A 72,089-nucleotide genomic window follows, 5' to 3' on the forward strand; every position below is an offset into this window, starting at 1 on the left:
ACTTTGGTGGGCAACTTATACTTATCCACACATCCCCTTTATATGTATGAATGCGATGCACCAGTATCAAAAAGAACGATTGCAGTAAATGACTTAACCAAAAACTTACCTATAACTGCATCTCACTGCTCTTCAACCTCCTCCATGTTAACATGGTTCACTTGTCCCCTGTTGAAAGGGTTGGGCTTCTTCCCAGAGCTTCCATTGCCATTTCCATTCTTTGCTTCAGAACACTCGGTTGCGTAGTGTCCATTCTTCCCGCACTTGAAACAAGTAATGTGACTTAGATCCTTCTTGGCGGGCGTTGCCGGGTTGGAACGGTTCTGGCTGCTGCTTCCTCCATTCCCATTCCCATTCTTGGGGCTACTATGGTTATGATACTTCATTGAGAGTGTGGCCTCCATGGTTATGGTGAGTGTGTCCTCCCGAGTTCGGGGTAAAACGAGGTCTCTGCTGAGCTCCTGAATTGTACTTCCCTTGTCCATACTTCCTCTTGCGGCTCTCTATCTGCCACTGCTTCCCTTTAATCATAAGAGCTCTATCTACCAACTCCTAGTAGTTATTGAATGTTGCCACCATCAACTGCATGCTCAGCTAATCATTCAGTCTTCCAAAAACTTCTCCTGCTTAGTGGCATCTGTAGCTACGTCATCAGGGGCATAGCGTGCTAACTTACTAAACTCATCCACATACTGGCCCACTGTGCGTCCTCCTTGGCGCAAGTTACGAAATTCGTGCTTCTTTGTGTTCATAGCTCCTACTGAAACATGGGCAGTGCGGAAAGCCTGCTGAAACTGATCCCATGTAACAGTGTCAATGGGGTAAGTGGCTGTGAAATTCTCCCACCATGATGTTGCGGGTCCATCAAGCTGATGTGCGGCAAAACGCACTCTCTCCGCATCTGTGCATCCTGCAGTGGTCAGCTCCCTTCCAATCTTGCGGAGCCAATCATCTGCAACAATCGGCTCGGTGCTACTAGAGAACACCGGCGGATTCAATCTTAGGAAACGGCTAAGTGATCAACAAGTGGTGGTGGTGGTGGGTTGTTGTTGTTGTTGCCTTGGTTCTGATTCTGAACTAATAGCTGCATCAAGGTATTCTGTTGCTGGATCAACTGAGTGAGCTCCAGTGGGAAGGCAAATCCAGTGTCACGTCTCGGAGGCATCTGACGGGTTTAGAAAGGCTGAGAAAACAGAATAGAATGAGGTCTAAGGGGAAACACTACCCATATGCACATGAGACAAACACATTCATATCACACCAATCAATTCAAACAAGGGCATACAATCGATCTAACTACCGTTACAGAAGTGCTCGGACTAATACTATATACATGGGGAAATACTACTAATAATATGGTGGTCGACTAGAAATTTTGATCGGTGGAAGACTCCATGATATTCGCTCCAGCTTCGTCTATGTAATCATCATCCCTACTGTCGGGGTCAAAATCAGTGTCGTCGATGATGATGTAGTCCTCAGATCGGATGTCCTTGGAATGGTCATCATCTCCTCCTAGCGCGAGGTCTCCCATGAATACTCCTAGCTTCCTCGTCAGGTCGTCATTCTTCTCCACTAGTATTGTGATTTCCTCCTCATATCCGTCGCTTGTAGACTTGAGTTCCTCTTCTATCTCCATGTTCCTGGTCATCGCCTTCTTCAGATCTATCATGCTTGCGCACATCTGGTTCTCCTGGCGATGAATGTGCTGGTTTAACTCCTGGATGAAAGCTGCAATGGACCTATCCCTCCTGGTGCCGATCATCTCCCATTGCTCATCTCGGTGCCCACATATCTAGTAGATTGTGTCCTTAAGATCCTTGTGATAAACTTCGCCGATGTGTCCCATGGCGATGTGGGCTGCTATGCTCTTTCCTAGACTGCAGGTTGGTGCATCAAAGGAAAACTCTATGGGCTTAGTAACTAGCGTGAATGTCCTTCCTGGAACTTGAACTCGAATCATCCAACGCTCCTCTTCTGGTAAAGTGGCGGTGTAGGTCCTGGTGAAGCTTGGTATCCCGATGTTCAGGTACCTAGTGACTTCCTTCAAGTGTCGTCCAAAAGGTGTGTCTTCATCCAGTTGTGCGAACTTGTTCCCTGGGTCCGCCATCCTATAGAGTGGAAAAGGGAGAGGAGTCAGAAATGAGTAGAGAAGAGTGACCTATGGTTTAACTTAGTGGTCGTGTCCTACAATCAGCGTGTGCTCTGATACCATCTTGTAGCGATCCGACCTCATATGGTCGAATCTCTGTGCTTACGTGTCATCCCTGGATCAGTAATGCTGACACACATAGTACTTGAAGGATTTATAATAGAGTGCAATCACACACTTATTACATCGAATGTCTCAAAGAGAAAACTTATTACAGTAATATGGCTTAAGGCCATCTAAATAAAATAGCAGCACAAGGCTTGGAAGATAAAGTGAGTCCATTAACTCCAACGACATAGCTGAGTGAATGACAACGACCTAGCGCACCTTACTCTTCGTCTGAAAAGTCTGCAACATGATATGTTGCAGCCTGAAACGGGTCAGCACATGGAATATGCTGGCAAAATAACAAAGTAGAGCAATGAACAAGATAGATGCTAACACTACATGCATATTTGGCTGGTGAAAAGCTCTATGGTTATTTTTGCGTAAGGCCAGTTTTATCCTACAACAAAGGAATATATTTTATTTAACTATCATGGTGGTTTGTTAAACATTGAGAAGGTTCCTCCAACTCAATCCCAATTAAACAGTACTAATAACCCAACAAAATTAATTTAGAGTGATGAGATCAACATGATAATCCAAGAACCAGATACTCAAGATGTCCATAACCGGGACATGGCTAACCATGATTAGTTTCTACACTTTGCATAGGTTTGCGCACTTTTCCCCACAAGACTCGATCTCCTCCGTTGGATTTCTCGCACTACATGGTGTTTGAGAAACGGATGACCGAGACACAGTCTTTCAGAAACATTAACTCTTTACTCTGGGTGGACAGTTACACCTACTTCCCCCTACATCTGCTAGCCCACCACTGAAAGAGGTCATGCAACATACTCAACTATGCTAGAGCCCATAATAGCTTGTGGCTGCACACGGAAGTTTCTAGAATGAATAATCTTATTATCCCTTTGAGCCTGGGTGGCGAACATAGGATGATCACATGGGTACTCCGAGATATCCTAGGACAACACTGGATTCTCCAGGTGCCCGTAACCAATCCACCCAGATGTGTATTTAAGTAGCCACCTTAAGTTAAACATTTATTAACAACTCTCACATCTGTCATGGATACACTCAACCAATCCACGTCTACGAGCATAGCATAGCATAGCAATCTGATCATAACGTAGAAGTAACACCCAAGGGATAATAAAAGGACAATAGGTTATACCTCATCATCTACTTCCCAAACCCACATGTTAATCAGATCCTAATCATGCAATGTTTGAGGATTGGAACTAATGCTTGAAAACTGGGTAATTAAAAGATATGATCAAAGTGTTACTTGCCTTGCTGATGATCTGCAAACCCTAGAGACTCATAGTAGCACGATTCGCACTCCGAAAATTCTATCGCAAACAAACAATAGCATGCATAAGAACTCAAGCATAGATGCACGGGTAAGACTCAAATAAGAAGATCCAATCTGAAAGTTCAACTGAAGAACTTCGATTTGCAAAAAGAATCAATTGTATCGGAGCTACGAAACTCAAACTACGGTTAAAGGAAGTTCGAAAACAAATCTGTTTCGAACCAAATTTTAATTTGTCAAAATCCTATTCTAGTTGATTAACTGGAAAGAGGGGCTCGAGGCGAAGATTTTGGCGTTGGTTTCACTGGATTTGGACGAACGGTTAAAAAGTTGCGAGGGTTTGAAGATCAGGGGCTGATTTGTGATAAAAATAATCGTGGATTGGTCCCTGGAAAAAAATAAAGAAAAGAAAAAAATCTATCAGACGAACGTCCGCTAAGAGAGTCAAACGAACGAATTCGTTCGTTATAAGAACTAAACGAACGAACATTTGCGGAATAGATCTAGACTGGAAAAAACGATAAACCGATCTAAACCGGAGAAACCGAGAAAAACCGATCCGGTCTTACTCGAAAAAAACTGGATCTAGGGTTTATCGGAAAACCGGAAAATAAACCAGCGGTGGCGCAACGTTTCCGGCGAACTCTGGCGGACGCGTGGTGGCGGCGCGCGGGATGGTGGCGGCGGCGCTAGGGTTCGGCGCGGGGCGATGACAGCTTGGGCTGAGGTGGCCTCAGACCTCGCCTTTTAAAGAGACCGGGCGGGACGTGTCCGGCTCGGGCACGGCCGAGAATTGGTTCGCATTATTTTTTAAACCGGACGGAGTAAATGAATAAAAAGAAATATCAAACCGAGTCCAAAAATTCCGAAATAAATTTTCACGGTCCTCTAATAAAATTTAGGACAAATTGAACATTTTACTCGACTAAAAATGCAATTTTGAAAAATGCATATTTTTCTAATTCAAATAAAATAGCAAATAAAATATTTATTTGATTTTAACATTTTTCCTCTAATATTCCTTTTATTTTGGAGAAGTCATTTTATCTCCTCTCTTTTATTTTAATTTTGGAAATATTCGGAGAGAAAAATATTAAGACCAAAATAATCCTCTTTTCAATATTTGAGAAGAATTCAAATATGAAAATAATTGGAATCTCCAACTCTCTTCGTGGGTCCTTGAGTTGCTTAGAATTTATAGGATCAAAACCAAAATGCAAATAAAATATGATATGCATATGATGACCTAGGTATAACATTCCAAATTGAAAATTTGGGATGTTACATGATGGCCATATCATGTCACATATTTTGATTGCATGTGATGTTTATCTTTTATATTCTTGCTTAGTTCGGTGGTAGCATTATAAGATGATACCTAACTAAAATTTCAAGGTATAAGTGTTCTCCCTTAGTATGCACCGTTGCGATAGTTCTTCATGCCGAGACATCATGTGATGATCAGGTGTGATAAGCTCTACGTTCACATACAACGGGTGCAAGCCAGTTTTGCACACGCAGAATACTCGGGTTAAACTTGACGAGCCTAGCATATGCAGATATGGCCTCGGAACACTGGAGACCGAAAGGTCGAGCGTGAATCATATAGTAGATATGATCAACATAGTGATGTTCACCATTGAAAACTCTTCCATCTCACGTGATGATCGGACATGGTTTAGTTGATTTGGATCATATGATCATTTAGATGACTAGAGGGATGTCTATCTAAGTGGGGGTTCTTAAGTAATATGATTAATTGAACTTTAATTTATCATGAACTTAGTCCTGATAGTATTTTGCAAATTATGTTGTAGATCAATAGCTCGCGTTATAACTTCCCTATGTTTTTTATATGTTCCTAGAGAAAACTAAATTGAAAGATGATAGTAGCAATGATGCAGATTGGGTCCGTGATCTGAGATATATCCTCATTGCTACACAGAAGAATTGTGTCCTTGATGCACCGCTAGGTGACAGACCTATTTCAGGAGCAGATGCAGACATTATGAACGTTTGGCTAGCTCAATATGATGACTACTTGACAGTTTAGTGCACCATGCTTTATGGCTTAGAATCGGGACTTCAAAAACGTTTTTGAAACGTCACAAAGCATATGAGATGTTCCAAGAGCTAAACTTGGTATTTCAGACTCATGCCCGTGTCAAGAGGTATGAAACCTCTGACAAGTACTTTGCCTAAAAGATGGAGGAGAATTGCTCAACTAATGAGCATGTGCTCAGAATATCTGGGTACTACAATCACTTAAATCAAGTTGGAGTTAATCTTCCAAATAAATAGTGATTGACAGAGTTCTCTAGTCACCATCACCAAGTTACTGGAACTTCATGATGAACTATAGTATGCAAGGGATAACAAAAATGATTCCCGAGCTCTTCGTGATGCTGAAATCAACGAAGGTAGAAATCAAGAAAGAGCATCAAGTGTTGATGATTAAACAAGACCACTAGTTTCAAGAAAAGGGCAAAGGGAAAGAAAGGAAACTTCAAGAAGAATGGCAAGCAAGTTGTCACTCCCGTGAAGAAGCCCAAAGCTGGACCTAAGCCTGAAACTGAGTGCTTCTACTGCAAAGGAAATGGTCACTGGAAGTGGAACTGCCCCAAATATTTGGCGGATAAGAAGGATGGCAAAGTGAACAAAGGTATATTTGATACACATATTATTGATGTGTAGCTGGACATTCTGGGTATTTGATACTTGTTCGGTTGCTAAGATTAGTAACTCGAAACAGGAGTTGCAGAATAAATAGAGACTAGTTGAGGATGAAGTGACGATGTGTGTTGGAACTTGGAAGTGGTTCCAAGATTGATATGATCATCATCGAGCACTCCCTATACTTTCAGGATTAGTGTTGAACCTAAATAAATGTTATTTGGTGTTTGCATTGAGCATGAATATGATTAGATCATGTTAATTGCAATATGGTTATTCATTTAAGGCAGAGAATAATTGTTATTCTGTTTACATGAATAAAACCTTCTATGGTCATACACCCAATGTTGATGGTTTATTGAATATCGATCATGGTAACACACATATACATTGTATTGGTGCCAAAAGATGCAAAGTTGATAATGATAGTGCAACTTATTTGTGGCACTGCCATTTAGGTCATATTGGTGTAAAGCGCATAAAGAAACTCCATGCTGATGGACTTATGGAATCACTTGATTATGAATCACTTGATGCTTGCGAACCATGCCTCATGGGCAAGATGACTAAGACTCCATTCTCTAGAACAATGGAGCGAGCAACTGACTTATTGGAAATAATACATACTGATGTATGCGGTACGATAAGTGTTGAGGCTCGCGGCAGGTATCATTATTTTCTGATCTACTTGATGAAACCTAAGTTTGAATTTTTTTTAAAAGTTCAAAGAATTTCAGAGCGAAGTGGAAAATCATCGTAACAAGAAAATAAAGTTTCTACGATCTGATCGCGGAGGTGAATATTTGAGTTACGAGTTTGGTCTTCATTTGAAACAATGTGGAATAGTTTCACAACTCACGTCACCTGGAATACCACAACATAATGGTGTCTCCGAATGTCGTAACCACACTTTATTAGATATGGTGCAATCTATGATGTCTCTTACCAATTTACCACTATAGTTTTAGGGTTATGCATTAAAGACAGTTGCATTCACGTTAAATAGGGAAAGATCGAAATCTGTTGAGACGACGCCTTATGAATTGTGGTTTGGCAAGAAACCAAAGTTGTCGTTTCTTAAAGTTTGGGGCTGCGATGCTTATGTGAAAAAGTTTCAACCTGATAAGCTCGAACCTAAATCGAAGAAGTGCATCTTCATAGGATACCCAAAGGAAACTGTTGGGTACAGTTTCTATCACAGATCTGAAGGCAAGATATTCGTTGCTAACAATGGATCCTTTCTAGAGAAGGAGTTTTCTCTCGAAAGAAGTGAGTGGGAGGAAAGTAGAATTCTCCCGAATTGGAAAGTGGTTCATCACAGAAATCAGTTCCAGTGATTCCTACACCAATTAGTGAGGAAGCTAATGATGATGGTCATGAAATTTCAGATCAAGTTACTACCGAACCTTGTAGGTCAACCAGAGTACGATCCGCACCAGAGTGGTACGGTAGTCCTATTCTGGAAGTCATGTTACTAGACCATGATGAACCTACAAAGTATGAGGAAGCGATGATGAGCCCAGATTCCACGAAATGGCTTGAGGCAATGAAATCTGAGATGGGATCCATGTATGAGGACAATGTGTGGACTTTGGTGGACTTGCCCGATGATCGGCAAGCCATTAAGAATAAATGGATCTTCAAGAGGAAGACAGATGCTGGTAGTAGTGTTACTATCTACAAAGCTCGACTTGTGGCAAAAGGTTTTCAACAAGTTCAAGGAGTTGACTACGATGAGACTTTCTCACCCGTAGCGATGCTTAAGTCTGTCCGAATCATGTTAGCAATTGCTCCATTTTATGATTATGAAATTTGGCAGATGGATGTCAAAACTGCATTCCTGAATGAATTTCCGGAAGAAGAGTTTTATATGATGCAACTAGAAGGTTTTGTCGATCCAAAGGGTGCTAACAAAGTGTGCAAGCTCCAGCGATCCATTTATGGACTGGTGCAAGCCTCTCGGAGTTGGAATAAATGCTTTGATAGTGTGATTAAAGCACATGGTTTTATACTGAGTTTTGGAGAAGCATGTACTTACAAGAAAGTGAATGGGAACTCTGTAGCATTTCTAATATTATATGTGGATGACATATTGTTGATTGGAAATGATATAGAATTTCTGGATAGCATAAAGGGATACTTGAATAAGAGTTTTTCAATGAAAGATCTTGGTGAAGCTGCTTACATATTGGGCATCAAGATCTATAGATATAGATCAAGACGCTTAATAAGATTTTTCAATGAGTAAACACCTTGACAAGTTTTCGAAAGAGTTCAAAATGGATCTGTCAAAGAAGGAGTCCTTGACTGTATTACAAGGTGTAAAGTTGAGTAAGACAAAAAGCCCGACCATGGCAGAAGATAGAAAGAGAATGAAGGTCATTCCCTATGCCACAGTCATAGGTTCTATAAAGTATGTTGTGCTGTGTACCTTGCCATGAGTTTGGCAAGGGGGTACAATAGTGATATAAGAGTAGATCACTGGACAGCGGTCAAAATTATCCTTAGCGAGGACTAAGGAAATATTTCTCGGTTATGGAGGTGATAAAGAGTTCATCATAAAGAGTTACGTCGATGCAAGTTTTTTCACTTATCCAGATGACTCTAAGTCTCAATCTGGATACCTATTTAAAGTGGGAGCGATTAGCTAGAGTAGCTCCAAACAGAGCATTGTAGACATAGATTATTTGCAAAATACATACGACTCTGAATGTGATAGACCCGTTGACTAAACTTCTCTCATAAGCAAAACACGATCACACCTTAGTAATCTTTGGGTGTTAATCACATTGCAATGCGAACTAGATTATTGACTCTAGTGAACCCTTTGGTTGTTGGTCACATGGCGATGTGAACTATGGGTGTTAATCACATATAGATGTGAACTATTGATGTTAAATCACATGGCGATGTGAACTAAATTATTGACTCTAGTGCAAGTGGGAGACCGAAAGAAATATGCCCTAGAAGCAATAATAAAGTTATTATTTATTTCCTTATTTCATGATAAATGTTTATTATTCATGCTAGAATTGTATTAACCGGAAACTTAGTACATGTGTGAATACATAGACAAAACATAGTGTCCCTAGTATGCCTCTACTTGACTAGCTCGTTGATCAAAGATGGTTATGTTTCCTAACCATAGACATGTGTTGTCATTTGATGAAGGGGATCACATCATTAGGAGAATGATGTAATGGACATGACCCATTCGTTAGCTTAGCATTATGATCATTATAGTTTCATTGCTACTACTCTCTTCATGACTTATACATGTTCCTCAGACTATGAGATTATGCAACTCCCGAATACCGGAGGAACAATTTGTGTGATACCAAACGTCACAACATAAATGGCTAATTATAAAGGTGCTCTACAGGTGTCTCCGAAGGTGTTTGTTGTGTTGGCATAGATCGAGATTAGGATTTGTCACTCCGTGTTTCGGAGAGGTATCTCTGGGCCCTCTCGGTAATACTCATCACTATAAGCCTTGAAAGCATTGTGACTAATGAGTTAGTTGCTGGATGAAGTATTACGGAACGAGTAAAGAGACTTTCTGGTAACGAGATTGAACTAGGTATGATGATACCGACGATCGAATCTCGGGCAAGTAACATACCGATGACAAAGGGAACAACGTATGTTGTTATGCGGTTTGACCGATAAAGATCTTCATAGAATATGTAGGAGCCAATATGAGCATCCAGGTTCCTCTATTGGTATTGACCGGAGATGTGTGTCGGTCATGTTCACATAGTTCTTGAACTCGTAGGGTCCGCATGCTTAACGTTCGATGACGATTTGTATTATGAGTTATGTGATTTGATGACCGAAGTTTTTTCGGAGTCCCGGATGATATCACAGATGTGACGAAGACTCTCAAAATGGTCGAGACATAAAAATTGATATATTGGAAGGCTATATTCGGACATCTGAAAGGTTCCGAATGATTCGGGTATTTTTCAGAGTACCGAAGAGTTACGGGAATTCGTTGTGGCTAGTAATGGGCCTTAATGGGCCATACAGGAAAGGAGAGAAGGGCCTCAAGGGGTGGTTGCGCGCCCCCCCATGGGCTTGTACGAATTGGACTAGGAGGGGGCGGCGCCCCCGTCCTTCCTTCTCCCCTCTTCCTCCTTCCCTCCTTCTCCTACTAGGAATAGGAAAGAGGAGGGGAATCCTACTTGGACTGGGGAGTCCTAGTAGGATTCCCAACACCTGGCGCGCCCCCCTTGGGACGGTCACCTCTTCCCTCCCCTCCTTTATATATGTGGACGAGGGCACCCCATAGACACACAAGTTGATCTTTAGCTGTGCGTGGTGCCCTCCTCCACAGTTTTCCACCTCGGTCATATCGTTGTAGTGCTTACGGGAAGCCCTGTGTGGTAACTTCATCATCACCATCACCATCCATCGTGCTGACGGAACTCTCCCTCGGCCTCTGCCGGATCTAGAGTTCAAGGGACGTCACCGAGCTGAATGTGTGCATATCGCAGAGGTGTAGTGCGTTTGGTACTTGATCGGTTGGATCACGAAGACGTTCGACTACATCAACCGTGTTACTTAACCCTTCTGCTTTCGGTCTATGAGGTTACGTGAACACACTCTCCCCTCTCATTGCTATGCATCACCTAGATAGATCTTGCGTGATCGCAGGATTTTTTTTGAAATTACCGCATTCCCCAACTCTACGATGCTACGAGCTAGGCGCAACGGGGACACAGTGAGCTACCCAGGTTCGGGGCACCGTGCAGTGTAAAACCCTACTCCTGCTTGGTTGTCTTGCATATGAACAGTGCTCCTGGAGCTACAAGATGAGCCGAAGCTCTTTGGGCGCTAGCAATGGCGCTAAGGTTTGGGCAGGAGTCGATCCTATGCTACGGTAGCACACTATCCCTTATATAGATGCCTTGGGCCTCTTCCCCAAAAATATGAGCGGGGAAGGGCTATCACAGGGCGGAAATTTGAAAGGGGACAGGCGTCGGTGCTTCTCCTGACGAAAGGTGTTCTTCGCCTACGGGGAAGGGTTATCCATGACGCGCAAGGGGCTCCACGATGACCTCCATCCTGCCGCGCCACCGTCTTGGTATTCTATCACCAAAGGGAAAACCTTTGGGACTTGCTTTTAGGGTAGGTAGGCACAACTGCTCCCTTAGCACCAAGGGGGAAACTATCATGACCGCACAGGCTGGCACGTACCTGGGCGACGTCACCCATGTAATGGGCGGCACCCGCCCTGCATGGCTCGTCAGGAGGCCTCGAGAGAGGGCGCCTCACGAGGGAGGCCTCGCGAGCCATCTCGCCGTGATGGTAGTTTCTGTGAAGTCCTTTGTAGAAGAAAACCCCTCGCAGGGCAGGGCCTTCACGAGGCTACTGGCTCGTGGCGCCCGCTGGTGGGCCGCCTCTTGAGTTGGGCCACGGGGCCCTTGCTGGGCTGTAGGCAGGTGGCCCGTGGTACCCTAGTTTCCACTAGGCCAACAGTAGCCCCCCGGACCCACGTCGTGTACATTATGCCCTTTGGGGGAGATGAAACAACACGAGGTCTAAGACTACCGGGCCCAGGTAGGGACGCATGGTAGCACGATGGGACTGAGATGCCCCCACTTCCCATGACGCATCGATGAAAGTTGCCTTGGTCATAAAGCCTGCCTGCGCAGGGCGTGGGCGCATCATTGCTTCTCATCTCCCTCTCAGCCTTCCTGCACACTGCTCCCCTGTTTCCTCTGCTTTCACCGCAACCGCCGCCATGGCGCCCAAGAAGGCCTCTGCCGCTGCGAAGGGCAAATTGACGGTAGAGGCGATGCCACCATCGGAGTTGGCGCTGGCGAAGGGTAAGGTCCATGCCCACACACTTGCCGCTGTGATGAGGGTTCCCCCTCGAGGCTGGACGCATTCTACGGCCGCCGCCACGGAGGCTGGCTCCAGTGCCCGCGGAAAGACTGTGACCCACGGCCGTAGGCGGCGTCGTGGAGTGTCCATCCCTCTTCCCTCGGCGCATGCCTACGTGGAGGTGGCGGTGCATGAGTTCATCGTGGGGCTGCATCGCTGGCCCCGCAACTGGCTCCAGCTCCTGGACTCCTTTGCGAGGGCTATGGAGGATAGCGAGCCCCTGGGTCTGTAGTTGCAGGCGGACCACTGCTCCAATGGCCCCTCCTGGGTGACAGTGGAGTTCTCCCACACCAGCTTCATGTACCCGACGTGGGGATGGAAGTTGTTTGCCTGCTTCCGCGGCCTGAAGCGCGGACTGGCTCTAAGGTATGACGAATACGCCACCCTCTTTGTGAAGTTCTTCAAGGTCTCCGGTGGCCGCCTGGAGTGCCGCGTGGAGAGTGAGAGCGAAAGCGACACCGACTCCTCCAGCGGGAGCGGAAGTGACGAGAGCTCCTGGAGCATCTGTAGGACCTTGAAGTATGTCTAGAGGGGGGGTGATTAGACTACTTGACCAATAAAAACTTAACCTTTTCCCAATTTTAGAGTTTGGCAGATTTTAGCTACTTTAGAACAAGTCAAGCAATCATCACACAATTCAAGCAAGCATGCAAAGAGTATATAGGCAGCGGAAATTAAAGCATGCAACTTGCAAGAAAGTAAAGGGAAGGGTTTGGAGGATTCAAACACAATTGGAGACACGGATGTTTTTGGCGTGGTTCCGATAGGTGGTGCTATCGTACATCCACGTTGATGGAGACTTCAACCCACGAAGGGTAACGGCTGCGTGAGTCCACGGAGGGATCCACCCACGAAGGGTCCACGAAGTAGCAACCTTGTCTATCCCACCATGGCCGTCGCCCACGAAGGACTTGCCTCACTAGCGGTAGATCTTCACGAAGTAGGCGATCTCCTTGCCCTTACAAACTCCTTGGTTCAACTCCACAATCTTGTCGGAGGCTCCCAAGTGACACCTAGCCAATCTAGGAGACACCACTCTCCAAGAAGTAACAAATGGTGCGTTGATGATGAACTCCTTGGAATAGTCACGTCAGATGTCCTCGTGAAAGGACTTAGTTGTGGAGCCATCGCAACTAGGAAGCTTGAAGGGGTTAAATCGGGACAAGGGACACGAGAGAGTTTATACTAGTTCGGCCCCTTACGATGAAGGTAAGGCCTACATCTAGTTGGGTTGGTATTGATGTTTCGATAACCAGGGAGCGAGACACGCTATGCCCGGTTCTCGATCGTTGTTTCTTGCCCTAAGCCGCCAGCAGGCCGTCCCCTTATATACACGGGTTGACGCCCACCGACTTATAGAGTCTCGGTCGGCTTATAAACAGAGTCCGGCTCGGTGACCAGTTAAATCTACCTTACGTTACAAGTCATGCCATCCTGGCGGTTTACTACAATGGGCTTAAGCCGCCCGTGGGCCTTAAGCACCGTATTGAAATGCCATCTTCATGCTTGGTCTTGGGCTTCCTCTGATGAGTACTCTTTGCGTAACCCGGCCCCTCCTAGGCGGCTTACACAAATAGTCATATCCCCAACATTAGGCCCCGGATTGATTTGAACCTGTTCATGTCAATCTAAAAAATATTTGTAAATAATTAAATCTTCAGTCTTCTGACTATACAGAGGGTTTTTGTTAACCCTCCAAGACGTCATCTTCTGGATCCGTCTTAACCCGGCGTGATGTCATCCTTCCTTTAACTCATTTTTTATTCCACCAAATCCTTCAACGGATCTCTTCTTAACTGACTGTTCTGAAAATCGAGGCGTCAGGGCCGCTGGATAATAATTGTTATCTCCTCGTTTCTCGCGCCGTCTCAGTCATCTTCTCCCTATAAATAGCCACGACCTAGGTCTTTTCCTTTTTACCCTTTCAGTCATCTTCTTCCTCTCCTCTCTGCAGCTCAAGCTCCACCGCCGTCACCCTCGACCCCCTCGTCTTCGTCGACTCAGGCCGCTGCATCAACCTGACCTTTGACCAGAGATCGACGGCGAGCCTCCGCGGTTCATCTTCATCCGTGAGTTCCTTTCTTCCCTTTTCTTAGATCTATCTTGACGCTCTGCCAAGTTCGTCGGGTTCATCACCGCCCAATGCAAACCCTTGTTAGTCTGCACTTCCACTGCCTGTTTAGATCGTAAAACCTGTGCAGAACTGCTGCGGTAGTTGTTTGCGTCGATCTTGTATATAAATAGATCTCATTTTTCTTGTTTGGAAACCTCCTTTGAATGCATGAACTTCTCTGCCCTATTTTTAGGTCAACAAATTTTCTCCTTTAGAACAATAGTTTGATCCATAATAACGGTTGTTGTCCGTGAAACTTGTTTCAATCACCCGGAAAGCTTCTTCTAGAGAACTTACTTTATCATCACTGTCTAGGTGTCCGGTTTAAAATCCTTGAATGATTGTGGATCCTCATCGCGGCTTAAACTTTTACCGCGCAGTCACCCTTATATCATTAGGCCCCTTGCTTAAGCCGCCATTTTGAATAAATTTGAATATTTCTCCCGGGTTAAATTTGAACCGAAACCTTTTACTTTGTCGTAGGCCACTGCCGTTATGGCTCCTAAGGCGGCTAAGGCCCCTGTGACTTGCAACTGGGTTCCATCCACAGTCACCAAAAGCAAACTTGCCGAGTTTGTAGCGTCTGGCCATCTGCCAAAAAAGGAGGTCATGTCCTACCGTGCCCCTCACCCGTCTGAGGAGATACCTCAACCCAAAGACGGAGAGGTAGTAGTTTTCACGGACCATATGAACCGGGGATTTGCCCCTCCCGGCTCAAAATTCTTCAGGGAAGTTCTAAATTTCTTTGACCTGAGGCCTCAAGACATTGGACCCAATTCCGTGTCCAATCTGTGCAATTTCCAAGTCTTTTGCGAGGTTTACTTAGGAGAGGAACCAAGCCTGTTGCTGTTCAGAGAGCTTTTTTACTTGAACCAGCAGAACGAACGCGCCAACGGGCCTAGTCTTGAGCTTGGCGGCATCTCAATCCAGCGGCGAAGAGACTGCCTTTTCCTTATGCTGAACTGCCGAGTCACCCCAAAGACAGGAACCAGACGTGGTTCTACTGCCAAGACACCTCTCTGGCTAACGAGAAGCCCCTGCCCGGCTTTCGCGCCCTGCGTCTTGAGTCCAATCATCCTCTGCCGGACAAGTTAACTGCTGTTGAGCGCCTGCCTCTTAACCCCACCATCAGAAAGATCAAGGCCCTCTTAGGCAACGGGTTAACTGGCATTGATTTGGTCCGGGTCTGGGTCACCTGGCGGATACTACCATTAAGCCTCCGCTCCGGCTTAATGTGTACTTACACAGGCGAAAAGGACGACTCAATGCGTCATAATCCTGAGGACTTACCAGACGACGTGGTAGATGCTACAGTCCAATCACTATTAAAGGAAGGCACTGTAACCAGTAATACTTTCAGTTTGCTTCCCTTCTGCAAGAAGAATCCGGCTCCTGCAGTAAGTTACTAGTCTTCAAAAATACTCTTTAATATGTTACCTTCTGGTACTTATGGTTCTTTATCTTTTCCCACAGGCCGATGACAACTTCTGGAAGGTCAAGTATGACCATGAGGCTGCAAAACTGGCCCGGGCGGCCAAGAAAACCGAAAGGAAAGCCGCCAGGACGGATACCTCTAAAAAGAAGAAACCCAGCGCCTCTGATATGCTTAAATTGGAAGACTCTTCTTCAGATGAGGAAGAGGTAATCTTTTTTGATTTTCTTTAACTCCTTTGCCGTTACCTTACTGACATTTGATCCTTTCAGGAGGATACTGGGAAGAGTCAAGCAGCGGGCGAAGAGGTAACTATAATTTCCTCTGACTCAGAGCCTTTGCCAACACAAAGAATCCGAAGGGTGACCCGGAAAGTAAGGTTTTCACACCCTCTCGCTTACCAAGATCCTCAATTTCTTTTGAAGCAACAGTAGCTTGAGAACCGACGGCAGACTCGGGCCAACCAGGACGCACGGCTTTCCTCCGGCTTACCCGACGTAACCAGGAAGCGTCGGACCGAGGTTATCTCTGACTTACATTTTGTTTTACCCTTGATGGGTTTGATTCATCAACCTCTCAATTCATCTGACTCCAACTATCAGGATACCTCTCCTTCTTCTGATGAGTCAATGCAATCGAACATGCCGACTTTCAAAACGGCTCCCAGGTAATATAACCTTTCTTACTTTGAGTTTATCCATACTTATACCTTGATACTTATCCTTCCACTTTGATTGACAGCTTGCAAGTGAAGCCCAACAAGAGGGCAAAGAAGAATAAGCCGTCCCAAGACCCGGTGGTTACTGAACCGGTGCTTGACTCATCCGTTCCAGACAACTCCACTCATCAGCCACCGCCTGAACCGGCTTTGACATTCCGGAGCCAACTTCTGACCCGCCTCCAGAAGACGTTATTCACAACTCGGATGACCCGGAAACTCCTAGCCCGGCCAAGACGGTTGACCCGGAGGTTGAAATTGTGAAGAGCCAATACGTTGAACCAGGCCGGCCTACTGCCCTTGCCCAATGCACCGCCAAGGAGGAGTTTGCCCAGCGCTGGAAGTCCAAACAAGACCTCACTAACTATTCTCACCTAAGTATTGGTGATATACTCTCAGGCTATCTGAACCAAGTACATAGTAGTCGTGACCTGGAAATTGACATGGTGAAGCAAATACAGCATAAATCTGAGGTAAAATTCTAGCTTTTACTCTGAATCTTACTTACTGTACCAGCCCCCAAGTCTATTGCTTATGAATGAATATGCTGTAGACTTAATAATCTGCTTGCCATTAGTTTGGCCGGCTTAAATTGAATATGTTTAACCTGGAGGTAGCATGAAACTTTGAACTTGGGTTACACATTAGCCCCCAAGTGTCAAGTACCTTTACTTGTAAAGTGCTTGAGACTTAATATGTGTGACTTGGCAAAATAGATTAAAAATTCTTTAAACATACATTAGCCCCCAAGTTCCAAGTATTTTTACTTGTAAAATTCTTGGGACTTAAATGTTATCTTACCAAGATTCTTACCATAACCAGATGTCAATGCAGGCCACCATAAGTCAATTTGAGGCGGAGATTGCTGATCTGAAGAGCCAGTTGAAAACCCAAGAACTCGAAGCTCAGAAAGCCAATTCCAAGTTTGAATTTAGTGTCTCTAAACAAGAGAAGCTGAAGAAAATTTTTGAATCAGAAAAGAAGGCTTGGGTTGATGAGAGGGCTTCACTGGTGACCCGGGCTGAAACAGCGGAGGCATCTCTTGCCGAGGCAACAAATGAACTGTCCGACTTAAAGCGGCACATATCCCAAATGGTCTCAGCTATCTTTGGTAAGCTGCCCGTAAATATTATAATCTTTCAAGAGTTATCATAATAATTGCCTCCGGCTTATTTGTTATACCGATGAATATGCAGGCCCCAGGAGTACCAATCTGAAGGAAAATATGTTGGTCAAGCTTAAAGCAGTGTATACCTTGGTGGAGCAGCTATACTCCGGGTCACAGCATGCGTTGACCGCTGTGGCCTTATCAAATACCTCTCCCCGGCTTTTGCAAGACGTGTTGAGACATCTGTCGGTGCTACCTCAACGCATTCAAGACTTAAGGCGGGCATCCACGAGAGCCGGAGCCATGGCTACGTTGAGTCGGGCAAAAGCATGGGTGCCAGAACTTGACCTTGCTGACCTCTCTCTTGGATATCCAAGTCTTAAGGAGGACGGCACTGCTTTTGGCGAACAGGACTTCATCGCTTGTGTTAAAGTCGTACGCCCCCTAGTGACTCTAATTGGAGAGGATACTGATCTCACCAAGTATTCTCTGGGTTATGACAGCGAGAACCGGAGAATCCCAAATGTCCCATATGACCAAGTCAGCCTGATCCCTCCAACGCGTAAGCATACCTTTGCCCCTGAAGTGGACCCGGTCAGTTTAATAGATGATGAAGCTGAATTTGAAGCTTTGAGCGGCATTGACTGGGCCTCGTCCACCTTCCAGGACAAAACAACCGAAGGAGAGGCGGGGAAGGATAATCCGGAGTCATCAAGCCAACCGGAGGAATGAGCCGCCAGCCGGATTATAATTCCGCAAAGAACAATGCTTCACTTATTCAGACTCGGGGAGTCTTGTAATAGGATAGAAAAACTTTGTAATGCCTGTCATGCCTTATGGTACTTATTGCTTTTGTTAAGCCGCCAGTACTATTTTCATCTTGCTTATGTTAATCAAGTGTTTCCTTGATATTTCACCTTGCTCCGTTTTATCCTGCATATAAAATAGGCAAGATTTCTTGGACGGCTCTCTGCGTCAGTGAGTTAACCCGAACATGATCAAAAAATCACATGTATTAGCCGGTTCATGATTAGGTAAAACATAATCATAACAGCATACCTGCAACCCCTTTTGATAACCTCTCCGGCTCATATAGATTTTTACCCGGCATTTTTTAGAACCTGAGGTAACCAATATAAAACCGGAAGGATCAAGAACCATCTCCTTAAGAAGGATTCAATGATAGTTAAAATAATTATACTTGCAATGTTCACAGGCTCCTGATTCGAATACGATCAGAGAACCGTTCCAAAGGGGTTAAGCTAAGATTCAGATATGATCATATAGCCCCCAGTGGCTTTGGCGATGCCGATCAAGTGGGTATCGACAACTATGTTCTCTTTGGTTCGAATACGACCTATGTTTGAACAGGAAGCTCCCAAGTGAACATTAGAGTTGTTTAATGACGCTGATTCGAATACGATCCACGTCAGAACCAAAGGGGTTAAGCTATGATTCAAATTTGATCAGGAAGCCCCCAAGTGGGTTTGGCAATATGCCGTTCAAGTCGGTCTCGACAGCTATGTTCTCTTTGGTTCGAATACGACCTATGTTTGAACAGGAAGCCCCCAAGTGACCAAGGCTAGATTCAGATATGATCATAAGCCGGACCAAAGGGAAAGCCGGATTCAGATATGATCCGCCCCCTGTTGGCAGTGTCCATCACCTGATAAAGAAAACATGAAACATTTCTTTATGGGAAAAAAGGACAGAGGTCCTGCTTTATTGCTTTATATAATATGTACATTATAGAAAGTATCTTAAAAAAGAAACTTAAGTATAGTAAGACCAGAGATGAGCTATATTCCACGGCCGGCGGGTCTCTTCCTCCGACTTAAATGAGTCCTTGCGCTCTCGAATATCGATGAGATAATATGACCCATTGTGCAGATTCTTGCTGACCACAAAGGGCCCTTCCCAAGGCGGGGATAGCTTGTGCATATCAGACTGATCCTGGATGAGCCGGAGCACCAAATCACCTTCTTGAAAGGTTCTGCTCTTAACCCGACGGCTGTGATAGCGGCGCAGGTCTTGCTGGTAAATCGCCGAGCGGGCTATTGCCAAGTCTCGCTCCTCGTTCAACAAGTCAAGTGCATCTTGACGAGCCTTTTCGTTATCCGCCTCAACATAAGCCGCCACACGGGGTGAGTCGTGCCGGATGTCACTTAGTAGGACCGCCTCTGCTCCATAAACCATGAAGAAATGTGTGAATCCCGTAGATCTGTTAGGCGTAGTGTTGATGCTCCATAACACGGAGGGTAACTCCTCCACCCAACAACCCGGAGTCCGTTGTAAAGGGACCAAGAGCTGGGGTTTGATGCCTTTCATGATCTCTTGATTAGCTCTCTCTGCCTGACCATTGGATTGAGGATGAGCACCAGCCGAAACATCAAGCCGGATATGTTCTCTTTGACAGAACTCTTCCATGGCCCCCTTAGAGAGACTAGTGCCATTATCAGTTATGATGCTATGTGGAAAACCGAAACGAAAGATCACCTTTTTCATAAACTGAACCGCCGTGGCTGCATCACATTTACTGACCGGCTCTGCCTCAACCCACTTGGTAAATTTGTCCACTGCCACCAGCAGATGTGTCTTTTTGTCTTTAGACCTTTTGAAAGGTCCGACCATGTCAAGCCCCCAGACTGCAAACGGCTAGGTGATGGGGATCATCCTTAACTCTTGAGCCGGCACATGAGCTCGTCGTGAGAACTTTTGACATCCATCACACTTACTGACCAGGTCCTCTGCATCAGCATGAGCCATCAACCAATAGAAACCATGACGAAAAGCCTTAGCTACGAGGGATTTTGACCCGACATGATGGCCACAATCTTCTTCATGGATCTCACGAAGTATTTCTTGGCCTTCTGCAGGTGACACACAGCGTTAAAATGCCCCGGTGACGCTGAGGTGATGTAACTCGCCGTTAACAATCGACATGGATTTAGAGCGCCTAACGATTTGTCTCGCCAATGTCTCATCCTTTGGTAATTCACCCCGGGTCATATAGGCCAAGTAAGGCACCGTCCAATCCGGGATAACATGAAGAGCCGCCACCAGCTGTGCCTCCGGGTCTGGCACTGCTAAGTCTTCCTTGGTAGGCACCTTGACAGAAGGGTTATGTAACACATCAAGAAAGGTGTTGGGCGGCACCGGCTTACGTTGGGATCCCAACCAGCTTAAAGCATCAGCCGCCTCATTCTTCCTGCGATCAATGTGCTCCACTTGATAACCCGTGAAGTGACCAGCCACCGCATCTACCTCACGACGATAAGCCGCCATGAGAGGGTCCTTGGAATCCCACTTGCCTGACACTTGTTGGGCCACCAAATCTGAGTCGCCCAAGCATCATACCCGGCTTAAGTTCATCTCCTTAGCCATCCGGAGACCATGGAGTAATGCCTCATATTCAGCTGCATTGTTAGTATAGGGAAACATAAGCCGGAGTACATAACAAAATTTGTCACCTCGAGGGGAAGTTAACACCACTCCAGCCCCCGAGCCTTCTAGCTGCCTGGATCCATCAAAGTGAATAGTCCAGTATGTGTTATCCGGCTTCTCCTCAGGTGCCTACAGCTCTGTCCAATCATTGATGAAGTCCACCAAGGCTTGAGACTTAATAGCTGTCCGAGGCATGTATTTCAAGCCATGAGGTCCAAGCTGAATAGCCCACTTGGCGACTCGTCCTGTGGCCTCCCTGTTCTGAATGATGTCTCCCAAAGGGGCAGAACTTACCACAGTAATAGGATGGCTTTGAAAATACTGCTTCAACTTCCGGTTTGCCATGAACACCCCATAAACAAGCTTTTGCCAGTGCGGGTACCTTTGCTTGGATTCAATGAGCACCTCACTGATGTAGTAAACCGGCCGTTGAACCGGATGCTCCTTGTCGGCTTCCTTACGCTCCACTACGATGGCAACACTGACGGCTCGTGAATTGGCAGCCACATATAACAGCAAAGGCGCTTTGTCAATCGGAGCCGCAAGAACCGGCGGCTCAGACAATTGTCTCTTTAAGTCTTCAAAAGCAGCATCAGCGGCCTCACTCCAAACAAAAGTGTCAGTTTTCTTCATCATCTGATACAATGGGAGGGCTTTCTCACCGAGCCGACTTATGAATTGACTTAAGGCAGCCACGCGTCCCGCCAGTCGCTGAACATCATTGATGCACGCCGGTTTAGCCAGGGAGGTAATCGCCTTAATCTTCTCCGGGTTAGCTTCGATGCCTCTGTTGGACACCAGAAAACCCAGGAGCTTGCCCGCAGGAACACCAAACACACATTTGCCCGGGTTAAGCATCATCTTGTAAACCCGGAGATTATCAAGGGTCTCCTTTAAGTCAGATATCAAAGTCTCCTTTTCTCTGGACTTCACCACAATGTCATCCATGTAAGCATGGACATTACGCCCAATTTGGTCATGCAAACAGTTCTGCACACACCGCTGATAAGTCGCCTGGGCACTCTTGAGCCCAAATGGCATAGAGACATAGCAGAAGGCTCCAAACGGAGTGATGAAAGCCGTCTTCTCCTGGTCCTTAACTGCCATCTTAATCTGATGATAACCGGAGTAAGCATCCAAAAAACTCAAACACTCACAACCCTCCGTAGCATCAATGATTTGATCAATACGAGGGAGAGCAAAGGGGTCAGTCGGACAAGCCTTGTTTAAGTCCGTGTAGTCCACACACATCCGCCAGGTGCCGTTCTTCTTGAGGACAAGCACCGGGTTAGCCAACCACTCCGGATGAAAAACTTAGATGATAAACCCGGCTGCTAAGAGCCGGGCGACTTCTTCCCCAATGGCTTTTCGTCGCTCTTCGTTAAAACGCCGAAGAAACTGCCTGACCGGCTTATACTTTGGATCAATATTAAGAGTGTGCTCGGCGAGTTCCCTCGGTACACCCGGCATGTTAGAAGGTTTCCATGCAAAGATGTCCCGGTTCTCAAGGATGAACTCTATGAGCGCGCTTTCCTATTTGGGATCCAAGTTGCTGCTGATGCTGAACTATTTAGAAGAATCACCCGAGGTAAAGTCAACAAGCTTCGTCTCAGCCGCCGACTTAAACTTCAGCGTCGGGTCATGCTCTGTAGTTGGCTTCTTCAGGGATATCATATCCGCCGGGTCAACATTATCTTGATAAAATTTGAGCTCCTCTGCTGCGCAGGCTGACTCAGCATAAGCCGCGTCACCTTCTTCACACTCCAATGCTACTTTACGACTGCCATGTACGGTGATGGTGCCCTTGTAACCCGGCATCTTGAGTTGTAAATAAACGTAACACGACCGGGCCATAAACTTAGGATAAGCTGGCCGTCCAAACAGAGCGTGGTATGGGCTCCTGATTTTGACCACTTCAAACATCAACTTCTCAGCTCGGGAGTCATGTTCATCTCCAAAAGCCACCTCCAGCTCAATCCTGCCAATTGGGTAAGCCGACTTACCAGGGACAACTCCGTGGAAAACAGTGTTGGATGTTCTCAGATTTTTATCAGTCAACCCCATGCGCTGAAAGGTCTCGTAGTAAAGGATGTTGATGCTGCTACCCCCATCCATGAGCACTTTGGTGAACTTATACCCACCAACCTGAGGCGCCACTACCAAAGCCAACTGACCCGGGTTATCGACCCGCGGGGGATGATCCTCCCTGCTCCATATGATAGGCTGCTCTGACCTCCTTAAATAATGAGGAATTGCCGGCTCAAGGGAATTCACGGCCCTCTTATGAACCTTCTGGTCACGTTTGCGCAAGCTAGTGGTAAACACGTGATACTGTCCACCACTCAACTGCTTCGGGTGGCTTTGATAACCCGACTGTTGCTGCTGTTGCCCACCTTGTCCAGACTGCTGCTGATTGTTACCACCGGAATGCCCCTGAAAACCGGAATTTGAACTGCCGTCCAGGCTATGAAAGCCGCCGACCCCTGAGCCGCCACCACATCCTTGACCGCCGTCGAAGGTGTTGGAATTTTTAAACGCCTTCATGATCGCACAATCCTTCTAAAGATGTGTGGCCGGCCGCTCCCGGGTGCCGTGTCTCGGGCAGGGCTCATTGAGTAATTGCTCCAGCGACGGGCCTGACCCGCCGGATCGTGGCGGCTTACCTTTACGTCTCGGATTGTTACCTCATACGTTGGCATTGGCCACAAACTCTGGGTTACCGTCCGCCTTACGCTTATTGCCGCCTTGATTCCTCGGGTTATGCTGCTGACCCTTTCCATTGTCGTTCCGTTTTCCCTTCCCTGTCTTCTCCTCATCAGACGCGGGATCCTTCAGAATCGGCGTATTTGACTAAAGCCGCCATCAGCGTATCCATATGTGTGAGGTCATGCTTAAGACGCCCCAGTTTCTGCCTCAACGGCTCAAAACGGCAATTTTTCTCCAGCATAAGAACTACAGATCCGGCGTCCATCTTATCGGAGGAATGAATTATCTCCTTGACCCGGCGTACCCAATGGGTGGTGGATTCACCTTCCTCTTGCTTGCAATCCGTCAAGTCCACAATCGACATAGATTGTTTACATGTGTCCTTGAAGTTCTGGATGAACCGGGCCTTTAACTCGCCCCATGAGCCAATGGAATTGGGTGGCAAGCCTTTCAGCCACGACCGGGCTGTTCCATCTAACATCATGGTGAAATATTTAGCCATTGCTGCGTCACTGATTTCTAGCAACTCCATGGCCATCTCATAACTCTCGATCCACGCCCCAGGCTGTAAGTCGGCCGTGTAATTTGGTACCTTTTGAGGTCCCTTGAAGTCCTTGGGCAGACGTACATCGTGCAGAGCCGGCACCAGGCAAGGGACACCGCCGGTTCTAGTGGCTACTCCCGCCTCAACCGATGTCATTGGATACTCTGGGTGATCATTCTCCTGACGTACTTGATCCTGTGCCGGGTTATAGCCCCCGGGCTGGTTACGCCGTTGGGCGTTGCTTGACAAAGCTTCCGACTCCATGCGTCTGCTGTAACTCGGGCTCCGGTTCTGGCGAGGTGGTGCTACCCAGGGCGGGGGAGTTGAATGAATCCTATCCCGGCTGTAAGAATAGGTCTCCTGCTGAGCCAGGGCTGTCTGGAGGAGCTCTCTGTCTGGAGGAGCTCTCTGACCCTCCGGGTTTCCACCGCCGTCGGGTCATCACCTTCCATAGGAAGAGCCGCTAAGCGCGCTGAAGCTGCGATTAAATTCTCCATGGGGTTGGAAAAGTGACCCGGTGGAATCGACACATAACGCGGCGGTGGCATGCTTACGTGAGGCAGCACCATATCCCGAGGCTGAGCTGGTCCTCCTGTTCCGGCTGTCATAAGCCGATCCGCCTCTGGCGGGTTACTAGGACCGGCTTCGGGTGTAGCAAAGAGAACCCGGGGGTCGTAATTCGGAGGTAAACGGGACTATGTTTTCTGATGTCTCCTCCTCATCACCTCATTGGATGTGTTTAAGCTCATCGTGAGCTGGTAAGCTTCTGACTGCAAGCGCTGTGCCCGGGCATCGAGAGTCGCCCGCTCCGCAGCTAGTCTAGTATCCTCAGCTTCCAAAGCCTCCTTGGTCTGAGCTATCTCCTCACGCACTTGAGCCACTGCTGCATCATGCTCATCTTTATCTGCAGGAATAACCGTGGCGGTTAACAGGGTCGTAAGCTTTTCCATGAGATCCATCAGCACCTGAGCCGGTGGGCGCATGGGGCCGCCTGCCCCGGCTGCTCCTGATCCGGACGTGATTGCCGCCGCGGCTGTAGAATTTGAACCGGACTGAGTCCCGGCCATGAAGATTCTGGCCCATCTTGGCGGCTCATCGGGGTCCGGAATACTGATGCCATCGGAATAGCCCCCGAGCGCGCCGTCTTGTACCTGATACAACGAATCTGTTGAGCCGGCGGACGAGTCACCGTCTGAAGGGACGGCCATCTCACCCCCATCTTCAGATCCAGAAAGCTCCTATCCGTGGACGCGGCCCACGAAGGCACGCCTCATGACCGGCTGAGTCTGGGTCTTCCTCGCACGCTGAGCCGTCTCGACAAGGTCGGTGCAGTTATCCGGCTCAGGGCCCGGCTCACCGATCCGGCCGATGAAGACGTGGATTCCACCGAAGGGGACCCGGTATCCGTACTCAATAGAGCTGGCGTTGGGACCCCAGCCTTCGTCGTCGATGTAGATCTTGCCGCGACGACGCTTGGTCATTCGGCACACTACGTACCCCTTGAGCCCTTCAAAGTTGCCCTTCAAGAACTCAAATCCACCGTGCGCTGGCCCCACGGTGGGCGCCAACTGTCGTGGAATAGTCACGTCAGATGTCCTCGTGAAAGGACTTAGTTGTGGAGCCATCGCAACTAGGAAGCTTGAAGGGGTTAAATCGGGACAAGGGACACGAGAGAGTTTATACTAGTTCGGCCCCTTACGGTGAAGGTAAGGCCTACGTCTAGTTGGGTTGGTATTGATGTTTCGATAACCAGGGAGCGAGACACGCTATGCCCGGTTCTCGATCCGTTGTTTCTTGCCCTAAGCCACCAGCAGGTCATCCCCTTATATACACGGGTTGACGCCCACCGGCTTACAGTCCCGTCCGGCTTATAATAAGAGTCCGGCTCAGTGACCAGTTAAATCTACCTTACGTTACAAGTCATGCCATCATGGTGGTTTACTACAATGGGCTTAAGCCGCCCGTGGGCCTTCAGCTCCTTATTGAACCACCATCTTCATGCTTGGTCTTGGGCTTCCTCTGATGAGTACTCTTTGTGTAACCCGGCCCCTCCTGGGCGGCTTACACAAATAGTCATATCCCCAACACCTAGCCAATCTAGGAGACACCACTCTCCAAGAAGTAACAAATGGTGCGTTGATGATGAACTCCTTGCTCTTGTGCTTCAAATGATAGTCTCCCCAACACTCAACTCTCTCTCATAGGTTTTGGATCTGGTGGAAAGAAGATTTGAGTGGAAAGCAACGTGGGGAAGGCTAGAGATCAAGATTCATATGGTAGGAATGGAATATCTTGGCCTCAACACATGAGTAGGTGGTTCTCTCTCAGAAATGGTAAGTTGGAAGTGTAGGTTCGTTCTGATGGCTCTCTCCACGAATGAAGAGGAGGTGGAGGGGTATATATAGCCTCCACACAAAATCTAACCATTACACACAATTTACCAAACTCGGTGGGACCGAATCATTAAACTCGGTCGGACCGATTTAGTAAACCTAGTGACCGTTAGGGATTTTTGGTGGGACTGACATGCATCTCGGTGAGACCGATTCGGTTAGGGTTAGGGCATAACGTAATCTCGGTAAGACCGATTACACAAACTCGTGAGACCGATTTGGTAATAAGCTTTCCAGAGAGTTGGTCAGGTAAACTCGGTGGGACCGATTTGCTCTTTTCGGTGAGACCGAAATGTTACAAAAAGGAAACAGAGAGTTTACATTGCAATCTCGGTGGGACCGATCGCTCACTTCGGTTAGACCGAAACATTACGAAGGGAAACAGAGAGATTACAACCCCATCTCTGTGAGACCAAGATCCCTATCGGTAAGACCGATTTGCTTAGGGTTTGTGGCAGTGGCTATGACTTTTGGAATCGGTGGCGCCGGATAGGAAGAATCGGTGTAACCGATTTTGGCTTTGGGTTTAGGTCATTTGTGGATGTGGGAAAGTAGTTGAGGGTTTTGGAGCATATCACTAAGCACATGAAGCAAGAGGCTCATTAAGCAACACCTCATCCCTCCTTGATAGTATTGGCTTTTCCTATAGACTCAATGTGATCTTGGATCACTAAAATATAAAATGAAGAGTCTTGAGCTTTTGAGCTTGAGTCAATCATTTGTCCTTAGTATTTTGAGGGATCCAATTTCATCATCCATGCCATGCCATTCATTGAGCTTTCCTAAAATAATAGTCTTGGAATAGCATTAGCTCAATGAGCTATATGTTGTTATGAATTACCAAAACCACCTAGGGATAGTTGCACTTTAAATCTCCCCCTTTTTGGTAATTGATGACAACATATAGATCAAAGCTTCGACAAATGATAATAAGATTGAATAACATCGTCGCTTTGAGAAGTATGTGATAAGCAAGAGCTCCCCCTAAATTTGTGCATGGGTAAAGATTTGCTTTGGACTGCAAATGCACAATGAATTAGGCTCATGGGTTACTCTTCCATGTCACATACATCTTGGTGGAGCGCTCAAAATAATAAACATTGAATACATGCACTCATCACCAAGCATAGTGAATGATCACATAAGATAGATAGGATAATATCATCAAACATGCATCAGTGTAGCTTATGATCAAACACATGATCATCAATGTCTCACAAGCATAGTATCTCAACCAAAAGCAAACAAAGTTTGAAAAACCACCAAATAAAGCAAGAGAGAATAAAAGCAACACACTCTCTCTCGAAGCCTATGATCTATACATTTTTCTCCCCCTTTGGCAACAAGTTACCAAAAAGTTCATAAAAAATGCATAGTGCTAGATCGACTCTCAGGCTTGATCTTCTGGTGGTGGTGTCCTGATAGCTCCTTGGACGAAGGCTTCAGTTGAAGTAGAGGGTGCTGGAGTGGATGCTGGAGCTGGTTGCACTGGAACTGTAGGGGCAGTAGCTGGTGCTGAAGTTGTTGCTCTAGTGTCTGTCACTGGCACTGCAACTGACCTCTGGGCTCTGGGCACTCTGGCAAACACATTAGTGGCAGTCTTGCCCTTCCTTTCCTGCATGTCATCCTGCAGCTGCTCTACAACTGACTGAATCTCTGTTACTTTGACATCTAGATCATAGAATTTTTGTTCCATAATTCTTTCCAAGCTCTCCTGATTCTGAGTGAGGGTGGCCAGTCCTTTCTCAATCCTTAGTGTTGATGCTATCAAGTAACCAAGCTGCTCCTGTTTGGTTTTCAAGAAATATTCAGATGCCTCCTCTTGAGTTGGCATCTTGGCAGCCTTCTCCTTCTTTGCCTTCTCCTTCTTCTCCTGAGCTTGAACTGATTGTGGATCATCTTCATTCATGACAACCTCATTGTCCTCAAAGTCTGGATAAAGTGGAAAATGTTCCTTATCCAACTGATATCTCCCTGTGCCCATCTTTGAGTTGATCAATTCCTGAATCTGAGGTGCATATCCACAGCTCCTCTTCTGATCTGCTGCAGTCCTCTTGATTGTTTCAATTATTAGGCTCATGACTTTGAACTTCTGTGGCACATCAAACACATGCAACATGTTGATGGCATGCCCTCTGATCATGTTATGGTCACTAGACTTGGGCAACAGAGTGTGCCTCAGAATCCAATTGATGGTTGGCAACCCTGACAGCAGAAAGTGAACTGATCCAAACTTATGAGTCTCTACTGCCTTGTCTGGGATTTCCTTGTACATGTGAGCCATTGAATTGTGACCCAACTTCTTCTTTGCATAAATGTCCAAGTCATCCTCAATTTCCTTGGGGGCATTTATCAGACTTGCCCATTCTTCAACAGTGGATTGGTACCTTGTACCTTCAGACATCCAAACAATTCTACCATCTGGGTAAAAATATGCTGTGGAGTAGAACTGCATGATAAGCTCATCATTCCAGTGGGTTAACTTCTGTCCAACATAATCAGCAACTCCACAAGCAACAAAGCTTTCTTGCACTCCAGGATAGTGCTGCTCATTATCCTTGATGTAGGTCCAGTCGACCCACCTCATGTCACAGACTATGGGCTTCTTGTCCAACAGAATTGTTTCATAAAAGTCCTGTTGTTCCTTTGTATGGAACCTGTAGTCAACAGCAGTTCTTCTTCTTGAAGCATATGGATCTTCCATCCTCCACAGTCTCAGCCCTGAATCCTTCCTGATTCTCATGTCCTCAGCCACAGGATGGGCATCATTGTGGTCTGGTATCTTGGGCTTGAGCTTTCTTAGGACCTGTCCTTCTTCATCCTCATCTTCGACAACATTGGGCACTGGGGCCTTGTTCTTCTTAGCAACTGGAATACTCCTAGTATTCCTCTTTGGAACTTGCTTGGCCTTGGAGGCAGCTTTGGGTGCTTCCTTGGGCTTGGATGTTGCAGCCCCTGATCTGATTGCATCACCCATAAGCTTAGGTGCCTTAGGTGCTGGTGCAGCATCCTCTTCCTCTTCTTCAAATTCTCTTCTCATTGAGGGCTTTCCAAGGACCTTGGCAGTTGTGGTTCTAGCTCTCTTCTTTTTCTTGTCTTGAGCCCCATCATCCTCTGACTCAATTGTGAATTTCATAGTCTCTCCAGTAGGAACTTTCTGAGGTTTGGATGATGTATCTTTCCTGGCAGGTGCCTCTTTGGGTTGAGCTTGAGCTGGCACTTGAGTGGACTTTATGGCCTTTGGCATTGGAGTCCTCTTGGCAGGAACTTTCCTTATCAGACCTGGTTTAGTGCTTTGTGCAGAGCCATATTCTTTCTTGAGAACTACCTTCTTGGAAGTAGCCTCATCTTCCTCAGCTTTGTAATCTTCGTCCTCAGAATCTGAAGTTCTTTTCCTCCTTTGCCTAGTAGCAGCCTTAGGCAAATTGCTAGGAGTACTTCTGCTCCCTTCATCTGTAGTTGAGGGACTAGTGCCCTCACTCAAGTTCATCTGCTCTTCTGACCTGTTCTGGCTGTCACTCTGATCTACATACTGCAAAAGCTGACTGCTGACACTGTGAAGAGTTATAGATGAGATAGAATAGATGAGCATCACAAAATGCAGAGATTTTTGCAAAAAAAATGATTCAAAAGTTCAGTTTTAGTTTTCCACAGAAAGCATTTCGGATCAACCGATTTTCAAATTCGGTGATACCTAAACTGATGATCTCGGTTGGACCGAGTCATAGTTCGGTGGCATCGAGACTGCTAGGGTTTCATAGAATCCTCAAATCGGTCACACCGATTAGTAATTCTCAGTCAGACCGAGAGTCACTAGTGCAATGGCATAAGCCAAATCGGTGAGACCGAGTTTTTCAACTCGGTGGGTCCGAGATGGTTTCGGCGGAAACCTAACCCTAAAAATTTGAATCTCATCTAATCTATGGATTACTTTGGCTGGATAGAAGAGTCTTAATCGTGGCAAGAATCAATATGAATACAATGTGCTAGGAATCAGACGTGGATAGCACAAAGATCAAGTCCATACCCTAACTTGGCGGTGGACTTGCTACGGTGGCAATGGCGGGGACGAAATCCGTTGACGGCGGCGGAGACCAGCAACAGGAGGCTGCTGGCGATAAGGAGACGATCTGGAGACCTCCGATGGCAGAGCGAGCTATTGCGCGGGCGAAGGGTTTCGGAGAAATTTCCAAACTTTTGCCCGTGGCTATATATAGCCCGTCCCTGTCGGTGTGACCGAGTGGAACAACTCGGTGGCACCGAGATGCATAACTGTGTACAGTTACAGCAAATCGGTGAGACCGAAAAGTTCAAATCGGTTGCACCGAGATTGAAAACTCAGATCAACTTGGTGATCTCGGTAGGACCAAAATGGAGGAATCGGTCAGACCGAGAGTCACAAAGAGGTTTTGGAAGTTTAAATCTATGACGAATCGGGGACTCCGAGTGCTCCTCACACAGAGTGGTTCAAATCTGACTTGATCAAATTTTGTGATGTAGCATGAATAGAGTTTGAGATGAGAAAAGCATAGATAGCTAAAGAATGTTCTTAGGCATTCTTGTCCATCCACTTGGCTAAAAGAAAAGAACCCAAACAATCAAAACAACAAGTGGATGTCCTTGAATGAGTAAAATATGCACCAACATGCTCACACAATAAGATGGCAAATGAAATATGTGGCAAAGCATGCACAACCAATTCTAGCATCTATCAAGCAATTGGCGATGACTAGGTCATCTATATATGAGTATATTGACTTAGGAGTCAAATGAGAACATTTGATCATAGGTCATACTCATCATTTAAGCTCAAGTGGGGTTACCACTTTTACATAATGCATTGATGTGTTCACACCATTAGAGTTGCTTTGACTCAATTTTTAGAGTTAAGCTCCCCCTAGATGTGAGATCCCCCCTTAGAGGGATGAACTAACCTTGGGTTTTGTCGATGATGACTTCATGTAGGTGTTGAAGATGTAGATGCTCAATGTTGATGTAGATCATTTGGAGCAATCCTTTGGAGTGAGTTGCACTTTCAACTTACCTACATCGGTTAGTCCCACAAGGAACAAACAAGAATATACATAGACATAGAGTGATGCACACACAAGATGATGTCCATGAAATCATTAGGTTACCTTGTCCCTTGCCTTACCAACATGAGGGTTTGTGACTCCTTGAACTAGTGCAAGATGTGGAAGTTGATTGCACTTGTTCTTGCCAAAATGATATGAGTGAAGAATGTTGGCGGATTCACCCTCAAGAACTCTCTAGTTCTTCTTCTTCGGGATCCACATCATCTTGATGGGAATCCTTGGAGTTGTAGTTGTACTTGATGAAGTAGAACTTGATGTAGTCTTGGGAACCCACTTGAACGAGGCTTTAGGTGCTTCTTCAAATGCATCAATCTCTTCTTGAAGCTTGTCCTTGCCTTTGTTCTTGTGGTCTTGTGGTGGAAGATCATCTTGAGCTTGTGTTCCCTTGAAGGAAGTAGGATCATACTTCTCTTGTTGAGGAACAAACTTTGTCTTGAGGTATTGATCTTCTTCCCACTCAACTCCATTGGCATTGAACTTTCGTTCAAAACCAACACCTTGATTCTTCCGGTGCCTTCCTTGCTTGCGTACAATTTCCTCGAATTGCTTACTCCCAGCAAGGCTCTTGTAAACACCTTTCTCTATAATTCCCTTCAATAAGCTATTTTCTTGCTCAAGTGTAACTTGGCTAAGAGAATCATTAGTGGAATCAAGAGAACTACTAGTAGCAACAATATTGGATTTGACATTATTATTATTGTTACTACTAGAGGAAGTATCTTTCTTGTACTTGCTACTAGACTTGACTTGAGGCATGTAAGTAGATAAGAGTAAACGCTTGGCAATATAAGAAGAACTTTTCTTGCGGAGATCATCATTGATTGCTTTTAAGAACTCATGCTCTTGCTCAAGATTGAGCTTTTCAAAGCGTAACTTCTCATGAGCCCTTAAAAATTCTCGATGATCTTCGTAGATAGTTTCATGAGCTAACTTAAGAGAGTTTAGTTCTTTAGTTAGAAGCTCAATCTTCTCCTTATCATTGTCATTCGTTTTATCTTGATTAGCATGATTAATTGACGTTTCATCATAGTATTCATCACTAGAGTTGTCAACAAGTAAATCATCATCCACAAGCAAGTCATCTTCATCACTATTGAAATCAACATACTCAGGATGTGTTACCTTTGGACCTTTGGCCATGAAGCATCTTCCAACACCTTCATTTGGTGAATCAAATATGTCGTAGGAGTTGGTTGACACAAGTGCTAGACCAGCAACACCTTCATCTTGAGTATATTCGGAGTCGGAGTGATAACTTCTCTCGGAGTGATTGTCAGAGTCGGAGCCGGAAACCCATTCACCAACATGAGCTTGATGTCTTCGTTTTGTGTAGCTCCTTGATTACTTGTCCTTCCTTTCCGAATCCTTGCTTCTCTGTGAGGGTCTTCGTTCATAACGATCATCTCTACTCCTCCTCTCTCTTGGTGGTGATTCTTCTCTTTTGCTCCTTCTTCTTGGAGAATCTTCTCTTCTTTCGTAGGGCTCCGTACACTCATTGGAATAGTGTCCGGGTCTCCCACAATTGTAGCAATTGCGCTCACGACTAGAAGATCTCTTGTCATTGTAAGACCTTGACTTGGAGCTTCTTTCTTTGCTTCTACTCTTGTAGAATTTGTTGAAGTTCTTCACCATTAAGCTCAATTCTTCATTGAAGGTTTGTTTCTCACTTGATGATGTGGGGGCTTCACTTGAGGCTTTGTAAGCACCACTTGACTTGTTGTGAAGTTCCTTCTTATCCTTGAGTGACATCTCATGAGCAACAATTCTTCCAATGACTTCCGTTGGCTTGAGATCTTTGTAGTTTGGCATCATTTGAATCAATGTGCACACGGTATCATACTTTCCATCCAATGCTCTTAGGATTTTCTTGATGATGAATTTGTCGGTCATCTCTTCACTCCCTAAGCCGGCAATCTCATTTGTGATAAGAGCAAGCCTATAGTACATTTCAGCGACACCTTCACCATCCTTCATTTTGAACTTGTCAAGCTGACTTTGGAGCACATCCAACTTGGATTCCTTGACGGACTCGGTACCTTCATGCATATCAATCAAAATATCCCAAATTTCCTTTGCATTCTCAAGACGGCTAATTTTGTCGAATTCTTCGGGGCACAATCCGTTGAAGATGATGTCACATGCTTGAGCGTTGTATTGCAGCATCTTCAATTCTTCCGCATTAGCTTCACGGTTCGGTTCTCTCCCATCGAAAAATTCACCTTGCAAGCCAATACAAATAATTGCCCAAACGGCGGGGTTATGTCCAAGAATATGCATTTTTATCTTATGCTTCCAATTAGCAAAATTAGTACCATCAAAGTAAGGACCTCTACGGTGACAATTTCCCTTGCTAGACGCCATACTCTCCTAGGTTGTGAAACCAAGGCTATGACCACGAAAAGCTATGGAAATCAAAGCAAATGGAGACCAAAGCTCTGATACCACTTGTAGGACCTTGAAGTATTTCTAGAGGGGGGTGATTAGACTACTTGACCAATAAAAACTTAACCTTTTCCTAATTTTAGAGTTTGGCAGATTTTAGCTGCTTTAGAACAAGTCAAGCAATCATCACACAATTCAAGCAAGCATGCAAAGAGTATATAGGCAGCAGAAATTAAAGCATGCAACTTGCAAGAAAGTAAAGGGAAGGGTTTGGAGGATTCAAACGCAATTGGAGACATGGATGTTTTTGGTGTGGTTCCGATAGGTGGTCCTATCGTACATCCACATTGATGGAGACTTCAACCCACGAAGGGTAACGGCTGCGCGAGTCCACGGAGGGCTCCACCCACGAAGGGTCCACGAAGTAGCAACCTTGTCTATCCCACCATGGTCGTCGCCCACGAAGGACTTGCCTCACTAGCGGTAGATCTTCACAAAGTAGGCGATCTCCTTGCCCTTACAAACTCCTTGGTTCAACTCCACAATCTTGTCGGAGGCTCCCAAGTGACACCTAGCCAATCTAGGAGACACCACTCTCCAAGAAGTAACAAATGGTGCGTTGATGATGAACTCCTTGCTCTTGTGCTTCAAATGATAGTCTCCCCAACACTCAACTCTCTCTCATAGGTTTTGGATCTGGTGGAAAGAAGATTTGAGTGGAAAGCAACTTGGGGAAGGCTAGAGATCAAGATTCATATGGTAGGAATGGAATATCTTGGCCTCAACACATGAGTAGGTGGTTCTCTCTCAAAAATGGTAAGTTGGAAGTGTAGGTTCGTTCTGACGGCTCTCTCCACGAATGAAGAGGAGGTGGAGGGGTATATATAGCCTCCACACAAAATCTAACCGTTACACACAATTTACCAAACTCGGTGGGACCGAATCGTTAAACTCGGCCGGACCGATTTAGTAAACCTAGTGACCGTTAGGGATTTTCGGTGGGACTGACATGCATCTTGGTGAGACCGATTCGGTTAGGGTTAGTGCATAACGTAATCTCGGTAAGATCGATTACACAAACTCGGTGAGACCGATTTGGTAATAAGCTTTCCAGAGAGTTGGTCAGGTAAACTCGGTGGGACCGATTTGCTCTTTTCGGTGAGACCAAAATGTTACAAAAAGGAAACAGAGAGTTTACATTGCAATCTCGGTGGGACCGATCGCTGACTTCGGTTAGACCGAAACGTTACGAAGGGAAACAGAGAGATTACAACCCCATCTCTGTGAGACCGAGATCCCTATCGGTAAGACCGATTTGCTTAGGGTTTGTGGCAGTGGCTATGACTTTTGGAATCGGTGGCGCCGAATAGGAAGAATCGGCGTGACTGATTTTGGCTTTGGGTTTAGGTCATTTGTGGATGTGGGAAAGTAGTTGAGGGTTTTGGAGCATATCACTAAGTACATGAAGCAAGAGGCTCATTAAGCAACACCTCATCCCTCCTTGATAGTATTGGCTTTTCCTATAGACACAATGTGATCTTGGATCACTAAAATATAAAATGAAGAGTCTTGAGCTTTTGAGCTTGAGGCAATCCTTTGTCCTTAGTATTTTGAGGGATCCACTTTCATCATCCATGCCATGCCATTCATTGAGCTTTCCTGAAATAATAGTCTTGGAATAGCATTAGCTCAATAAGCTATATGTTGTTATAAATTACCAAAACCACCTAGGGATAGTTGCACTTTCAACATCAAGAGCGAGGGCGACGATTCTGACTAGGCGCAGGCGGTGCCTGCATCGGACTTTTGAAGATGGTTTCCTTCTTTTGTTCCTACAGAATCAATGTAGCCCCGATGGGGTGTGAAGACGAAGCTTTGTAAGGACTTGTTATTAAGTATTTACTGTTTCATTGTTATGCGGCACTCCTCACAGGGCCTAGTTTTTTTACTTCTTGCATGCTCTGGTGCTCTGTGTCGTCAGGGCCCTGCCTTTGAGCGTGGTACGACAATCGCTGGTATGTTAGGGCGCGTGCCTAGACAAGGCCAGAGGGTGTAGGACTTGAGATAAGGTAGGGGCTCCTGAGGCCCGATGCTCAGGATGCCCCACTTTAACGTGCAAGTCGCTTACACGAAGAAGGGAAATCAGCACTTCGCGAGGTCGCGAGGGGGGAACTTAAGAGGCGTCGTGAGCGGCCTTCGCGGCACATTAGACTTAGCTCTCTAGTGCGATGTCTTTGGCGTGTCGTCGTCTGCGGATCGCGCCTTACGACAGGTGTCCTCCCGTAAGGCCCTTGTAGGACTTGATGGTAGTGCGGTCGCCGCCTCGCGAAGCAGCGCTCGCGAGCCCGCCTGAGGAGGGCCGCTCCTAAAGCCTCTTGAGCCCTTACGACGATAGCCTCGGGGGGTGCTGCAAATGCCGCGACGGACGCGCCGGAGTTCCATGCCTAGGAGATGAGCTCCCCTCTTCCTGTACCAGAACCAATGTAGCCCAATGGGATCGTGAAGATGGTGCTTGATACGTCTCCGTCGTATCTACTTTTTCTAACGCTTTTTCTCTTGTTTTGGACTCTAATTTGCATGATTTGAATGAAACTAACCCGGACTGACGTTGTTTTCAACAGAACTATCATGGTGTTATTTTTGTGTAGAAATAAAAGTTCTCAGAATGGAACGAAACTTTGTGAGGATTTTTTATACAATAAAAGAAAATATCTGGAGCCAAGAACCACCGGAGGGGGGGCACCTGGATGGGCACAACCCACCAGGGCGCGCCACCCCCTCCAGGCGCGCCCAGGTGGGTTGTCCCCACCTGGTGGCTCCGCAGACCCTGAAACCAACGCTATAAAATCCTATTTTTCCAGGAAAAAAAATCTGGGAGAAAGAATTATCGCGTTTCACGAGACGAAGCCGCCGCACTCTCCTGTTCTTCATCGGGAGGCCAAATCTGAAGTCCGTTTGGGGCTCCAGAGAGGGAGATTTTCGATTTTCGTCATCACCAACACATCTCCATCACCAATTCCCTGATGCTCCCCATCGGGAGTGACTAATTCGTTCGTATGCTCTCTAGTCGATGAGGAGTTGGATGAGATTCATCATGTAATCGAGTTAGTTTTGTTAGGGCCTGATCCCTAGTATTCACTATGTTCTGAGATTGATGTTGCTATGACTTTGACATGCTTAATGCTTGTCACTTTGGGTCTGGGTGCCATGTACCCATATAAGAAACCATTAAGAATCATGTACCATCGAGTTTTTAAGGACAAATACTGTAAAATTCCTTCCTCCTCAACTAACACTGAGATAAAATAAAAATGTTGGGATAAAAGTCATCAATCGATGTGAGGGACACTGAATTTCCCAGTTCAACATTTTGCTCAAAATATTCAAACAATTTCAGTCTTCCAGATCAGATGGGTCAAGACGAACACCACAAAGGGAGTCATGTACACCGTGATGAGACGTGCAATCCAATGTATGAAGCCACCTAAAGAAGCCTACAAACATATCACAGACCATACAATGTGATTTTGAATTATCATGAGCTCATGTTTCTCCTAATTCCCATCATTTCCCGGTCAACTTGGAACGATACTTCCCATAATTTCTGCAGAAAGTGATTCTTCGGAATCGAGTTAAAAGAATTGTCACCTATGTCTTCTACTGTGGGCGATGGGTTTTAACCCTCCTCCTGTAAGAAAATGGATGTATGAGATCGTTTGAGAAGGAAGCAAGGACGACCTAGATTCTAATGCCATGTGAAGTGTTTAGATAGTAGCGCACTACCAGTCAAAATCAGGCTACCACACAATTGCTAGCCTCAATCGATTGAGGGAGCTCCAATGCCTAGGGAAGTGTTAGATAGCAGCACACTACCAGTCAAAATCGGGCTACTACACAATTATTCGCCTCAATCGATTGAGGGAGCTCAAATGCCTATAGGGAGCTTAGTGAATTTACTACAAGGGTTTGGAGTTTTGCGGCTTGTTGCTGTTATTGGCTTTCATTTTTTATGTACTCCCCCTGTTCCAAAAAATAAGGTGTATTAGTTTTTTGAAAACTCAAACCTCTTTAAATTTGACCAAATTTATAAAAAAATATATCAGTATCTACACATCAAATCAGTATCATTAGATTCATCATGAAATGAATTTTCATATTTGATTTATTTAGTATTGTGGATGACGATGTTTTTGGCTCTGAACGTGGTCGAAGTTAAAGAAATTTGACTTTCCAAATTAATACACCTTATATTTTGAAATTGGCAGAGTATTTGGTTTGGTGAGTAGGTGAGATGATGAAGTTTTATTTATTTATTTATAATATGGTGTTTTGGTGGGCCTTTCGCGGTATGATTCTGTGTTATTTGATAATCAATGCATACTTATGTGGGAAAAAAATTCTATGTCACTAGCTGCATGTACTATATTAGTGCTAAAATATCACATATTGACTTTCGGTTTTCTAGGTGGTGAGAGGGTGCACGAGATTGATATTGTTGACCTGGTCAAAATGGTGAACCAAAATTAAAATTAAATATACTGTTGACCCAGTAAAATCGGGTGACCGAATTCTAAGTTAGAGACCTGATTGACTATGAGGCTTTAAAAAAAAGATGATATCCCGCTCCTTGCGACGGAAACCGGTTGCAATTTATTCTAATGAGATTGGTTGTATGGAGCATAAATATTGAATTAATAACATCATGTGATTATTTTATAGTGTAATTTTTTTCATGCATGGTTGTGTATTGAAGTAGACATTTTTCAATGCATGCACGACTGCATGTGCATTAATTATTCTGGTTGGGTGGACATGCAATTAAGAAAGATGAAATAATAATTAATGAGACGGCGTGTATGGTGAGGTGGCATATGTGCATGTTGAGATAAATAGGATAGTGAGGATGAACATCTTGCGTCTACTAGATTAGGGAGCATAAAGAATTGACAGGAAAAAAATGACGACCCGGCCAAAATCGGTTGATCCAACTCTAAATTGGTGACCTCAACTGCCTACGAGGCTTTAAAAATATGGAGTATAAAGAATTGAAATGAAAAACATAGTTGACCCGCTCAAAATCGGGTGACCCAATTTTAAATTGAAGACCTCAATCGACTATGAGACCTTAAAAATTAGAAAGCATGATGTATTAATAGATAGATAGATAGATAGATAGATAAGATTTATTGATCTTGTCATTATATATGTTAGTGGCAGTATAATTAGAACTGAAATTAAATAAAAAATAAAAAATGACACGTAAACTATTCGTCGTTTTAACGACGGAGCACAACAAGAGGAAGCCTAAATGTAAGTGAACCAAATTGTGGTTGGATGGTTAGGAGGACAGTTGTATTCCCAACAGAGTTCAAGTCCTAGACTTAGACCTCTTCCAATGCAAAGGTGCTTAGGTGAGGTGCTAAGTGCATAAAATACTTTAGCAACTCAACTCTCCAATACATAGGTGCTTAACTTGTTGTTTCTAAGCACACTTTATTTAATGAGTTAGCACCTAAAGTCTTTCATGCATTGGTCAAATTGTTTCATTTAAGTGGTTTGCCTAGGCTGTCGCGCTTGGCATTGGTTCTTTCTGGGGTCATCAAAGTACTCTCTTCCCTCCTTAAATGTTATGCCATGTCATTTTTTCGCTTATGTGGCATGCTTAGCACCTGTCCATGGCGGAGCACTGGGAAGGGTCTTAGACACCGGTGCTCACATTTTCTGAATTTATTTCAGATCTTTGGTGATGTGCGCGCAGTGTGAAAAGACGTTTCCGTCGACTACAAAGGTGTCCGTGGTAACTTTTTCAATCTCAAGATGATGTGCGCACGTGTGTTCATAGCGGCGGGTGTATGTGTGTATGTACCGAGTTAAAAAAAGGCCTAAATGCAGTTTCAATCCATAGGTCACTTAAATGTGAGTATGAAATAAAGCGTATTTTATCGGCCTGTGCACACCCATATCCTGCGGTCGCAAGGGCATGGCAGGCGGCCTCGCGGGCGGCGGGTGAGCGCGCAGCGGCGCTGCCCCGATCTCCCTCCTCCGACCTTCCCTTGGGCAGCCGCGTCCAGATCCAGAATCCCCTCGGCGTCCTCTCTTGGCGGCTCCCTCCGCTGTGGCTCCTCGGCCACGCCCGATGTCGACTTCGGCGGCGGCGGCCGCGGCCGCCCCAGCCCCATCCGCCTCTCGCGCTCCTCCTTATTCGACTTCCGCGTCACCGACGGCGGGAGCTGCTGCTACAGCTGCGCCGAGCACGGCGAACTCCCTGGCCCGGACGACCACCTCTCCGGCTCCTTGCCCAGCTTCCGCGTCGTCGGCAGCAGATGCTCCAGCCGTGCTGGGCGCTCTGGCTCCTCCTGCCGGTGCCATCAACGCCGTTGTGCCCGCCCTGCAGCAGCCGCTTTGCTCCAGCGGGGTGTGTGTTTCGGCTGCTGTTGCTCCTGAGGCGACATTGGAGCAACCATGGGTGAAGGTGGGGGCCGTCAGTGCCAGCGGCCGCGGCAGGAGTTGGCACCAGGGCCGCCACACAGGATGGAGACTGCCAGCTCCCTCGCATTCAAGAGAAGAACCTACGGCCTCTGTTTTCGCTGCTTGGCGCCGGAGCATCTCGTCGCTGATTGCCGCGGTCCTGTCAGATGCCTGGCATGTGGCCTCCCAGGCCATCGTGAACGTGGTTGTCCCTCGCGCCAGCCAACGGTGGAAGGTCGCCGCCTCCGTCCTCGCTCGCCTACGGCTTCACCGTGTCATTCAAGGGACCTGCCGGGCTACCAGGCTCCTCGCCACTTCAGCAGCTCGACTCATGGATCTCCACATCCACATCGACGCACCTGGGCCTCGGTTGTTGCCCCTCCGGCGGTGGCGAATCCCAGCGATTCTGTTGTTGCTGATTTGGGATTGCTCGAACCTCTCCTTGCTGCTCAGATGGAAGTGTTGCGCTCCGAGATGCAGGCCTTGACCGTCTCACGTTTGGAGGAGGTGGTCCGACCCCTTCATGACATGATGACTGCTTTGGAGGGGTGGACGACTCTACTCCGGGGATACTTGGAGCGAATGGAGGTTGTTGTTGGCCAGCTGGGCTACTCGCCGGCCTCGCCACAGTCGTCTGAGATGCATGTTGCAGGTTCCGTTGGTAATGTTGCTAGTGTTGAGGATTTCATCGAGAGTGATGTGGCTAGCTGCTCGTCTGAGGTCATAGCTTCTGTTGCGCACCTTAGGGATGCGACCCCTGTTCTGGTATCGTCTCTGCCCATGGAGGAGCAAGCTGAAGCCGGTGGGACTGTGGCATGCGTGGAGGCTGCTCTTTGCAGGCTCCCGACTGTGCCTCTTATGTCCCCGTTGCTCGAGCTCCAGGTTGGTTCTGCGGATGGGAGGGAAGCATGCATGTATGGATGTTTCTCCCCTCGTGCCGCTCTCTGTACATCGCCACTACCTGTCATGCCAAGTGACTCTGGGAGTGAGGTCGTCATCGACGTCGTGACTCCGGTGCTGCAATGTATGCCTGAGTTGCAGGTGTTAAGTGTGGAACCATCTTCGCCTATATCGATGGTGCTCTCGAAGGTGGGCTCGCTTGGGGCGGTGACGGTTGCCTCGACGCCCTCTCCACCTCCGTTGGAGCCTAGTCAGTTGGAGTATGCATGTGTGGAGGGTGATGGTCCAGACATGGCTAACACGCGATCGCTTGAACCCTTTGGAGGTGTGGTTCCTATGGCTGATAAAATTGTTGTGGCCGGAGTGTTGGTGCCTAATCCTGGTGTCCTTTTAGCCACCAAGATTTGTGAATTCCTAGCCAACCTGGACTCTGAAAATTCTGGAAAGACGATTGGATGCCTCTTGGAGGAAAAAGCTTTGAGGGAGAAGCACAAGAAGGGTGGCGCTAACTCTAGATCTGGCATCCTCAAAGAGAAATCTTGCAGGAGCAAAAGCAAGAAGGATAGCGCTAGAGGGGAGGCGCAAATGGTTCCATGATGGATGGTTCTCGGCTTTCTGAGTTGCAGATGTGTGCTCGGTCATGGGGGTGGTTTTCGTCGATGTGGTTTCCTCGAGTTGCATTATGTCGATTGGTTTTCTTTTGCGGTACAGGGACCCATATGTTGTGGGTTGCAGTAGTAGTGTGTTGGGTGCTTCGGTCCCGTGGCTCCATGATTCGGGAGTAGTTCACATGTGGATGGGGTCGTGCTTTTGAGCATGGTTGTGATGGTTTTCGCCTGGTTTTCCATAAACTAACTAGGCAACTCTCTTCTTCTTAATTAATGGATGAGGCAAAACTTTTGCCTCCGTTTCAAAAAAAAGCGTTTTTTAAACGTGAGCATGGTACCAAACCTTAACATCACCTTGCCTCTTTCTTGTTGTTGATGCTTGTTCTTGTTATATATGTTAATAATATAATATATAATAACATATCATGATTTTTTTTTTGAGAACTCACTCTTATAAACACACCTCCGAAAGAATAAGTTGGTAGATCTTAAAATTGTGAAGTTGTCATAGACGTCTCGTGATTGACGAACACACTATACCACTAACAAAGTAGTGCTTGAAAACCTGGCATAAATTCAGGATTAGACCATCACAAAAAACCTAACATCTGACATATGCTCACTTCAACATTCTATTCTTACTAGCAAAAAAATGCCCGTGCGTTGCAACGGGAGACAAAAATCACATGTGTGTATTCCAAAAAGTATGGCTCAAGGCCTTCGTAGGTCCACACCTCTTTTTTAACATGATGCCCACCTATGTCACCTTTTAACCTCCCTTACCCTCTCATTGACAGTGGTCGCCGTGTCCAAGATAATGCACGTGAGCAACACAGGTACTGATAAAACTAAATAGAGTGTGTTTTTCCACATAACTTCATTCCAAAAATAATAAATAGCTCACAGGTAATTCATAGTGCATACCATCAAATTTTACAACCTTCAATATTATGTAACTTTTTTGTCTGGCTAACAAAATCACTTTCATATTATTTTTAAAACTACATCCTTTTGGTCTACGGATGTATACAATTGAAAACCTTAAGAACTTATGGACATTTTTAAAATAAAGAATTAATGTTTGCACGATTTAAAAATTATATTTATGTAATACATAATTAAATTAATGTTTTATTACTCGTACCATTATTATTTACTCTGAAACATAAATTTAAGTTGTTAAATTTTGATCCACTGACAACTTTTAGATTTAGATTCTTTTACTTTTTTGAGAAGGAATACCATGTGCATACTCTAGAAATCCAAACCACAAAATTTGAATACACTTGATGTATTCAAATACCGGCCAACTACTTGGGCCTGACTATCCCCTCGCAGGAAAGCCCAGCCACCCCGGTCCGATCCCCCATCTCCACCCCAGCGCCGTCACCCACACGCACAGAGGGCGGGCAGTGCCCAGTGCTCCTCGCTTCGCGCGTACGCCACTCCGGCGAGGCCGCCGGCCCTCCGACCTCCACTCTCCTTCCATGCTCCTCCTCTCATTCTCTTCCCGGCCACGCACGCAGCTCCTATTGCCTCTGCCCATGGTGTCTCTCCGACTCCCTCTCTTCTCATGGCGCCCTTGCTCCTCCTCTGTTGCTCGACCGCCGCCCACCTCTGCACCCCGCGACCGCCTCCCATGGTGCGCTGCCGCAAACTCTGCCCCGGCCGCCGTGGTTCCAGCTAGGAGGTAGCTTCCATTGCTCTATGTATATGTATATTGTTGTGCTTGCAGGGTGACATGGTCCTCCTCGCCGTCTCCATGAACATGGTCGCCAGCCATGTGTTTGTTCCCCGTGCTTTCATCACCCTCCCTCCGCAGGGCCCTTCTTCGACATTATCTTTCTGTATCAAGTCTCGAGGCTACTTGTTGATTTGTTTAACTCGTCCATATTTAAATTGGTGAGGATTAGTGCAAAGAAGCGAGGTGGGACTAACTATTTGATAAAAAACCTTGGTTTTTAATGCAAACAGGGCGGAGTTCGGCTGGTTGCATTCTTTTTGATGGAACTGGAGGTCCTGTGTTCGAATCACACATGAGTACCTTTTTTTTTATTAGGCTGATCGTGGAAGCCCACTGGGCCCACTAAAGCGAGGACCAGGCTGCGTGCGAAAAGATCTAGTGAGGCTCTACAAACGGACTGCATGTTGAATTTATATACGCAGTTAAAATAGTACCACCTTGGGTGTAGAAAATAATATTAGGCGAGAAAAACTGAAAGCGTAAATTCATGGGAAGAAGAAAGCGCATTGTGACGGTGAATCCAGAGATTCAATCCGTGCTTTATTATTAGGGAAAGATTTGGTTTAAAAATTGCAAACTAAAGAGGCACTAATCTAGGTCAGACTCAATTTGTCAAAAAGTCCAGGTGAGTTAGACTATAGTACTCTGGTGTCACGAGCACCATGTGCGTGTTCCCCGCAAAAATATAAAAAAGAAGAACACCTTGTGTACGGCCGACACACACCAGTGGCTAGAAATTGTTGCAGCCATGCCGAAGCCTCTGATAGAGATGACTGGGTAAAAAAAGGCGAGACGCTAACTGAGCTGGCAAACCGCAATTGCTTTTGTTATGAACTGGCGGTCGAGGACCGATAGGGAGCTTTCAGGCTTTCAGCCCCGCGCTAGTGAGTGTTGACCGTTGAAGTGACCTCAACTGTGGTCTGTGCGCCACTTTGTCTCCCGCGGCTTGCCAGCCTAGGTGTAGAAGCTTCGTTGACATCGTCAAAGCGAGTTTCTGGTATATGTAAGCTCAAATCCACGACTCGGATATTTCTAGAAGACTAGAACCCTCACAATCAGCAAACGTTTGCTCGGAGGCATGACAAATACAAACGGTTTTTATGGCAATTTTCTTTAATGAATGACAAATCCGTTCAGTTCATTCTTTTGCTAGAATTTGATGTGCTTTCAGAAGAAATTTGTCATCCCATGACAACTAATTTCCATAAAAACGTTCGTTTTGCCAATGCCTTTCCGGAGAATGTCAGCTCAGTAACATCCCTTGTTTCTAACGTACAGATGCACCATGAGATTTGAAAATCATAGGGCTACTCAATTATTATAAATAAAAGTAAAATAAGTGTGTTATTTTCTTCTAGAAAATGGTACAGCTTTCCCATATTACCTCAGATCCATAATAAGTGTCGCATTTTTTAACTAACTCTAGTTCAAAACTGCGACACTTATTTTGAATTGAAGGGAGTAATATTTAAACTTGATTATACTTTCTAACTTGGATTGATAAATGCCCATTCGGTGAAAGTGATACCCTGAATAAAGAAAATGACACAATTGCAGAGAAAAAAATGTATAATGAAAGAACAGAAGGTATAGCTCAAAAGCGACGAGTAGCCAATAATTTTCTTAGCTGCATGTACTACCAGCAAACTCCAAAGATACTGGAACCACGTCAAGATAGCATACACATAGCCATTTTCTAAAGTCAAAACTATAATAATATTCCATCCATGATTTAATTTTTTAGAACTTTACAAGTCAAACATTTATATGTTTTCCCACAAAAAAAACATTTCTACGTTGTGGCATATATAATAAAAATATACTCCAAAAACATCGAGTACCAGATCCCCTAATTTGTTTGACTACCTTGCGCGCCGCCTTTTCTTCCCCGTGTCTACATTCTCAGGACTAACCCTTTCATTTTTTTCCTTCTCCGATCCACGACAGTCAAGTGATGCTCCAACGAAAGGGGGCGACTCTTTGTTGTCGATCCGCGGTGGCATACCCGCCCAACCGAGGAGGCGTGGTAGCAGATCAAGTCCGACCACGCCATCGACCAAGGTCTCCACCATGGACCATCGGTACCAGATCCTATGGGTGGTGCTACACCAATAAACAACACGAACCGTATAAATTGAATGCCACCACCGCCCACCTCTATTGACTCCTCCCCAGCGGACTCCGACACAGCGAGCTCCCATTCCCCTCCCCCCCGTGACTTAACTATAATCTGCATGGAGGTGAAATCTCTAATTTTGACACAAGCATCGATTTGACAGAAGTGTCGAGTTCATAGTTAGACTAGCCACAGTGGGTAGTAACTTAGACTAGTAACATGCATATGTTACTAGTCTATGTTACTACCTTCACAATGGGGAGTAACATATGTGTAGTGTCATGCAACACTTCATTTATTAGATTATAGACTCATCTTGCCTTGGTATGTGTGATGTTACTCATAGTACTAGTAATTAGCTATGTTACTATATGCCTCTCTTTCTTCATTAATTGCTGGTCACATCATCTATTTTATCTAGATATGTGTGATGTTACTACATATGTTACTCCCACTGTGGGTAGTCTTATAGATAGATCCATCAGGACTTACATTGATAGAAACAAACTACCCTAATTACTTGCAGCCACGACAATGGCCATCACGGCGGCGACACTTTGCTTATGGGAAGGTGGGGATGCAAACAACAAGGGGTGCGTGAAGGAAATATGCCCTAGAGGCAATAATAAAGTTGTTATTTTATATTTCCTTATATCATGATAAATGTTTATTATTCATGCTATAATTGTATTAACCGGAAACTTGATACATGTGTGGATAGATAGACAAAACACAGTGTCCCTAGTATGCCTCTACTTGACTAGCTCGTTAATCAAAGATGGTTATTTTCCTGACCATAGACATGTGTTGTCATTTGATGAACGGGATCACATCCTTAGAGAATGATGTGATGGACAAGACCCATCCGATTAGCTTAGCATAATGATCGTTAAGTTTTATTGCTATTGCTTTCTTCATGACTTATACATGTTCCTCTGACTATGAGATTATGCAACTCCCAAATACCAGAGGAACACCTTGTGTTCTATCAAACGTCACAACGTAACTGGGTGATTATAAAGATGATCTACAGGTGTCTCCGAAGGTGTTTGTGAAGGAAATATGCCTTAGAGGCAATAATAAAGTTATTATTTATTTCCTTATTTCATGATAAATGTTTATTATTCATGCCAGAATTGTATTAACCGGAAACTTGATACATGTGTGAATACATAAACAAACAGAGTGTCACTAGTATGCCTCTACTTGACTAGCTCGTTCATCAAAGATGATTGAGTTTCCTAGCCATAGACATGAGTTGTCATTTGATCAACGGGGTCACATCATTAGGAAATGATGTGATTGACTTGACCCATTCCGTTAGCTTAGCACTTGATCGTTTAGTATGTTGCCATTGCTTTCTTCATGACTTATACATGTTCCTATGACTATGAGATTATGCAACTCCCGTTTACCGGAGGAACACTTTGTGTGCTACCAAACGTCAAAATGTAACTGGGTGATTATAAAGGTGCTCTACAGGTGTCTCCGAAGGTACTTGTTGGGTTGGCGTATTTCGAGATTAGGATTTGTCACTCCGATTGTCGGAGAGGTATCTCTGGGCCCACTCGGTAATGCACATCACTTAAGCCTTGCAAGCATTGCAACTAATGAGTTAGTTGCGGGATGATGTATTACAGAACTAGTAAAGGGACTTGTCGGTAACGAGATTGAATTAGGTATTGAGATACCGATGATCGAATCTCGGGTAAGTAACATACCGATGACAAAGGGAAGAACGTATGTTGTTATGCGGTTTGACCGATAAAGATCTTCATAGAATATGGGGAGCCAATATGAGCATTCAGGTTCCGCTATTGGTTATTGACCAGAGATGTGTCTCGGTCTTGTATACATAGTTCTCGAACCCGTAGGGTCCGCACGCTTAAAGTTCGATGACGGTTATATTATGAGTTTATGTGTTTTGATGTTCCGAAGGTAGTTCAGAGTCCCGGAAGAGATCGGAGACATGACGAGGAGTCTCAAAATAGTCGAGAGGTAAAGATCGATATATTGGACGACTATATTCGGACATCGTAAAGGTTCCGAGTGATTCGGGTATTTATCGGAGTACCGGAGAGTTACGGGAATTCGCCGGGGAGTGTATGGGCCTTATTGGGCCATACAGGAATAGAGGAGAGAGGCCAAAAGGAAGGAGGCGTGCACCCCCCCCCCCTCTGGTCCGAATTGGACAAGGGGTGCAAGCCCCCTTTCCTTCTTCCTCTCCCCCTCTTTCCTTCTCTCCTACTCCAACAAGGGAAGGAGGAGTCCTACTCCCGGTGGGAGTAGGACTCCCCCGTTGGCGCGCCCTCCTCCTAGGCCGGCCGCCTTCTCCCTTGCTCCTTTATATATGGGGGCAGAGGGGCACTTCAAACACAACAATTGATCCCTTGGATCTCTTAGCCGTGTGCGGTGCCCCCTCCACCATAGTCCACCTCGATAATATCGTAGCGGTACTTAGGCGAAGCCCTGCGTCGGTAGCACATCATCATCGTCACCACGCCATCGTGCTGACGGAACTCTCCCTCAAAGCTCGGCTGGATCTGAGTTCGAGGGACGTCATAGAGTTGAACGTGTGTAGAACTCGAAGGTGCCATGCGTTCGGTACTTGATTGGTCGGATCACGAAGACATACGACTACATCAACCGTGTTGTGCTCATGCTTCCGCTTTCGATCTACGAGGGTACGTGGACACACTCTCCCCTCTTGTTGCTATGCATCACCATGATCTTGCGTGTGCGTAGTTTTTTTTTTTGAAATTACTACGTTTCCCAACAGTGGCATCCGAGCCCAGGTTTTATGCGTTGATGTTATATGCACGAGTAGAACACAAGTGAGTTGTGGGCGATACAAGTCATACTGCTTACCAGCATGTCATACTTTGGTTCAGCGGTATTGTTGGATGAAGCGGCCCGGACCGACATTACGCGTACTCTTACGCGAGACTGGTTCTACCGACGTGATTTTGCACACAGGTGGCTAGCGGGTGTCAGTTTCTCCAATTTTAGTTGAACCGAGTGTGGCTACGCCCGGTCCTTGAGAAGGTTAAAATAGCATTAACTTGATGAACTATCATTGTGGTTTTGATGTGTAGGTAAGAACGGTTCTTGCTAAGCCCGTAGCAGCCACGTAAAACTTGCAACAACAAAGTAGAGGATGTCTAACTTGTTTTTGCAGGGCATGTTGTGATGTGATATGGTCAAGACGTGATGCTATATTTTATTGTATGAGATGATCATGTTTTGTAACCAAGTATCGGCAACTGGCAGGAGCCATATGGTTGTCGCTTTATTGTATGCAATGCAATCATCCTGTAATTGCTTTACTTTATCACTAAGCGGTAGCGATAGTCGTAGAAGCAATAGTTGGCGAGACGACAATGATGCTATGATGGAGATCAAGGTGTCGCGCCGGTGACGATGGTGATCATGACGGTGCTTCGGAGATGGAGATCACAAGCACAAGATGATGATGGCCATATCATATCACTTATATTGATTGCATGTGATGTTTATCTTTTATGCATCTTATCTTGCTTTGATTGACGGTAGCACTATAAGATGATCTCTCACTAAATTTCAAGATAAAAGTGTTCTCCCTAAGTATGCACCATTGCCAAAGTTCGTCGCGCCCAGACACCACGTGATAATCGGGTGTGATAAGCTCTACGTCCATCTACAACGGGTGCAAGCCAGTTTTGCACACGCAGAATACTCAGGTTAAACTTGACGAGCCTAGCATATGCAGATATGGCCTCGGAACACTGAGACCGAAAGGTCGAGCATGAATCATATAGTAGATATGATCAACATAGTGATGTTCAACATTGAAAACTACTCCATTTCACGTGATGATCGGTTATGGTTTAGTTGATTTGGATCACGTGATCACTTAGATGATTAGAGAGATGTCTATCTAAGTGGGAGTTCTTAAGTAATATGATTAATTGAACTTAAATTTATCATGAACTTAGTCCTGGTAGTATTTTGCAAATTATGTTGTAGATCAATAGCTCGCGTTGTTGCTTTCATTTTGATATGTTCCTAGAGAAAACTGTGTTGAAAGATGTTACTAGCAATGATGGGGATTGGATCCGTGATCTGAGGATTGTCCTCATTGCTGCACAGAAGAATTATGTCCTTGATGCACCGCTAGGTGACAGACCTATTGCAGGAGCAGATGCAGACGTTATGAATGTTTGACCAAGCTCGGTATGATGACTACTTAATAGTTTAGTGCACCATGCTTTACGGCTTAGAACCGGGACTTCAAAAATGTTTTGAACGCCACGAAGCATATAAGATGTTCCAAGAGTTGAAATTGATATTTTATACTCATTCCCATGTCGAAAAGTATGAGACCTTTAACAAGTTCTATAGCTAAAAGATGGAGGACAATAGCTCAAGCAGTGAGCATGTGCTCAGATCGTCTGGGTGCTACAATCGCTTGAATCAAGTGGGAGTTAATCTTCCAAATAAGATAGTGATTGACAGAGTTCTCTAGTCACCATCACCAAGTTACTGGAACTTCATTATGAACTATAGTATGCAAGGGATGACGAAAACGATTCCCGAGCTATTCATGATGTTGAAATCGATGAAGATAGAAATCAAGAAAGAGCATCAAGTGTTGATGACTGACAAGACCACTAGTTTCAAGAAAAGGGCAAAGGGAAAGAAAGGGAACTTCAAGTAGAATGGCAAGCAAGTTGTCACTCCCGTGAAGAAGCTCAAAGCTGGACCAAAGCCTGAAACTGAGTGCTTCTACTGCAAAGGAAATGGTCACTAGAAGTGGAAATTCCCTGAATATTTGGTGAATAAGTAGGATGGAAAAGTGAACAAGGGTATATTTGATATACTAGTTATTGATGTGTACCGTACTAGTGTTTATAGTAGCCCCTCAGTATTTGATACTTGTTCGGTTGCTAAAAATTTGTAACTCGAAACAGGAGTTGCAGAATAAACATAGACTAGTTGAGGGTGAAGTGACGATGTGTGTTGGAAGTAGTTCCAAGATTGATATGATAATCATCGCACACTCCCTATACTTTCGAGATTAGTGTTAAACCTAAATAAATGTTATTTGGCGTTTGCGTTGAGCATGAATATGATTTGATCATGTTTATTGCAATACGGTTATTCATTTAAAGTTAGAGAATAATTGTTGTTCCGTTTACATGAATAAAACCTTCGATGGTCATACACCCAATGAAAATAGTTTGTTGGATCTCGATCGTAGCGATACACATATTCATAATATTGATGCCAAAAGATGCAAAGTTGATAATGATAGTGCAACTTATTTGTGGCACTGTCGTTTAGGTCATATCGGTGTAAAGCGCATGAAGAAACTCCATAAATATGGATTTTTGGAATCACTTGGTTATGAATCATTTGATGCTTGCGAACCATGCCTTTTGGGCAAGATGACTAAAGCTCCATTCTCTGGAAAAATGGAACGAGCTACTGACTTGTTGGAAATAATACATACCGATGTATGTGGTCCAATGATTGTTGATGCTCGTGGCGGGTATCATTATTTTCTGACCTTCACAGATGATTTGAGCAGATATGAGTATATCTACTTAATGAAGCACAAGTCTGAAACATTTGAAAAGTTCAAAGAATTTCAGAGTGAAGTGGAGAATCATCGTAACAAGAAAATAAAGTTTCTACAATCTGATCGTAGAGGAGAATATTTGAGTTAGGAGTTTGGCCTTCATTTAAAACAATGTGGAATAGTTTCATAGCTCACGCCACATAGAACACCACAGCGTAATGGTGTGTCTGAACGTCGTAACCGCACTTTATTGGATATGGTGCGATCTATGTTGTATCTTACCGATTTACCACTATCATTTTGGGGTTGTGCATTAGAGACAGCTGCATTCACTTTAAATAGGGCACCATCAAAATCCGTTGGGACGACGCCTTATGAACTGTGGTTTGGAAAGAAACCAAAGTTGTCGTTTCTTAAAGTTTGGGGCCGCCATGCTTATGTGAAAAAGTTTCAACCTGATAAGCTCGAACCCAAATCGGAGAAGTGCGTCTTCATAGAATACCCAAAGGAAACTGTTGGGTACACCTTCTATCACAGATTCGAAGGCAAGATATTCGTTGCTAAGATGGATCCTTTTTAGAGAAGGAGTTTCTCTCGAAAGAAGTGAGTGGGAGGAAAGTAAAGCTTGATAAGGTAATTGTACCTTCTCCTGAATTGGAAAGAAATTCATCACAGAAATTAGTTCTAGTGATTCCTACACCAATTAGTGAGGAAGCTAATGATGATGATCATGAAACTTCAGATCAAGTTACTACAGAACCTCGTAGGTCTTCCTGAGTAAGATCCATACCAGAGTGGTACGGTAATCCTGTTCTGGAAGTCATGTTACTAGACCATGGTGAACCTACGAACTATGAGGAAGCAATGATGAGCCCAGATTCCGCAAAATGGCTTAAGGCCACAATATCTGAGATGGGATCCATGTATGAGAACAAAGTGTGGACTTTGGTGGACTTGCCCGATGATCAGCAAGCCATTGAGAATAAATGGATCTTCAAGAGGAAGACGGACGATGATAGTAGTGTTACTATCTACAAAGCTCGAATTGTCGAAAAAAATTTTTGACAAGTTCAAGGTGTTGAATACGATGAGATTTTCTCACTCGTATCGATGCTTAAGTCTATCCGAATCATGTTAGCAATTGCCACATTTTTTGAAATCTGGCAAATGGATGTCGAAACTGCATTCCTTAATGGATTTATTAAAGAAGATTTGCATATGATGCGACCAGAAGTTTTGTCAATCCTAAAGGAGCTAACAAAATGTGCAAGCTTCAGAGATCCATCTATGGACTGGTGCAAGCATCTCGGAGCTGGAATATACGCTTTGATGAGTTGATCAAAGCATATGGTTTTATACAGACTTTTGGAGAAGCCTGTATTTACAAGAAAGTGAGTGGGAGCTATGTAGCATTTCTAAAACTATATGTAGATGACATATTGTTGATTGGAAATGATATAGAAATTCTGGATAGCATAAAAGGATACTTGAATAAGAGTTTTTCAAAGAAAGACCTCGGTAAAGGTGCTTACATATTGGGCATCAAGATCTATAAGATAGATCAAGATGCTTGATAAGATTTTTCAATGAGTATATACCTTGACAAGATTTTGAAGTAGTTCAAAATGGAACAGTCAAAGAAAAAGTTCTTGCCTGTGTTGCAAAGGTGTGAAATTGAGTAAGACTCAAATCCCGACCACGGCGGAAAATAGAAAGAGAATGAAAGTCATTCCCTATGCCTCAGTCATAGGTTCTATAAAAGTATGCCATGCTATGGACCAGACCTATTGTATACCCTGCCTTGGTTTGACAAGGGAGTACAATAGTGATCTAGGAGTAGATCACTGGACATTGGTCAAAATTATCCTTAGTGGAATAAGGATATGTTTCTCGATTATGGAGGTGACAAGAGGTTCGTCGTAAAGGGTTACGTCGATGCAAGTTTTGACACTGATCCATATGACTCTAAGTCTCAATCCAGATACATATTGAAAGTGGGAGCAATTAGCTAGAGTAGCTCCGTGTAGAGCATTGTAGACATAGAATATTTGCAAAATACGCACTGTGACAGACCCGTTGACTAAACTTCGCTCACAAGCAAAACATGATCCAACCTTAGTACTCTTTGGGTGTTAATCACATAGCAATGTGAACTAGATTATTGACTCTAGTAAACCTTTGGGTGTTGGTTACATGACGATGTGAACTATGGGTGTTAATCACATACAGATGTGAACTATTGGTGTTAAATCACATGATGATGTGAACTAGATTATTGACTCTAGTGCAAGTGGGAGACTGAAGGAAATATGCCCTAGAGGCAATAACAAAGTTATTATTTATTTCCTTATTTCATGATAACTGTTTATTATTCATGCTAGAATTGTATTAACCGGAAACTTGATACATGTGTGAATACATAGACAAACAGAGTGTCACTAGTATGCCTCTACTTGACTAGCTCGTTGATCAAATATGGTTGAGTTTCCTAGCCATAGACATGAGTTGTCATTTGATCAACGGGGTCACGTCATTAGGAGAATGATGTGATTGACTTGACCCATTCCGTTAGCTTAGCACTTGATCGCTTAGTATGTTGCTATTACTTTCTTCATGACTTATACATGTTCCTATGACTATGAGATTATGCAACTCTCGTTTACCGAAGGAACACTTTGTGTGCTACCAAACGTCACAACGTAACTGGGTGATTATAAAGGTGCTCTATAGGTGTCTCCGAAGGTACTTGTTGGGTTGGCATATTTCAAGATTAGGATTTGTCACTCCGATTGTCGGAGAGGTATCTCTGGGCCCACTCGGCAATGCACATCACTTAAGCCTTGCAAGCATTGCAACTAATGAGTTAGTTGTAGGATGATGTATTACAAAACGAGTAAAGAGACTTGTCGATGACGAGATTGAACTAGGTATTGAGATACCGATGATCGAATCTCGGGCAAGTAACATACCGATGACAAAGGGAAGAACGTATGTTGTTATGCGCTTTGACCGATAAAGATCTTCGTAGAATATGTGGGAGCCAATATGAGCATCCAGGTTCCGCTATTGGTTATTGATCAGAGATGTGTCTCGGTCATGTCTACATAGTTCTCGAACCCGTAGGGTCCGCATGCTCAAAGTTCGATGACGATTATATTATGAGTTTATGTGTTTTGATGTTCCGAAAGTAGTTCGGAGTCCCGGATGAGATCGGGGACATGACGAGGAGTCTCTAAATGGTCGAGACGTAAAGATCGATATATTGGACGACCATATTCGGACATCGGAAAGGTTCCAAGTGATTCGGGTATTTATCAAAGTATCGGAGAGTTACGGGAATTCGTCGAGGAGTATATGGGCCTTATTGGGCCATACGGGAATAGAGGAGAGAGGCCAAAAGGAAGGAGGTGCGCGCCCCCCTCTGGTCCGAATTGGACAAGGGGTGCAACCCCCTTTTCCTTCTTCCTCTCCCCCTCTTTCCTTCTCTCCTACTCCAACAAGGGAAAGAGGAGTCCTACTCCCCCCCTTGGCGCGCCCTCCTCCTAGGCCGGCCGCCTTCCCCCTTGCTCCTTTATATACGGGGGCAAAGGGGCGCCTCTAGACACAAAAATTGATCCCTTGGATCTCTTAGTCGTGTGCGGTGCCCCCCTTCACCATAGTCCACCTCGATAATATGTAGCGGTGCTTAGGCGAAGCCCTGCGTCGGTAGAACATCATCATCGTCACCACGCCGTTGTGCTGACGAAACTCTCCCTCAAAGCTCGGCTGGATCGGAGTTCGAGGGACGTCATCGAGTTGAACATGTGCAGAACTCGGAGGTGTCGTGCGTTCGGTACTTGATCGGTCGGATCACGAAGACGTACGACTACATCAACCATGTTGTGCTAACGCTAACGCTTTCGGTCTACGAGGGTACGTGGACACACTCTCTCCTCTCGTTGTTATGCATGACCATGATCTTGCGTGTGTGTAGGATTGTTTTTTGAAATTACTATGTTCCCCAACAGTTTGTTGAGTTGGCATAGATTGAGATTAGGATTTGTCACTCTGTGTATCGGAGAGGTATCTCTGGGCCCTCTCGGTAATGCTCATCACTATAAGCCTTGCAAGCAATGTGATTAATGAGTTAGTTATGGGATGATGCATTACGAAATGAGTAAAGAGACTTGCCGGTGACGAGATTGAACTAGTTATGAAGATATCAACGATCGAATCTCGGGCTAGTAACATATCGATGACAAAGGGAACAACGTATCTTGTTATGCGGTTTGACCGATAAAGATCTTTGTACTATATGTAGGAAAGAATATGAGAATCCAGGTTCTGCTATTGGTTATTGACCAGAAAGGTGTCTCGGTCATGTCTACATAGTTCTCGAACCCGTAGGGTCCGCACGCTTAACGTTCGATGACAATTTGTATTATGAGTTATGTGTTTTGGTGACCGAAGTTTGTTCGGAGTCCCGGATGTGATCACAGACATGATGAGGAGTCTCTAATGGTTGAGAGGTAAAGATTGATATATTGGAAGGTTACATTCAGACACTAGAATGGTTCCGGGAAGTATCAGATAAGTTTCGGAGTACCGGGAGGTTACCGGAACCCCCGGGGGACTATTGGGCGTTCATGGGCCGTAGTGGAGTGAGGAGGCCGGCGGCCAGGTGGTGGCACGCGCCCCCCAAGCCCAAACCGAATTGGACTAGGTTGGGGGCGCGACCCTCCTTTTCCTTCTTCTCCTCCACCTCTTTCCCCTTCTCCCCTTCTCCGGCAAGGAAAGGGGAATCCTACTAGGACTAGGAGTCCTAGTAGGACTCCCCACACTTGGCGCGTCCCTTGGCCAGCCGCCTCCTCCCCTTGTCCTTTATATACGGGGGCAGGGGGCACCCCAAAGGGACAACATTGTCTTAGCCGTGTGTGGTGACCCCTTCCACCGTCTACTCCTCCGATAGTATCATCGTAGTGCTTAGGCGAAGCCCTGCGCAGATCACATTATCAACACCGTCATCACGCCGTCGTGCTGACGAAACTCTCCCTCGACCCTCTGCTGGATCAAGAGTTCGAGGGACATCATAGAGATGAATGTGTGCTGAACTCGGAGGTGTCGTACGTTCGGTGCTAGATCGGTTAGATCGTGAATACGTTCGACTACATCAACCGCGTTAACATAACGCTTCCGCTTTCGGTCTATGAGGGTACATGGACACACTCTCCCCTCTCATTGCTATGCATCTCCTAGATATATCTTGCATGATCATAGGAAACTTTTTCAAATTGCATGCTACGTTCCCCAACAATGGTATCAGAGCCAAGTCTATGTGTAGAAGATATGCACGAGTAAAACACAAGGAATTGGCGATAACAGTCATACTGCTTACCACCAACGTCTTACTTTGATTCGGCGGTATTGTTGGATGAAGCGGCCCAGACCGACATTACATGATCGCGTTCATGAGAGTGTTCTACCAACATGCTTTGCACACAGGTGGCTGGCGGGTCTCTGTTTCTCCAACTTTAGTTGAATCGAGTTTGACTATGGCCGGTCCTTGTTGAAGGTTAAAACAACACACTTGACGAAAAATCATTGTGGTTTTGATGCGCAGGTAAGAACGATTCTTGCTAAAAGCCCATAGCAGCCACGTAAAACTTGCAACAACAAAGTAGAGGACGTCTAACTTGTTTTTGCAGGGCTTGTTGTGATGTGATATGGTCAAGACATGATGCTATATTTTATTGTATGAGATTATCATGTTTTGTAACCAAGTTATCGGCAACTGGCAGGAGCCATATGGTTGTCTCTTTATTGTATGAAATGCAATCGCTTTACTTTATCACCAAGCGGTAGCAATAGTCGTAGAGGCAATAGTTCGCGAGATGACAACGATGCTATGATGGACATCAAGGTGTCAAGCTGGTGACAATGGAGATCATGACGGTGCTTTAGAGATGGAGATCAAAGGCACAAGATGATGATGGCCATATCATGTCACATATTTTTTGATTGCATGTGATGTTTATCTTTTATGCATCTTATTTTGCTTAGTACGACGGTAGCATTATAAGATGATCCCTCACTAAATTTCAAGGTATAAGTATTCTCCCTGAGTATGCGCCGTTGCTACAGTTTGTCGTGTCGAGACACCACGTGATGATCGGGTGTGATAAGCTCTGTGTTCACATACAATGGGTGCAAGCCAGTTTTGCACGTGCAGAATACTCGGGTTAAACTTGACGAGCCTAGCATATCCAGATATGGCCTCGGAACACTGAGACCGAAAGGTCGAACATGAATCATATAGTAGATATGATCAACATAGAGATGTTCACCATTGAAAACTACTCCCTCTCACATGATGATCGGATATGGTTTAGTTGATATGGACCGCGTGATCATTTAGATGACTAGAGGGATGTCTATCTAAGTGGGAGTTCTTTAGTAATATGATTAATTGAACTTTAATTTATCATGAACTTAGTCCTGATAGTATTTTGCAAATTATGTTGTAGATCAATAGCTCGCGTTGTAGCTTCCCTATGTTTTTTATATGTTCCTAGAGAAAACTAAGTTGAAAGATGATAGTAGCAGTGATGCGGACTGGGTCCATGATCTGAGGTTTATCCTCATTGCCGCACAGAATAATTATGTCCTTGATGCACCGCTAGGTGACAAACCTATTGCAGGAGCAGATGCAGACATTATGAACGTTTGGCTAGCTCAATACGATGACTACTTGATAGTTTAGTGCACCAGTCTTTACGACTTAGAACTGGGACTTCAAAAATGTTTTGAATGCCACAGAGCATATGAGATGTTCCAAGAGCTGGAATTGGTATTTTAGACTCATGCCCGTGTCGAGAGGTATGAGACCTCTGACAAGTACTTCGCCTAAGAGATGGAGGAGAATTGCTCAGCTAGTGAGCATATGCTCAGAATGTCTGGGTACTACAATCACTTGAATCAAGTGGGATTTAATCTTCCAGATAAGATAGTGATTGACAGAGTTCTCTAGTCACCATCACCAAGTTACTGGTACTTCGTGATGAACTATAGTATGCAAGCGATGAAGAAAATGTTTCCCGAGCTCTTCGTGACGCTGAAATCGACGAAGGTAGAAATCAAGAAAGAACATCAAGTGTTGATGATTGACAAGACCACTAGTTTTCAAGAAAAGGGCAAAGGGAAAGAAAGGGAACTTCAAGAAGAATGGCAAGCAAGTTGTCACTCCCGGGAAGAAGCCCAAAGCTAGACCGAAGCCTAAAACTGAGTGCTTCTACTGCAAAGGAAATGGTCACTAGAAGCGGAACTGCCCCAAACATTTGGCGGATAAGAAGGATGGCAAAGTGAACAAAGGTATATTTGATATACAGGTTATTGATGTGTACCTTACTAGTGTTCATAGTAGCCCCTGGGTATTTGATACTTGTTCGGTTGCTATGATTAGTAACTCGACACAGGAGTTAGAGAATAAACAAAGATTAGTTGAGGGTGAAGTGACGATGTGTGTTGGAAGTGGTTCCAAGATTTATATGATCATCATCGCACACTCCTTATACTTTCCGGATTATTATTGAACCTAAATAGATGTTATTTGGTGTTTGCGTTGAGCATGAATATGATTAGATCATGTTTATTGCAATACAGTTATTAATTCAAGACAGAGAATAATTGTTATTCTGTTTACATGAATAAAACCTTCTTTGGTCATACACCCAATGTTAATGGTTTATTGAATCCTTATCGTAGTGATACACATATTCATAATATTGATGCCAAAAAGATGAAAAATTGATAATGATAGTGCAACATACTCGTGGCACTGTCGTTTAGGTCATATTGGTGTAAAGCGCATGAAGAAACTCCATGTTGATGGGCTTTTGGAATCACTTGATTATGAATCATTTGATACTTGTGAACCGTGCCTTATGGGCAAGATGACTAAAACTCCGTTCTCCGGAACAATGGAACAAGCTAATGACTTATTAGAAATAATACATACCGATGTATGCGGTTCGATGAGTGTTGAGGCTCGTGGCGGATATCGTTATTTTCTGACCTTCATAGATGATTTAAGCAGATATGGGTATATCTACTTAATGAAACACAAGTCTGAAATATTTGAAAAGTTTAAAGAATTTTAGAGTGAAGTGGAGAATCATCATAACAAGAAAATAAAGTTTCTATGATCTGATCATGGAGGAGAATATTTGAGTTACGAGTTTGGCCTTCATTTAAAACAACGTGGAATAGTTTCACAGCTCACGCCACCTGGAACACCACAGCTTAATGGTGTGTCCGAATGTCGTAACCGCACTTTATTGGATATGGTGTGATCTATGATGTCTCTTACTGATTTACCACTACTGTTTTGGGGTTATGCATTAGAGATAGTTGCATTCACTTTAAACAGGGCACCGTCAAAATCCATTGAGACGACACCGTATGAACTATGGTTTGGTAGCAAATCTAAGTTGTCGTTTCTTAAAGTTTGGGGATGCGATGCTTATGTTAAAAGGCTTCAGCCCGATAAGCTCGAACCCAAGTCGGAGAAATGTGTCTTCATAGGTTACCCTAAAGAAACAATTGGGTACACCTAAATACTTTGCTGCAGATACTAAGTTATCCAGGTGTGGTTGAATTGACAACTCAACTGGTAATACTTGAGAATATTCTTTGGCTCCCCTTGTGTCGAATCAATAAATTTGGGTTGAATACTCTACCCTCGAAAACTGTTGCGATCCCCTACACTTGTGGATTATCAAGACTATTTTCTGGCGCCGTTGCCAGGGAGCATAGCTCTATTCTTTGAGTCACTTGGGATTTATATCTGCTGGTCACTATGAGGAACTTTAAAGACGAAAGAACTAATATTTATCCCTCAAATACGAGGGGAGGTAAGGAACTGCCATCTAGCTCTACACTTGATTCGCCTTCTGTTATGAGTAAACTTGCGACACCTAAACCTGCTTCTGCTATGAATTCTGATATGTTGCATGTTATTGATGATGCCACTTCTACTATGCATGATACTTATGATGAAACTACTTCTATGCTTGATACTACTGTGCCATTAGGTGAATTTCTTGATGAACAACTTGCTAGGGCTAGAGAGAATGAAATTCTTGAAACTGATATTACTGAAGATAGTGATGATGAAGGTTCTTCCCCTAAATATGAATTGCATGTTGTTCCCGAGGGTTATGTTATGGATGAAGAAACTGCTAGAGATTTTCTTGCTTGCAATGATAGATCTGATCTTAAGAAGTTATTAGCTAAACTGAAACAGAAAACTCTGAATGCTAGAATGAAATATGACCCTGCTTTTGCTACTTCACCTACCTTTGTTACTGATAAGGATTATGATTTCTCTGTCGATCCTGAGATAATTACTTTCATTGAATCTGATCCTTTCTATGGCTATGAATCTGAAACTGTTGTGGCACATCTTACTAAATTGAATGATATAGCCACCCTGTTCACTAATGATGAGAAATCTCGCTACTACTATATCCTTGAGATATTTCCGTTCTCATTAAAGGGTGATGCTAAAACTTGGTTTAATTCTCTTGATCCTTGTTGTGTGCGTAGTCCCCAGGATATGATTTATTACTTCTCTTTTAAATATTTCCCTGCTCATAAGAAACAAGCTGCCTTGAGGGAAATATATAATTTTGTGCAAATTGAAGAAGAGAGTCTCCCACAAGCTTGGGGGAGGCTTCTCCGATTACTTAATGCTTTGCCTGATCATCCTCTTAAGAAAAATGAAATACTTGATATCTTTTATAATGGACTAACCGATGCTTCCAAAGACCATTTGGATAGTTGTGCTGGTTGTGTTTTCCGGGAAAGAACAGTCGATCAAGCTGAATTGCTATTGAATAATATGTTGACTAATGAAAATAATTGGACACTTCCTGAGCCAATTCCTAAGCCAATTCCTGAGCCAACTCCTAAGCCATCTCCGAAGAAAAGAGGTGTTCTATTTCTCAGTCCTGAAGATATGCAAGAGGCAAAGAAATCTATGAAAGAAAAGGGTATTAAAGCTGAAGATGTTAAGGATTTACCTCTAGTTGAAGAAATACATGGCCTTAATACATCACATGTTGAAGAAATACATGGTCTCAATAACCCATCAGAGGTAGTAAAGGTAAATTCTCTCTATAGATATGATAAAGTTGAAATCCCGTCTACTAAGTTTGCTAGCCAATGCTTGGATGAATTTGATGACTTTATGGCTAGACAAGAAAACTTCAATGCTTATGTTGGTAGACAATTGAAACAAAATGCTTATATGATTGGACACTTGAGTGATTATATGTCTAGAGTTAAGAGTGAATTTAAACTCATTAGTAAACATGCTTCTGTGGTTACCACTCAAGCAGAACAAGTGCTTAAGGCTCAAAATGATTTGCTCGATGAATTAAATAATAAACATGACTTTGCTGTTAGAATGGCTACTAGAACGGGTAAAATGACTCAGGAACCTTTGTATCCTGAAGTCCACCCTAAGAGAATTGAGAAAGATTCTCAGAGAAATAATGTAGATGCGCCTAGTCCTTCTAAAAAGAAGAAAAAAGAAAAATGATAGGACTTTGCATGCTTCTAGTGAACCTGTTGTAGACACACCTGAGAATCCCAATGATATTTCTATTTCTGATGCTGAAACACAATCTGGAGATGAACAATAACCTAGTGATATTGTTAATGATGATGTTCATGTTGATGCTCAACCTAGCAATAATAATGTGATGCCCGGATAATTAGGCTACACTAATCCCGCGTTAACGATGCCACTTCACCTCGGTTACTGTTGCTAACCTTGTGTTAGTTCGAAACTGGTTCGAATTCAAATTCAAAATCAGTCAAACAATAAAAGTTTTCAAATATTAAAACTAAAAGGTTCAGAGTGATCCAACTAATGCATAGGTAATTATGTTGGAGAAACCACACTTTTATAAAATGTTTAAAGGCTCTAAAGTAATTAAAACAGCAGCTATGACAATTAATTAAATGCCTTTTAAAAATAATAATAATGCAAACTATTTTTAATTAGGTGTTACACTTTTTGGGGCAGTAGAATAAATTATAACATTAATTTAGGAATTGTATTTATATTTTATAAAACAGAAATTAAAAGAATAAAACAGAAAAGAAAATAGATAAAGAAAAGAAAACAGAAAACAAAGCTAAAAAAAGAGAAAGCAACCCCCCCCCACACTGGGCTCCGGCCCAGCAGACCACATGCCCAACTGGGCCAACCCATCAGGCCCATCCGGCCTCACCCCACTCCCCTTAACCCCGCACCCCCGAACCCTAACCCTATCCACCCCACTTTCCCCACTCTTCCCACGTCGCTCGCCCTCCCGATCCAGATCAAGGGATCGACCCCATCGCCCCCCCCCCCTCGTTGTCCACGACGACACCCGAGCCCGGCGCCCCGTTGCCCTCCGACCGCGCCTCGCCGCCGCAACCGGTGGCCACTCGGGCGAGCTCCCATGACGTCGCCGGAACCACATCGCCACGCGGGTCGTCGCCATTGCCTGGACCATGCCGGAGCTGCCCCGTCGTCGTCCCCGTCCTCCTCCACAACGACTCCCTCGAGCCTCGCCGCCCCCTGGTCTCTACTTGAATGTGAGGCCCGCCTCCCCTCTCTTCCTTCTATGTCCGGCGGCACCTCCCGTTCGTCCCCGCACGCTAGCACGAGCGCTCCCTCGCCATGGCCACGCACGGCCGCGCCCCTTCACACACGTCCCCGCTGCCTCTCACCGTTTGCTCGCGCCGCTGCGTGCCTCCCCTTCGCTCCCAGCCCCGGCGCCATCCCGACTTGGCCTCGTCGCTGCCGCCTCAGGCGACCGGCCTCGCCGTGGCCATTGGCCCCCCCTTGCCTTGGCGACCTGCCGGGTCCGCCGCCCCGCGCCCCCCTGGGCATGCGCCCGCTAGGGCTGTGCCCTGCGCCCAACGTTCGCTAGCGCCCGCTAGCGCCTGAACCCACTAACGCCCCAGGGGCCTATGATAGATGGGCCCCACGCCAGAACGTTTTTGTAAAAAAAAAGGAATTATATATATAATAAAATATTAAATAATTAAATAATTAAGTTAATTAAGTTAATTAATCCTGGTTAACTAATCTAATTAAAACAAATTAGCCTAATCACTTAGTTAGTCTATTTAACCCGGTTTAGTTAACCGGAGTCAATGACTAGTGGGACCCACATGCCAGATTGACCCAGTCAACACCTTTGTTGACTGCTGACGTCATGCTAACGTCATGATGATGTCAGCATGCACTATTCTGGATAATGTTGAACTAAATTAATTAAATAAATTCTAAAAATGATTTAAAACTTTTAAAATTAATATAAAATAAACCGTGACTCGGATGGAAAAACTTTGTACATGAAACTTGCTCAGTACGATGAGACGAATCCGGATACACAGCCCGTTCGTCCGCCACACATCCCTAACCTATCGAACTCGCAACTTTCCCCCTCCGGTTCATTTGTCCGAAAACGCGAAACACCGGGGATACTTTCCCGGATGTTTCCCCCTTCACCGGTATCACCTACTACCGCGTTAGGGCACACCAAACACCGCGTATTGTCTTGTTACGCTTTGTGATGCTTTGATTGCTCTATTATTTATTGTGTTCCCTCTCCGTTACTTCTTTCCGATAGACCCCGAGACTGCCGGCGACCCCCAGTTCAACTACGGTGTTGGTGACTCGTCCTTCTTGCCAGAGCAACCAGGCAAGCCCCCCCCCCCCTTGATCATCAGATATCGCCTATTCTTCTCTATACTGCTTGCATTAGAGTAGTGTAGCATGTTACTGTTCGGATACTCCTATTCTGTTACATAGCCTGTCATTGTTGCTACAGTCATTGATACCTTACCCGCAATCCTAAATGCTTAGTATAGGATGCTAGTTTATCATCATTGGCCCTACATTCTTGTCAGTCTGCCTTGCTATACTATTGGGCCGTGATCACTTGGGAGATGATCACGGGTAAATACTATACATATATACATACTATACAGATGGTGACTAAAGTCGGGTCAGCTCGTTGAGTACCTGCAAGTGATTCCGATGTGGGGGCTGGAAGGACAGGTGGCTCCATCCCGGTAGAGGTGGGCCTGGGTTCCCGACGGCCCCCGACTGTTACTTTGTGGCGGAGCGACAGGGCAGGTTGAGACCACCTAGGAGACAGGTGGGCCTGGCCCTGTTCGGCGTTCGCGGATACTTAACACACTTAACGAGATCTTGGTATTTGATATGAGTCTGGCTACTGGCCTATATGCACTAACCAACTACGCGGGAACAGTTATGGGCACTCGGCGTCGTGGTATCAGCCAAAGCCTTCGTGATGTCAGCGACTGAGCGGCGCACACCGGGTTGGACTGCATTAACGCAACTTCCTTTGTAATGGAGGTTGCTAGGTCTGCTCACCGGCCGCGTACGCAACGTGCAAGTGTGCAATGGGCGATGGGCCCAGACCCCTGCGCGCATAGGATTTAGACCGGCGTGCTGACCTCTCTGTTGTGCCTAGGTGGGGCTGCGACGTGTTGATCTTCCGAGGCCGGGCATGACCCAGGAAAGTGTGTCCGGCCAAATGGGATCGAGCATGTTGGGTTATGTGGTGCACCCCTGCAGGGAAGTTAATCTATTCGAATAGCCGTGATCTTCGGTAACAGGACGACTTGGAGTTGTACCTTGACCTTATGACAACTAGAACTGGATACTTAATAAAACACACCCTTCCAAGTGCCAGATACAACCCGGTGATCGCTCTCTAACAGGGCGACGAGGGGAGGATCGCCGGGTAGGATTATGCTATGCGATGCTACTTGGAGGACTTCAGTCTACTCTCTTCTACATGCTGCAAGGCGGAGGCTACCAGAAGCGTAGTCTTCGATAGGACTAGCTACCCCCCTCTTATTCTGGCATTCTGCAGTTCAGTCCACCGATATTGCCTCTTTACACATATACCCATGCATATGTAGTGTAGATCCTTGCTTGCGAGTACTTTGGATGAGTACTCACAGTTGCTTTTATCCCCCTTTTCCCCCTTTCCCTTCTACCTGGTTGCCGCAACCAGATGCTGGAGTCCAGGAGCCAGACGCCACATTCGACGACGACTCCTACTACTCTGGAGGTGCCTACTACTACGTGCATGCCGCTGACGATGACCAGGAGTAGTTAGGAGGATCCCAGGCAGGAGGCCCGCGCCTCTTTCGATCTGTATCCTAGTTTGTGCTAGCCATATTATGGCAACTTGTTTACTTATGTCTGTACTCAGATATTGTTGATTCCGCTGACTCGTCTATGATCGAGCACTTGTATTCGAGCCCTCGAGGCCCCTGGCTTGTATTATGATGCTTGTATGACTTATTTATGTTTTAGAGTTGTGTTGTGATATCTTCCCGTGAGTCCCTGATCTTGATCGTACACGTTTGCGTGCATGATTAGTGTATGATTGAATCGGGGGCATCACAAATAATGATGTAGAAATTGAACCTGATGTTGATCTTGATAACCCACAATCAAAGAATCAACGTTATGATAAGAGAGACTTTGTTGCTAGGAAGCACGGTAAAGAAAGAGAACCATGGGTTTAGAAACCCATGCCTCTTCCTCCTAAGCCATCCAAGAAAAAGGATGATGAGGATTTTGAGCGCTTTGCTGAAATGATTAGACCCATCTTTTTGCGTATGCGTTTGACTAATATGCTTAAAGTAAATCCTTATGCTAAGTACATGAAGGATATTATTACAAATAAAAGAAAGATACCGGAAGCTGAAATTTCCGCCATGCTTGCTAATTATACTTTTAAGGGTGGAATACCTAAGAAACTTGGGGATCCAGGAGTACCAACTATACCATGCTCCATTAAAAGATACTATGTTAAAACTGCTTTATGTGATCTTGGAGCCGATGTTAGCGTTATGCCTCTCTATTTATATCGTAGACTTGAATTGAATAAGTTGACACCTACTGAAATATCTTTGAAAATGGCCGATAAATCAACCGCTATACCTGTCGGTATTTGTGAGGATGTGCCTGTTGTGGCTGCAAACGTTAATATCTTAACAACTTTGTTATTCTTGATATTCGCGAGGATGATAGTATGTCGATTCTCCTTGGTAGACCCTTTTTGAATACTGCAGGGGCTGTTATTGATTGCAACAAAGGCAATGTCACTTTTCATGTTAATGGTAATGAGCATACAGTACACTTTCCGAGGAAACAACCTCAAGTTCACAGTATCAATTCTATTGGAAAAATTCCAACTATTATTATTGGAGGTTTTGAATTTCCTCTTCCTACTGTTAATAAGAAATATGATATTCTTATTATTGGGGATGTGCATAACCCCGTTGAGGTAACCTAGTGTTATTCGAAATTTCTCCGGTTCCATGTTATTCAGAATGAGTTTGTTAACAAGACTTGATCAACCTTGTTAGTGGATTCCTTTTGATGATCATGAGATGGATGAAGTTAGAAGGCACAACCTTCTATACCCACTTTTTACTTTTTGTTATTTAGATTAAATAAAGCAAAAATAGTATTTTATGTCTGTTTTCTGAATTATCCATGCAATAAAAAAATACCTCGAAAATAGAAGTTCTCCAAATGCCCTGAAAATTTAGTATGATTTTTTCTGGAATATTTGAGAATATATGGCACTAAGAACACAGCAGGGGGGCTGGCACCTGGCCACGAGGATCAGGGGCGCGCCCTACCCCCCTGGGCGCGCCCCCCTGTCTCGTGGGCCCACGGTGGCCCCCCTCCACTTATTCCTGCACCCACACTCTTCTTCTTCCTCCCAAAAAAATCACTATCCAGCTCAAGCACGAGTTATAGCTCATTTTGCTGCCATTTTTTATCTCCTTGCTCACAGCTCCATTCACAAAACTGCTTTGGGGGATTGTTCTTTGGTATATGACTCCTCCAATGGTCCAATTAGTTTTTGTTCTAGTGCTTTATTTATTACAAATTTTTGCTGCCTAGGTGACCCTGTTGTTGAGCTTGCATGTCAAATTTATATGGTCTCAAGTAGTTCTAATGCATGATATAGTCTCCAGGCACTTGTGGGAGTAGTTGCTATCAATTTTATTGAGTTTGGTTCACTTTTATTTTGAGTTACTAAAAATTTCAGAAAATGATGAACAGATTTTTGAGGGGCTCTACTAGCCAAAGCTCGAAGGAGAAACAAAGTAAGGAGAATAAAAAGCCCAAGTATAATCTCCCTCGCGTCGCGGAAGTTCGGCCATGTGAATGGCCTTGTGATGATTTCTTGAGAGCAGCCGGGATTCATGATGATTTCTATTCTTTGGTTGATGATGCGGGCCTCACCGGTTTCCTCCATGACCAGCTCGAACAGTATCTCTTACTCACCAATACTTTCGTGCAAAAATTTTACTTTCATCCAAAGAAATCACCTCCTTCAGTAGAGTTTCATTTATATGATGAGGCTAGGGAGATGTCACTAAAAGAATTTTGTGCGGTTTGCAAGATACCCTTCGAGGGCGGCTTAGAGGAACCACATTGTAAAGATGTGGATGGATTTATTGACATGATTACTATAGGGGAAACGAGGAAGGTTTCCGATGTAAGAATTACTAGCATACATTTTCCTGTTTTACGTTACTTTGCAATTTTTGCTAGTCGATGCCTAATTGGTCGTGGAAACTGTGGAAACCTTAGTGTTCCTGATATTACTATTTTGTGCCATGCTTTATATCGTGATAACACTGTTAGTATGGGCGATATTGTTGCTAAACGATTAAGTCCGAACCGTACAAAGGGCCCCATCTTTGGAGGCATCTATGCTTCACGCCTTGCTAAACACTTCAGGATACCTATTAGGCATTATGAGAAAGAAGAAAAGTTGCTGCCCCCTACTTTTCTAGATTATAAAAGCATGGTAGCACATGAGTTTATTGTTAAAAATGATGAGAAGATGCTTAAGTATAATTTGAGATTTCATAAGAAACACAGTGAGAGTATTATCTTGTCTGCACCCTCTTTGTTTGACTTAACTGCAGGTACTTACCTCGTCTTGCCGAAGGCCGTGTATGCGTACCAGGGCCAGACATCAGCCCAAGAGCCTGAGCCAGAACCACCACTTGACCCTTATCGACCGTCCTTTTATCAGTGGGATCCGGAGGAGATCGCTAGCCAGTGGTATCCGGATGACACTCCTCAGTACACCTGAGAGAGTAGCCGCGATCCATGGGCATAGACCAACTTAGGCCAAAAGCCTAAGCTTGGGGGAGTACGTATTTCTCACCGACATTACATTCATGTTCACACACTCACTCTAGTTGTTGGTGCTCATACTTTTTCATTGTACTATCCATGCTAGTTTAATTTCTTTTTCTAGTTTTCTTCTTGTGTGTTTGATAACCTTAAGAAAAACCAAAAAAATTAGTTGTAGCTTTTAGTTAGTTTATTTTCCATTCCTGTAGTAGTAGTAATTAAAATAAAAAAAGATTTCTCATTCTTCTTTTGCTTGTTGGGAGCTTTCCTGTGTAAATAGTTTTATTTCATTTATTTTTCTTTGGGGCTCGAGAGGAGAAGACCTTGATGAAAATGTTGAATGGCTCTCATATGCATTATTGTTGAATTAACCAAGGGCCCATATTACTTTGTCTTCCCCCATGAATTGAATGCTTGCAGATTCCAGCTTAGTCCAATGCACGTGCACAATTTTTATTATCCACAGCATTCGGTCGTGCAAGTGAAAGGCAATAATGATGATATATGATGGACTGAATGAGACGAGAGAAGCTGGTTTGAACTCGACCTCTCTTGTTTTTGTAAATATGATTAGTTCATTGTTCCAGATTCGGCCTATTATGAATAAACATGTTTGCAATGACAATTAGAGATTATAGTTGCTTATGCCATGCTTAATTAGCTAGGAGTTTATAATGGTTTACCTTGCATGCCAACATGCTATTAAAATGGATGTGATGTGGTATGATAGGGTGGTATCCTCCTTCGAATGATTCGAGTCACTTGACTTGGCACATGTTCACGCATGTAGTTGAAACAAAATCAACATAGCTGTCGGTGTACAGAAGTAGGGGCTCTCCTTTTGAACCCTTTACTTATGCACGGGCAGTCAGAGCCACGCGCCACAGCCGCACATAGCAGGGCAAAGGAGGGGAGCTGGAGAGAAGCCGAAGGCACAAGACAATCAGCACAGCGCCAAAGACCAGACCACAGAGAGCAGATGGACGAAGCTGGTTTCCCCGGCAAGACCCTTGTCGGGGCGGCTCGCCCACACCAGCGGAGTGAGCCACCCTCAAACCCACGGTCTCCAACACCATCAACCACGTTGGGCCAGGGCTCGGGAGGCACCTTCATGGTGGCATGCAGATCTTTGTGAAGACAAAGAATATTCAAGATCACATGAGGATTGGAAGGCAACGATCCTCGACAAGATCCTTGCCGAGGAAATCCACAAGACCCCCGGCAAGATCATTGCCGGGGACGACAGCGCGCCGCGGCAAGACCCTTGTCGGGCCACTCGGCAAGACCCTTGCCAAGGGCGTCAGCGGGGCCACTGCCAGGCCCGCACCCACCAAGTCTCCACCGCTGTTCGCATGCAGCTGCCAGCCCAACCAGCTGGGTAGGCACCTGCGTGGCAACATGCAGCTTCCAGGCCAACTCAGCACATGCCTGCATGTCGGCATGCAGATCTTCGTGGAGGCTCCACCACCGCGCCACCTCAGCTACTTGCGTGCCTACATGGCGCCGCATGCATCGCTGGCCAGGGTGCGTGTCGAAGCGAGGAGGAGCGGCGACGGACGGGACGGGCCTCGCTCCCGTCCCCGATAAAGCAAAAGAACACCTAAGCTAAGCATTAAATGCGCCTTGTCCTGTAATACAAGCGATAAGCTCATAGCACTGTAGGCCTTTCCACCTCCTGTGTGCCACTGTGGCAGCCCGTTTCGACTATAAAAGGAGGCCCATGGCATACTGGAGGGGGATTCGGCTCTTTTGAACCACGCAGCCATCGTAGCTAGTTTAAGAGCTCAAGAACACTCAGTACATCCACCAAAGCAGGACTAGGGTTTTACGCGATCCTCGCGGCCCGAACCTGGGTAAACGATCCTTGTGCTGATTGCTAATCCTGCTCTTCTCACAACCCCGCGCCCCGCAACCGTAATAGGGATTCTTGTGATCCCATAGGTGCTGTTTCCCACCGACATCTTTGGCGCGCTAGGTAGGGGGACGCAATTGTGATAATCTGGTCTAGTAGTTAGCCTAGCAGTTCTTCATCGCCACGGCTCCCGCGGAGAAGGCGGCTAAGAGAGTGGCGCTGCCTGCGAGCGCGATGGATGCTAGGGTGGCGACGAGAAAGCTAAGTCATGCCAAACTTTAAACTTTCCTCCTTAATATAAGGTTATCGTCCTTGGAGAATCTGCATATGTATGGAAAACCTGTACACAGAGGGGCCCTCCCGCAATTGGAAACGCCCTTGTTCTGTTTCGAGTCTGCTCAACAGCTAAAGCGGCCGCGTCGAGAGTGGCAAGGTAGCCTTCCACAATTAGCAGCGCTCTCGACTCTGACTCGAGTCAAGCTCGACAGTTCGAGCGGCCGCGTTAAGGGCGGTAAGGTGGTTTGCCCGGTAGCAAGCGCACCCGGCAGGCCAATGGGGATCCGTCTTCAAGACGCCGCCCTGGGTTTACGCGCCGGCAAGCCTACCCAGTTAACATAGGGTGGACATACAAAGAAAAATCAAACAGGGAAATAACATGCATAATGTTAGAAGTACTGCAGAGTTATATTGCAGAAATTGTCGTCGCGGTTCTATCTAAAGATAGCAATTGTCTTGGTCATGGACCTGCAGCAGCGATAAGAAATGGGGTGCCTAGTCCCGGCGCTGGCCCTCCAACCTCTTGATTTTGTCGATGCGGCTGATGATGGGCTTAATACGCTCCTTGAGCGCCGCGATGTCTGCATCCTCCAGCAAGCTCTTCAGTGCAGCTTCGAAGTCGAGGTCAGGATGCCAGTGTGCTATCTTGGCAAGCACCTTGGTCATGGCGCCCCGGCAGAGCAACCGGGACTCCTCGGCCAGGGAGGCCACCCGGTTGGAGTGAAGCCGCTCTAGGGCACCGACGACCCTCTCAAAGAACAGGGTCAGGTTGGCGTTGGGGCTCAGGCTCGTCTCTGGGGCGTATCTCACGTCCGACATCCCCATGGTGACCAGCTGCATGGTGGCCAAGTTCACAACAACGGCAAGGCGTCCGAGCCAACGCTTCTCGCCCTCCACGTGGTCGTTAAGGTTGACGGCCTCATTCCTCCGCAGCTGCTTCTCGGTCTCCAGGTCCTTGGTCAGGGTCCACTCTCGGGCCTTGGCCTCCGACAGCATCTTCTTGATATCCTCCAGCTTCAGCTTGAGGTCTCTGATGGAGTTGTTGGCCTCGGAGAGCTCTCCGGCCCTACTAACGGCCGCGCCGTGCGCCTTCGCCAGGGTGCTGTTGAGCATGTCCTTCTCCTTGTACAGCTTCAGAGTTTGCTCCTTCAGCCCATCCCGCTCCGCCTCTAGCTCCTTCACCTTGCCGGCGTGAACCAGAGCCTGGGCATCGAGTGCCTCCCTGTGCATCTGCTCCAGCTCTTAGGTCTATTGTACGACGAGCTTGTCCACCTCTTCATCCT

The sequence above is a fragment of the Triticum aestivum genome, chromosome 6B, assembly GCF_018294505.1.
Source record: "Triticum aestivum cultivar Chinese Spring chromosome 6B, IWGSC CS RefSeq v2.1, whole genome shotgun sequence".
Lineage (NCBI taxonomy): Eukaryota > Viridiplantae > Streptophyta > Magnoliopsida > Poales > Poaceae > Triticum > Triticum aestivum.